At 37.5% G+C, this 71,240-nt stretch overlaps 4 protein-coding genes across 6 annotated transcripts; 2 read left to right on the top strand and 2 right to left on the bottom strand.

Moving 5' to 3' along the window:
• Positions 1–1,365: 1,365 nt before the first annotated feature.
• On the top strand, positions 1,366–22,355 carry LOC143848691 (protein TPR1-like). 3 transcript variants are annotated; one of them, XM_077357722.1, is made up of 25 exons: positions 1,366–2,079; positions 2,179–2,358; positions 3,329–3,442; positions 4,986–5,144; positions 5,416–5,590; positions 6,208–6,331; positions 8,984–9,102; positions 9,266–9,401; positions 9,516–9,625; positions 11,497–11,566; positions 11,643–11,716; positions 11,801–11,896; positions 12,239–12,331; positions 16,157–16,284; positions 16,653–16,887; positions 16,987–17,154; positions 17,255–17,344; positions 17,756–17,908; positions 18,002–18,112; positions 18,197–18,376; positions 18,464–18,592; positions 18,685–18,780; positions 20,404–20,586; positions 20,660–20,835; positions 21,895–22,355. In XM_077357722.1, the coding sequence occupies exons 1-25, from the start codon at positions 2,000–2,002 to the stop codon at positions 22,109–22,111; spliced, it is 3,396 nt and encodes a 1,131-aa protein (XP_077213837.1). In that variant the 5' UTR covers positions 1,366–1,999; the 3' UTR covers positions 22,112–22,355. The 3 variants fall into 3 exon arrangements, with proteins under 3 accessions (XP_077213837.1, XP_077213994.1, XP_077213919.1); XM_077357879.1 differs by having other exon boundaries at positions 16,987–17,133; XM_077357804.1 differs by having other exon boundaries at positions 1,367–2,079; positions 21,898–22,355.
• A 2,793-nt stretch (positions 22,356–25,148) lies between these two features.
• Positions 25,149–31,351, bottom strand: LOC143848954 (zinc finger (MYND type) family protein / programmed cell death 2 C-terminal domain-containing protein). Its single transcript, XM_077358026.1, has 10 exons — positions 30,974–31,351; positions 30,087–30,170; positions 29,537–29,670; positions 29,350–29,447; positions 28,994–29,082; positions 28,799–28,913; positions 28,566–28,720; positions 28,409–28,479; positions 26,134–26,248; positions 25,149–25,557 (listed from the first exon to the last, which is right to left on the bottom strand). Exons 1-10 carry the CDS (start codon positions 31,193–31,195, stop codon positions 25,396–25,398), a joined length of 1,245 nt encoding a protein of 414 aa, XP_077214141.1. The 5' UTR covers positions 31,196–31,351; the 3' UTR covers positions 25,149–25,395.
• Positions 31,352–32,614: 1,263 nt separating this feature from the next.
• Positions 32,615–59,436, top strand: LOC143848873 (transducin family protein / WD-40 repeat family protein). Its single transcript, XM_077357953.1, has 13 exons — positions 32,615–32,739; positions 33,513–33,606; positions 34,017–34,160; positions 34,236–34,351; positions 40,528–40,682; positions 45,081–45,169; positions 45,457–46,003; positions 46,628–46,777; positions 55,551–55,744; positions 55,895–55,974; positions 57,071–57,182; positions 58,712–58,786; positions 58,871–59,436. The coding sequence occupies exons 2-13, from the start codon at positions 33,517–33,519 to the stop codon at positions 59,027–59,029; spliced, it is 1,911 nt and encodes a 636-aa protein (XP_077214068.1). The 5' UTR covers positions 32,615–32,739; positions 33,513–33,516; the 3' UTR covers positions 59,030–59,436.
• Positions 59,437–61,954: 2,518 nt separating this feature from the next.
• LOC143883294 (uncharacterized) lies at positions 61,955–63,836 on the bottom strand. The gene is made up of 3 exons (XM_077386641.1): positions 63,521–63,836; positions 63,287–63,371; positions 61,955–63,021 (listed from the first exon to the last, which is right to left on the bottom strand). The coding sequence occupies exons 1-3, from the start codon at positions 63,536–63,538 to the stop codon at positions 62,357–62,359; spliced, it is 768 nt and encodes a 255-aa protein (XP_077242756.1). The 5' UTR covers positions 63,539–63,836; the 3' UTR covers positions 61,955–62,356.
• Between the last annotated feature and the right edge of the window lie 7,404 nt (positions 63,837–71,240).

A 71,240-nucleotide genomic window follows, 5' to 3' on the forward strand; every position in this document is an offset into this window, starting at 1 on the left:
CATGGGAAAATAGGTGAAACGGGCCGGGTCAAAATCACCCGGAAATGGACGGTTTGGATCATCCTATGGTGTAGGCCGTAAAATATTTAGTTCAATTTTTTCTTTTTTGATAAGTAAGTTGGGGTTTTGCGGGGACCCCCTTATTAAAAATACTTCACTACATGGGCTTACACCATATATATTCTAACAAGAATTTTGTGACAAAGCCTGCAAACCAAAAACATATTTCTTACACTCCCTATTCAAAAAACACAGTACTGTATAACTTACACCATAGGATGATCCAAACCGTCCAATTGATGGGCCACATCGTACATAGGGCGTTCCCAAAAAACACATTTCCATGCGATGATCCTTATCCTGCAATCTATAGAGGAACGGCATATTTAGGAAACATTTCTTGGTTGGAGGGTTGTAATTATCCTATGGAAATGAATTTTGGCACACAACCTACTTACATTGTGGCCCATGAAATGGACGGCTTGGATCATCCTACGATGTAAGCCATACAGTACTTTTTCCAAAAAAATACTCACTATCAGGACTTACACTATATAAAAACTCTCATAATCACATCATTTCCCTCTAAATCATGGGGAAACGGATCAAACGGCCGGGTCAAAATCACCCGTTTTGTATAGAGATTTGCTAGCCACATTCGCTGAGGCTACTTGTCTGCTTGTCGCCCATCCTTTGCTGCAAAGATTAGGAGAAGTACGATTTGTGCAAAGGTGGCTAGCAATACGTAATAGCAATAAATAAGTAGCAAAATTACTAACAGAATACCGAAAGAGTGCAATAAAATATGACAATTACGGGAAAAAGTACAAAGGAAATTAAAAAATTATGACAATTACGGGCAGAAGAGGCATAAAAAGGAGACAGCTAGCGTCTTTTTTTAACTCATGTGCAAGGGCATATGAGAAGCGGAAATGACGAAAAAGAAGTAGTGAAAAAGGACATACTTGGGACTTTGACGGAAATTAAGACGGGACGCACAAGGCAATAGCAGGAAAGAACGTGCCGAAAAATATAGGATTCTCGCTTTTAGTATAGTAAGTCAGGATTGCTGCGAAACCGAATCAAGTTAAAGGTGGGGTGAATTATCCTAAAATTGGGGCGAAAAATCATTGCCCTTTTAAGAATATGCAGTATTACGTGTGCTCTCCAAGAAGAAAGCGACACGTCATCCTCAGTTGCGAGACCGATGTGGTGGACGTTAAGGAGAATATTCACTGGATTTGAGTTCGGGCTTCGAATCCGCGAATCACGACACTCTTATAAAACCAACTACTTATCTGATAAACAACCGTACTTATAACGGATAAGTTGTTGTGACTAACATTAAAGACCCCTGCAAAACGCATCGAACAAAGAAGACGAAGTCCTTTTATCTTCTCTCTCTCTTTTATCCCTTTTTTCCTCGCAAATTCCATCGTTGAAAATGGTAACAGAAACCCTAAAAACCCTAAAAACCCTAGAAATCTCTCTGAGTAAGAGAAATTTGCCCCCTTAAAAAGAAGAAATTACACTTCTAACCCCTCCTTCTCTTCCTCTGTTGAGTTTTTTTCTTCCAATTCCCCTTCAATTTCAATCCTTTGTCTCGACCCTCCCCCCCCTTTTTCCCATTTCGCCCCCATTTCGTACATTTTCGCTTTCATTTTATCAATATTTGAATCCTAAACCCTAGCCCTAGCATCCAACTTTCATTTATCTTGTTTAGGAAGAGAAAAAAATGTAAAATCCTAGAAACCCTAGAAGTCTCTCTGAGTAATATAAATTTGCCCCCTTGAAACGAAGAAATTACGCGTCTAACCCTCCCTTCTGTTTCTCTGGTCAGATTTTTTTTCTTCCAGTTTCACTTCAATTTCAATCCTTTATTTAGACCCTCCTTTTCCCCCCATTTCACCCCCCTTTTGTATATTTTTTTCTTTAATTTATCTATTTTTGAATCCTAAACCCTAGCCCTAGTTTCCAGCTTCTTTAGGAAGAAAAAAAAATGTCATCATTGAGCAGAGAATTGGTGTTTCTAATCCTGCAATTCCTCGACGAGGAGAAGTTTAAAGAATCTGTGCACAAGTAAATTTCTTCGCCTTTTTTTAGCCTCTCTTGCTCTTTTGAATTTTTTCTGCTTCTTATTTTTAATGGGTTTAATGGGTTTGGATGCCGTGGTGGCAGGCTTGAGCAGGAATCAGGGTTTTTCTTCAACATGAAGTATTTCGAGGAGCGAGCGCAGGCAGGAGAATGGGACGAAGTTGAGAAATACCTTTCTGGGTTTACTAAAGTTGATGATAACAGATACTCCATGAAGATTTTTTTCGAGATCAGGAAGCAGAAGTATCTCGAAGCGCTTGATAGGTATTGAAGTATAAATGATTAAATAAGACAAGCTCTAATAGCTTAAGTTTTAGGAGTAATTGGTTGTTTCACTTGGGCTCTGTTTGGATGCAGGTAGTTTACCTTGTAGATTAGTGGTATAAGTAGTCAATAGGGAGGAGACAAATATTTGATTTACCTTGAATTTACCTCGTACAATAGTAATAAGTGGTGTTTGGTTGCCAACCTCATAGAGTAGTGGGACGCTGTGTCTTACTAAAATAGGTACGAGAAGAGAGAGGGGGAAGAGAGAGAAAGAGAGAAAAAGAAAAAGCATCATTCTCTAAGTCAAATTCCATCCTTTTTGAGAATTTTGGCTTGGAAGGTATGAGGGAGGGGACATGGATGCCACATCACAAGATATGCAATAACTACCTATGAAACTGTCTGGTAGTCTCCAGGGATTTCGATGCTACATTGCAACCAAACAAGAGATTTTGCTGATGTGGCACCCAAATGCAAAGCAAAATCCCTAAACTATCTTGGCGTTTTGTGCAACCAAATACACCCCTCGTGTCAGAGGAATGCCTCACGGTGGTCCTAGGTTCAAAACCCAACAACTCCTTGACATTAAAATTTCACATGTACATCCAACCCAAAAAAGAGAGGCCATACGTGAGGGGAAGTATTGAAGTACAAATGATTAAATAACACCAACTATAACAAGCTTAAGCTTTTGGAGTAATTAGTTGTTTCACAATAGGTAGATGAGATTTTGAAATTTCTCCTGTTTTCTATGTGCTAAATATTATTATATTGAAATGGGTTTTGCTAACATAATTTTACACATGTTTCCAATGAAATATCTTAAAACATTTGTAAAAATCTTAAAACATTCTCAAAACGTGTGTAAAATTATGTTTCCAATGCACCTGAACGAGTACCCCAAAACCCTATTTAAAATCTTAATATTTTTTCAATATTTATTGTGCTTAATTTTCCTCTTATTCAGGCGTGATAGGGCAAAGGCGGTTGAGATATTAGTGAAGGATTTGCGAGTGTTTTCAACATTCAATGAGGAACTGTACAAGGAAATCACACAGCTTCTGACACTCGAGAATTTCAGGTATTTTGAGACTAAGTCGATGCTTGGAAGTGGAATTATTTTGTGTGATGTAAATGCTAACCATGTATTATATGTTCTTGTGGTAAAAAGATATGAATTAATTATAGAAACAATGTAAATAAGGATTTTTTTTGTTCTTGTACCAATTAAGCACAGTATTAAAAGATTAAAACATTTCTAATATTCGTGGAAGGAAAATTAATTTTAATTGTGTATATCTATTATACTCTGTGTCAGAATTATTAAACGTGGTGTGACTTATATTCTAATAAAACATAACATCAATTGTTAGTTAGGGGGTTTACGCTTCTTCTTATTGGCAATAAAATATTTAATTTAAAAAAAATATTGTTAGTTAAGGGGAGGGCAGTCCTATGAGTGATATTCCATCCAAGCAGTTAGTCAGATTGCCTTAAAATTGAAAATCTGTTCGGATACTTTCAGCATTCATCGTGGGATCTTATATCCTCTTTCAAGCTTTATTGAAGTTGCAAAATTAACTCCAGTGTTTAAAAACGCGGAACGCGGCCAAGAAAAATCATCGTCGACTTGGTGCGGACGCGGGCAAGAACGCGGTTGACACGGTCCTGACTCGGGAGAGTCAAAGGAGTTTTTATCAAGTCTATGGGGCAATACGTGGAAGTCGGATCTGGTGCAACGCGGAACGCGGCCAAGAAAAATCCTTGTCGACTCGTGTTTGAATTGTAAACAGCAATCTTCTATTGAGGGGAGGTCCTAGTGAACTTACCATACTCAGAAGAGCGTGAGAGGGTGCCCCCATCATGGTGGGGTGGGGTGGGGGGGTGGGGGCAACTACGAATCTATAGTAAGAAGGGCGTGAGAGAGGTACTATACTAAGAAGGGCTAAAATGTAGTTAGTATCAGATAGTAAATAAATAGTATAGATTGAAGGGGATGCTCTTAATGTTAACCGCTGGATGCAAAACAACAGAAGTACCTAGTGGCTTAGTAATGCATTTGGAGTTTCATTTTACATCTTGAAACTCCAGTGGAGTTTCTCGTTACCGATGTGCGCAAGGACTTGAACATGATTTCTGTCCATCAATCTTAAATCAGATCTAGTGATTCTTTGGAGATGTCTTCAATTTCATTTAGTAGTGTTTATTTTGTATTTTTGGAGGTTCCCTTCGGGTCTTTTTGATTTTTTTATTTTTTATAGGGATTTACGTCTCAATTTCCATATGAAAAAGTAGTTATATTTCTGTTGATGTTGAAGCTAGTATGATACCTCACTGCTATTGGTTGCTCTCCTGTCCAATTTCTATGACTCGCACCAGTTTATTTTTAGGGTGATGATAAATTCGCACCCCTTATAACGTGAATTGTGGCAGACTTTAACGCTATCTACAGGGGGTGCGAATTTATCATTACCCAATTTATACTATTTTTGCCTTTATTCTTTTTCCCATGTTCTCAATATTTTGATTTAAATTTGATTCTCTGTTTTCAATGCAGGATAGATGGACAGTTATCTATGTATGGCAACCTTACATTGTTTATTTTTTTTCACGCATGGATGTAGGGAGAATGAACAATTATCCAAGTACGGCGATACTAAATCAGCTCGAAGCATTATGCTGATAGAGCTTAAGAAACTGATTGAAGCGAATCCTCTGTTTCGAGAAAAGCTGGTGTTTCCCACTTTAAAAGCATCAAGGTTACGAACACTAATTAACCAAAGGTAAAGTTTGTACAAGAATAGGTTGCTTGGTTCTCTTTCTAAGATCTTCACAAGTGGGGCTTTACATTTGTTTCTTATAATTAAGTTTGTGAAACTCAGCCATTATACTTTTATTCTCTGCCATTTCTTTTAATAATATCAGTTATCTTCTTCGAAAAATTTTATTTTCCGTTGGGTGTTGCTAACTGTCATTTTTTATTTCATAGTAAAATTTGTGTTGAGTTTTATCTTTGTTTGTTTCACTTCTGATATGGATTGATGGTCTTGGCAGTTTGAATTGGCAGCATCAGCTCTGTAAGAATCCGAGGCCAAACCCAGACATCAAGACCTTATTCACGGACCATTCATGTGCACCTTCAAATGGAGCTCGTGCCCCTGGAGCTGTCACTGTTCCACTTGCAGCAGTTTCCAAAACTGCCACATACCCTCCGCTTGGAGCACATGGAGTATGGTTTAATGCATCCCAGATGTTTTGATTTGATTGGATTAAGGATCCTCACTTTAGGATGTTTACCGCCTAACCATGGTTTTAAATTTTGGCCTAAATACCAAAATTTCAGCCAAATTCCAAAATTTTGGCCGGAATTTCGGCAATTTCGGCCCAAATTACGGCAAATTTTGCCGGAATTTTCTGAAATTTACTTTTCCCAAAATTTCGGTAATTTCAGCCAAAATTTCATCCCAAGTTTGAATTTTTATTTTTTTGTTTTACCGAATTTCGGTTTCAGCTATGTCCAAAAGCGAAATTTTAAACCTTGCGCCCATGGTTTAAAATTTCGACCGAAATCCGAAATTTCGGATACCGGTGGGGACCGAAACCGAAAATTTCCGAAATTCAATTTTTCGCCATTTACCAAATTTCGGACCGAAATTTCGGTTTAATGACATTATTTATTTATTTTAAAAAGTGTTACAAAATTTTGGTCCGGAATTCTGAACAAAATTACCAAATTTCGGCGAAATTCGAAATTTTGGTTTTTTGTGGGGGTCCGAAATGGTTACCGAAACCGAAATTTTAAACCTTGCTTGCGCCTAACTTTTTGCATGGTTTTATCTGAGGCAGCCTTTTCCACCCACTGCCGCAAATGCTAATGCTTTAGCGGGCTGGATGGTAAATGCCACTGCTTCCTCATCTCTTCAGTCTGCTGTTGTTGCTGCATCGTCAATACCTGTTCCACCAAATCAAGGTTAGGATTTGAGTGTTGTTGCCGTTGGCTTTATCACATTTATTGTTTGCGTGGTAATGGAGTTGTAGCTACGCAATGACATAGTATCGCTTTAAAAAGAATTTCTGTTAAAGCTTTTTTTGTTCTGCAAATGTTTATTGCACGATTTTCTAATGTCGAAAAACTCTGTCATCCTTCGAAGCTTCCTGGTTGATTTATTTGTTTCTTTGCAGAGCATTGAGATAAAAAACCAACCGCCCTTCTATATTTTCTAACTGTGGCTGTTTGTTTATCCTCTTTTCATGAACCTAAACCATTTGAACCTTTATTTTACCTCTTAAAATGCTTACATCTTTCCAGTTAGCAATTTAAAATGTGAAATGCCTGCCTATTTTGTTTGGTGCACATTCCAGCCTCCTTTTTTTTTGGTTGTAGTACTAACTATTAAGCATCTTATTCATGTTGCACGTTGCATTGTCTAGCTCTAAAAATAGAGTTCTAGAGCATATTCTACATTAACTGAACTGAGCTTAAAATGGCTCAATCTTTTTACCTATGTCACAAATATTGTTCTCGGGAATTTCTCGGCAAGGGAAAATCTCGGGATATATTAAAAAAATTTATTACTTTTTCAGTTTTATATCAGGAAAAATGATTAAAATAAAATTATTTAAAAATATATAAATTTATGAAATTTAAGAAAAATATAAAATAAAAATATCATAAAAATATCGGGATAATATCATGATATTATCACAATATTTTATGGTAAAAATGGAAATATTGCTAATTTTTTTAAATCTCAGGATTATTTCAGGATTTTTCCTTTTTATCAAAGTGTCGCGATAAAAATGCGATGTTTTGAATAATATCAGAGATATTTGTGGCATAGATCTTTACAAAGACCATATCTGTCTAGTGACAAATATTTCTGCGAGTAAAGATTCATGAATGATAACTAAGTTCCATCCATCGAAATAATGTGATTGCAATTAGATTTAAGAGTCAGATGTTCTCAGTTCAAAGTCATAATCACATTTTTCAAAACTCAGCTTTTGCACTTGTTATAGTATCATTATGGTTTTTTTTGCTTGTTCATGAGATAATGGAGGGTCCAAGAAACATTGTGATACCCAGAGTCTTGTACTGGTAAGGGTCAATACAACCAGTCCAATCAACATCCACATAAGTTGAGTGAGGTCCATAGTGCAACTTGTCAAAAGAACCCAATTAGAAACAACTGTACATAGTGAATGATGATCAGAACAACTAATAGATGAGGTCACTGAGAGGGAGTCGTGAATTCACTGACAGGTTGAGGGATTGTGAAATTTAAGAGGTTCCTAATAAGCTCCCTTGGAATTTTCATTTTCTACTTAACTGGATTTAAATTATAGTTTAAGTCTACTGTTTTTGTTTGAAGTTCTATTTTCTTAACTGATTTGCTAAGTATGTGGATTTCTTGTTCTCTACCTTTTTTTAGGTTTTTCTTCTTTGTTTTCGTGCACTCGACCACGAGCATTGTTAGTTTCTTGGTGATATGGATTAAGCATGTTGAATCTACACAACTAACAAACATATCCCATTAATATGCTTTTAGAAATTCTATATTGTCTCTTTAAATTTTTCAGAAAACAAAATGCCTAGATACACAAAAAGAAGTATCTCTGTCTTTACGTGTGCCTAAAACACTGTCTCTTTTCATGTCTTGTTCTCTGGGTGATCTCCTTGGCAATTAGGAAACTGAGATAGGCAATCGCCAAGTCTTCTTGGCTGCTGTGATCCTTAGAGGGTTTCATTAATTAAGATGAGATGTGGAGATTAGATTAAATGTTCCTTTTGCAATTTATGTGAAGTGAGACAAAAGTTTTAATCGAATGGTGTAAAATGATACAAATGTATTAACTTTTGCTAAATTTGCTATAAACTGAATAATGACATCCTGATTGCAGCAAAAAGTATGCTGAACATTCTGAAAATTTTGGGGTTAGATATGGGTGTAATTTGTTGCATTTGAACGCTTATCTAGGGCTCTTCCTATTGTTAGTGCTTGGTGATGGTGGTTCTACCCAGTTTTACTTTTGGCAGCTCAGGATATTTAATTTAGCTTTGGTGAAGTTATGTGCTTGTGCCCAAGTCTATGTTAAGGTGTTTGACCTCGAGTCTTTTTCATGTTTGACTGGAAAGACAATATAAATGCCACCTACCATATTGAATGGGACAGGACCTTCTAGAATAGTGTGTTTAATCTTGTTTCCGATATTGTGATAATTGTTAACCATGAATTGGGAGAATTAAATGTTACATTTAATTGTGTGAGCATAGAAAAGGAAAAATATTTGAATCTTTGACTAAAGTAAGCTTTTCTGATTATATTTGAGCACTAACTTCTCATGAGAAGCTCATCTTAAAATTATTTTATTTTCCCTTCTTGGAGAATCTACTCTTTCTTGTAGAAGTTCTTAAATTCTAGTTCGTATATTGCTTTGTCTGCTGAGTTCAAATGTGATCCATTGACCAGTATTTTGAAAAACTCCTATACATAATTGGCGACACTGTGTTGATTAATTGAAACAAAATGTGGAGGCATTTTCTGCCTGGCCCAATCTATCTCCACAGGTTCAAATACTTTGAGAGCATATGAGCACTCTTTATCTGTTCTCTTTTCTACAGTTTCCATTTTGAAGCGACCGAGAACTCCTCCAAATGCTTTAGGTATGGTTGGTTATCAAAGTACCGACTCCGAACAACTAATGAAACATTTACGTTCTGCTGTGCCATCTGTTGATGAGGTAATCCTGATAGCTTCAAATTGTCCATTGAACATTTTAAAATCTATCTTCTTTTTTTATTTTTATACTTTATACTATCTATATGTTTGTGTGTTTTCTCTGATGTTTAGAGCTTGATACTGCATTCAATTTATTGTTTATTTTTCTTTCCTTTCATATTCAGGTAACGTATCCAATACCTCTTCCAAAGGCTTCAAGGTCATTGGATGACCTACCAAGAACAGTGGTTTGTACTATTAATCATGGATCTAATGTCACAAGCATGGATTTCCATCCTTCTCACCAGAATTTACTTCTTGGTATGAAATGCCTCAACTTCGGTCGTATCAAAAGAATAGAGCGGCCTCTACATTCATTATGATTAAATTAGGATGCAAGCTGTGCTTTTGTAACTTGGATTTATATTTGAATAGTTGGTTCTGGAAATGGCGAAATTACACTTTGGGAAATTGGGCTGCGGGAGAGGTTGGCATCAAAGCCATTCAAGATATGGGATATGGCAGCTTGTTCATTGCCATTTCAGGTTCTGATCACAACTTTATATTGACAAATTTATAACGACATAATGCCAACCGATTTATTTCGATATTGAAAAATTTATGTGTAGAATGCAATTGGCTTGTTTTAGGTTTTTTTTATGTGCGTAAATATCTGTGTCTCTAGATAGAATGCCTGATGTTTTTTTCGTGCGTAAATGTCTCTCTCTTGATAGAATGCCTAATTTAATAATATAGGCCCAGGCAGTCTTACTGAATAAGGTCCATTTTAGAGGAAGAACTTTACTAAGAATTCAAGCTACAATCTTGGCTTTATGCTTCATGCAAGCCCATGTTTTTCGCTATGATCTTGAACACATCATTATATAATTGTATAGTCCCGATAAAGACATTCACAGTTTGGCAGCATGTGAAGCATGTATCATCTTCCTATGTACAATGAAGTGAGCCATCTTAGAATATCAATCGATAACCACAAGGATCATATCCGTGCCAGAGTAAAATTCATACGGAGTCCTCCCAATGGATGATCAAAAGTGATGAAAAAGGTCCTTTTGAGATGTCTCCAAGCATAAAAAAGTCCTTTGAAGGGGATTCCTTGAATGTGATTAGATGGCTTCAAGGTGCGTGTTCTCATCCATGGAGATTTGATCGTCTCTTTGATAAAATGCTTGATTGGGCAGGCTTTTCTTCATTGGTATTTAATCATGTCCGACGCTCTTCTTTTTTTTATCTCGTATTATCTTGTTTGTGCTTTTGCTGTATTATCTTGTATTTTGACCATCTCGGTCCTTTGCAGTAATGAAATTGGCTATCATTCAGAAAAGAAAAAAAAAGATGCCTCTAAGCAATTAATTCTTTGCACTTAATCTTGCAATGCAATTACCATTCTACAAAGGACTTGGACCCTTTTAGTTGTGTAGGACCGGGAAGGAAAATAGAAGAAAGGGGAGAGAAGTGATGAAGAAAAAGAATGTTCTTGGAATATGTTATGAATAACGATGCCAAGTTTTTAATATGTGAAATTGAACTCCAATTTTACGGTATGTGATTGCCCTAATTGGATACTGAAGTTGTGGAACACTAGAAAAATTTTGGTTTGTGGATATTCAGGAAATCTTTGTGCGAAGTTATTTTTGCAGTTCTAGTTGAATACACTGAGAATTTATGCATGTAATTATATTTCTAACTTTTGGAAATCTTTTTCTACCTAGAAGCTTCTGTATATCCTGTTTGTAGTGGGAATGTATCTGTTATCTATGCTATTATTTGGAGCAATGAGTTGATGGTGGGACCAGATGGCATTGGTGTGACTTTGGTAATTCTTTGGGTCAAAACGTTAAGGTATTCTCTGGTCCAATTAGTGATAAAGAGTTGAAAAAGAGGAAATAAGAGCTCTTCTTGCTGGTCTTCGCGCTTCCAAAGCAGATTTGATGGGATCTTTGCATGTGCGTGGAGGGACGGTTCCTCTGACGTAACTACTTTAGCAACCAAAACTAGCGCAAGGCCATGGCAGTTTGTGATTGTCATTAGTGAAGTCTTGGTTTATGTGGAGAAATATAACCCGCTCTCAAATATGCTCCTAGAAGCATGAATGACATGGTGGATTCTCTATCTAGGAGGGTGCTGATATGACAATGCTTAGTATGGCGGTGCATTCTCTTTTTTGAAGTCATTTCCTTTGTTTTAGGTTACTCTCTTTGTGCTTATTATTTTTTATGGGCTGTCCCGATCCCTCAATGTATCTTCTATATTAATAGATTTCTTCTTGTTAATGTTCAAAGAAAATGGCATAATTTTGGGGGAACTATTAGAAACAAAACAATATTTTTTCTAGACGTAAGTATATATGCCTCTTTTTGTTGGGCATCTAAGTTTTTCTTGTTGAAATTAACAGGCTGCAATTGTCAAGGATTCGTTAATATCTATTAACCGGGTAACCTGGAGTCTAGATGGAGGTTTGATAGGTACGTGTCTCTAACAGGATTGACAGTATGGATCTGGTGACTGTTAATATTTCTTACATTGATTTTTGTTTTTCAGGGATTGCGTTTACGAAACACTTATTTCACTTGTATTCTTATCAAGGATCTAATGATCTATGCCCACATTTAGAGGTTTGGTCTAAATGTTACAAGTTTTTGCTGGTGCCTAACAAGGAACCAAACTTTCAACTACAAACTGACTCGTTTCTTCGGCAGGTTGATGCTCATGTTGGTGGTGTCAATGACTTAGCGTTCTCTCATCCCAACAAGCAAATATGCATAGTAACCTGTGGAGATGATAAGCTGATAAAGGTGCGAGTAGGAACATAGCTCCTTTCAGTTTTATGCCTTTGCTTAACTTCTTCATGCCATTCTCACAAAGGTTTTAAATTTCGGTTGCGGATACCGAAATTTCGTCCGAAATACCTAAGTTTAGGCCGAAATTTCGATAATTTTGGCTGAAATCTAATTTCGATAATTTCGCTCAAATCTTATAAATAATTTTTAAAATTGCATTTTTCCAAAATTTCGGCTTTGGTTGATTTCAGTTTCGGTCTTGACTGAAATCTGAAATAATTTCGGATTTCGGTCGAATTTTAAAACCTTGATTCTCACCTTCCCTGAGTTAAAAGTTATATCCATTATTGTTTCTAGGTGTGGGATTTCAACGGACAGAGGCTTTATAATTTTGAAGGGCATGAGGCACCTGTTTATTCTGTGTGCCCTCATCACAAGGAGAGCATTCAGGTACCAAAATCTATCCTGCGGAATTCATGACTTGTATCCGTGAAGTTCATGACTTGTATCCCGTAGAGTTCATGACTTGTATCTATAATATAGTTACCTCCAGCATTCGTTAATCAATAGAAACCATCAAGTTTTAGTATAGAATACCATGTTGTTTTCTTGGTTTCTGTTGGCTTTAGATCAATAGCTCAAAATCTACTGTACCTTTGAAACTTCTCAATGAATAACAAATAGAATCTCCTGCACTGTGCTTTCAAGTATCGCCCCAGAATTTAAACATGTCATGATAAAAAGACTATGTTCTGTATTTTTTGAACAATAAATATGCTCGACCTCTGTTAATTCGATGAAATTTAAATGTAGTAAAACAAATGTTAGTTTGTTGGTTTCTAATTTGATGCTTTGGGTGTCACCTTTCTGATGATGTAAATTCCCCATGTGCAAAATGGCCATGGAGAGGTAAGATTTTGAAGTAAGGCCGGAGGCACATGAATCGAGTTCGCATGAATCTTACACTTGTGGCATTTTTCACATACTGATGGAAATCGTTCTCCATTGTGATCCAGTAAAAGCCTAGCCTCATGATCTGTTGGCCAACATTCTTCCATTCATGTGGGGATTACAGACCCCATTGTGGACATCTTCAATAATCCTTTCTGCCTTTTCCTCTTTCACACATAAAAGTGGAGTCCCACCGTAGGAGCGTTTATAGAGATCACCCTCACACCCAACGAATTGCATTGCCAACCTCCTGATTGTCTTATCATTTTCCGTTGCATGTTCGGGATACGTCTGGTGTTCAATATATTCCCTAATGTCCATAAACCATGGTTTATCGTCCCCCTGAGGGTCGAGTCCCTGGTTGATATCACCCGTCGACTCTTACATGTAGAAAAGACCGGGTTTCCGCTCCGACTGATCAATGCCTGTACGGGTCGACTTACCCCCTGATCGATAGTAGGGCAGCCTCTCAGTCCTCAGGTCATGGACCTTAAGAGTTTATGACCACTGCCCAGATTCCTGCGGGGGCAGCAGTTGGACATGACACTTAGCCGATCTTTCTGGGTGATCAGCCACATCGAGATTGAGTTAATGAAGGTTATCCGGAAATGAGAATTCGTTTTTTTTTTGGTGCTGCCACGAACATAACAAGCCAAAATACCTGTTAAGAACAGATATCAAATTATGTTTGCATTGTAGAAATAAGGACTTCTCCCTAATATATACACGTATACCAAGTCAGCAGATATTAGTAGACTCCATGTATGAAGTGCCTTCAGTAGCTGGTATGGGTTGCTAACTAGTCACAGGGCAACTACTTCTTGTCTTGACCGCCCAAACCTGGTTTGCTTTCTAATTGGGCCTGAAAACTATTCCCGACTTGGCTCGTAACTGGACAGGTCGAGCCTAAATCCTTGGAACTCAGCTCTATACTCTAAACGAGCTGATTTCTAAATAAGCCTAAAACCTAAGTCCAAACCTATCCTCAATTGAGCAATGCCTGTCTTTCTGACATGACAACCATTTGCAGTCCTAATCCAGAAATATATTTCTTCCCTTTCTTATGTTGATGTAGATTGTGCTGCCAAATTTTCTTACCGTGCTCCAGTAAATACTTTTTTGTGCTTCTTGTTAGGATACTCCCTTTTCTCCCAGAAAAGGAAAGCATGAGATGGCTGCTCATTCCAATGCAGAAGCCAAGTAGCATGGATCATAATAGCTTTTAGATCTTTTGTCTCTGTTGCCCATTATTTGATTTTGGTATCCATTTGTAGACTCTGGTACCATTATTTTGTGACAATAAGAGCACTATCCAGAATTCCAGATTGAGTTGAACGTTGCCTTCCATGTCCTGGCAAAGCACATTGAAATTGATTGCCTGTGCGTTTTTGTTGGGAATTTCTTGATGGCTCTGTGCTCTTTCATCATATTTCCTCTTCCATTTAAGTTGGTTATTTGTTCATCAATATTGTTTCTCCATTGCTTTCATCAATTCCCTGTTAGCAAATTCTTGATGCCAAAGCAGATAAAGATTGCTTTTTCTTTGTGGCAATCTAAGTATAATTAATACTCGTACCAAATTCTGAGGGAGTTGTGATGACAACATTTTCTGAGGACATTGATGTTTCTTTCTTTTTTCTTTTTTTGAAATGAAAGGACATTGCTGTCTTTCTGTTGTATAACATTATTTTCCATATTTTATGCCCAGAGACGTATGCCATTTATGTGATGTTGAGCAAATTAGTCATTTTTTATATTGTAAGTGTCATTTAGTAAAGTTAACCATCAAACAAATATTGTTTTGTTTTTCCTCTTGCGACTGAGCTGATCAATTTGTTCCTTCACTCTCTTCAATAGTCTCAAAATAGCACTGAAATCTCAAGAAGCATCAACAATTCTAATTAAATTACTTGTTCAAAGAGCAAATTAAAATTAGTCATTTCATATATTGTTAAGTGTCATTTAGTGAAAGTTAACCATCGAAACAAATTATTGTTTTGTTTTTTCTCATCCGAGTGAGCTGATCAATTTGTTCCTTAACTCTCTTCAATAGTCTCAAAATAGCACTGAAATCTCAAGAAGCATCAACAATTCTAATTAAATTACCAGTTCAAATCTTTAGTCTGATCTAACATGAAAGAAAGTAGCAGAGATAAATTCTTTGGCTTAGATAAGAACACTCAAAATTACCATTCAAATAAAATAAAATAAAATAACATAAGAACACTCAAAATAAATATGTTCAAAATTATTTTAAAAAAAACCCTGAAAGAAAGATCCTCCTCCTTGTGTCACCTTTTCCTTGAAGGTGATCGGCACAAACTCCCGATTTTGTAATGCCATGATCAATTTTTTTTAATAGGCTTTCCACCGCATAGCATCCTGCCCCGAGCTCCAGCACTTTTTCATGTTCGTAATTAGAATAACTAGGGGTGTCAATGGATCCACTTCGGATCGGATCCATCCATGTCTTGTTCAGGATCCGTTTGGATCTCTTTTCGCTTGGATCCTTTTTACAGTACTTTTCGGATCATACTTTTTGAGTCTGGGTCACGATCCATTTCAAATCGGACTGTCCATCAGAATGTCTTAGATCGTTCTTACGTTATATACAGTTTGGGCTTAGGGTTAGGGGAGGGAAGATAGAAAAAATTGAGAGAGCAGAATCGTCATTGAAACAAATAACGGGAAGATGAAACGTTGTGTGTTGTTTTGAGTAGGCTTTTTAAATGTTACGAAAATATACCTCTTGATTAGACATAAATGATGGAAATATGAAGGTTATTTTTCATACATTGGTGCCTTCCATTCATATCTGATGCTTTATCGGATTTTGTCGCTACATCTGGATCATGATCCAAAATAATTTCGGACCTTAGGATATGAATCTAATGGCATGGTTCAAATCCAGCTATTGGGCCCAAATCCTGTTCACTAGCGTTCGGACCTGTTGGATCCATCGGACCATCTTGGTCCATTGACACCCCTGAAAATAACCAACATGTGCTCAACCTTTCAGGCTCAACTTTATCCTTGTTGGGTTGCTATTTCCTTGTGAAGAGGCTAAAGCATTGAAATCACAATTAAGATACTAAAGCATTGAAATCACAATACGTACCCGAGCCACACCAACACTCATCTTTGAATATATGCTAGTTAGATCCGAGTCAGAAATATTATCGAATGAGATTATTTTAAGCTGAATCCTGAAACGCAGAGGAAAAACTTTTTTTTTTCCACTTATAAGATTAGTTACATTTGAAGCCTCTTGTTCCTTGGTGGCACGCTCAAATAACAATTTGATATTACATCAAATCTTTGTAGTTTATTTTTTCGACTGCTCTGGATGGAAAAATTAAGGCGTGGCTGTATGACAATGTGGGATCTCGAGTTGACTATGATGCTCCTGGACACTCGTGTACTAGAATGCTTTATAGTGCTGATGGAAGTAGGTAAGATCATGTTCATTAATTAGACAATAAATTTAGGGCGTGTTCGGCAACTATTCTTTTACGGGATTTTCCCCTTTTTTAGGGGTGGAGAATGACGAAAGCTAAAAAAATCTCAAAAATCTTGTTCGGCTGCGTGACCCGCTAAGGCCGTTTACAAAATTTCTGCTACTTTTTCAACTAAAAAATAGGATTCCTTGAAGCGATAAATAACCGTTTCTAAAGTTTCTCATCACTCCGTTTCCGCCCGATTCTTTAGGCGAAAATGAGAAGTGTTGCCGAACATGCCCTTAGATATTTAGATTAGTTATTTTTGGTATTTTCTCTTTTCGGAGATATATACTTATAATTATTCTTTCTTTTAATCCCAGATTGTTTTCTTGTGGGACAAATAAAGATGGGGACTCTTACCTGGTTGAATGGAATGAAAGTGAAGGGGCAATAAAGAGGACTTATTCCGGGTTTAGAAAGAAATCAACTGGTGTTGTGCAATTTGACACTACACAGAATCATTTTTTGGCTGTTGGTGAAGATCACCAGATAAAATTTTGGGATATGGACAATGTTAACCTTCTCACTAGCACCGATGCCGAGGGTGGACTCCCGGTCAGCCCTAATTTGTAGCTTTAAGGCTTTAGTTTCTATAATTGGTACCATTACATGATGTTGATCAGTTCTTTGTAATCATTAATTCAATTGCTTCAGAATCTTCCATGCGTGAGGTTCAACAAACAAGGAAATCTGCTGGCTGTTACTACGACAGATAATTGTTTCAAGATCCTTGCTAATGCCGATGGCCACAGATCTCTGCATGCAATTAAAAGCCGGTCCTTTGAAGCGTTGAGAGCACCAGTTAAGCCTTCTCCTATTAAGGTTTTTTTTTTTTTTTTGAGTGGTTAAGGTTGTGGTTTTTTTATTACAATATGAGGCTTGTAAGGCTTCTTTACTGATTCCTGTCGTGTTCATTGATTAGGTATCTGCTGCTGCTGTAGTTCCAACAATCAATGCTATAATTAGTAGAGTGGATCGCGTAGACAGCCCTGCAAGGCCTTCTTCTATTCTCGTATGTGATATAGGGAGACTTAAAATCTTAGTGCTATTCTTTTTGAAGATTCTGAATTTATTGCAGTAATAACCTATGTCACAAATATCTCCGATAAGTTTTATTCTCAGTTACAGCCTTACAGGTAGCTCAGAACCACTTGGGATAGTCTCTCTCTCTCTCTCTCTCTCTCTCTCTCTCTCTCTCTCTCTCTCTCTCTCTGTTTTGAATGGTAATTTTTTTTAGGGTTTTGTAAAGCGGAACAAAGCAGGATAGTCTAAACCCTTATGTCTGACTATTTCGTAAAACATAGGAAAGGGCTCTTTCTTTCTCAGTCAATTTAGTTGCTGTTCGCCTCTTCCTTTCCAGTCTAGCCCAAGCTATTATAAATTATTTATTTCCCTTGCCCAAACATTTCAATATATGTTGTAGAATGGGATTGATCATGCTACTAGAAGCTCAGAAAAGCTGAGAGTTTCAGAGGAAGTAGCTGATAAAACCAAACCCTGGGAGTTGGCTGAAGTTGTGGACCCCATTCAGTGTCGAGTTGTTACCATGCCAGGCAGCACGGATCCTCCCACCAAGGTGTGCCTCTGTTTAATAATTTTTCATTTTTTTTTTGTGGAAATATTTTTATCAAACCATTCAAAAAAAAATTATTAACCCCATTTATGTCAGGTTGCTCGTCTTCTTTACACAAACTCTGGCATTGGCTTATTGGCACTTGGATCAAATGCGATTCAGAAGCTATGGAAATGGAGCCGCAGTGAGCAAAATCCTAGTGGAAAGGTAAATTTAAAAGTCACGCATGTTGGGTATTTATGTGAAATGTTATTTTTAAGAAGAGATTTCTTAACCGAGCGAGGTTTAAAGGCCACTGCCAGTGTTGTTCCACAACATTGGCAACCAAATAGTGGCCTTCTTATGACTAATGATGTCTCAGATACCGAACCTGAAAAAGCTGTCCCCTGCATAGCACTCTCAAAGAATGACTCATATGTAATGTCTGCATGTGGTGGGAAAGTGTCCTTGTTCAACATGATGACTTTCAAGGTATAAGTGGTAGTATTTCTCTATTGACTACAAGTTATGTCAATTTTCTTTTTTAATAACTAGGTATGTCTTTACATTATTCTGAAGGTAATGACGACATTCATGCCACCTCCGCCAGCTTCGACATTCTTAGCATTTCATCCACAAGATAATAACATTATAGCAATTGGAATGGAGGATTCAACCATTCACATCTACAATGTTAGGGTGGATGAGGTATACTCTTGCTTGTGAACTGCTCTCCTTATCAGGTCTTTGAATTACTTTTTAAACAGGTAAGTGATTTTCTTTCTTGGTTTTTTTCCAAGGTAAAAACAAAATTGAGAGGTCATCAGAAGCGGATAACAGGTTTAGCTTTTTCCAGCAATCTTAACATCCTTGTTTCTTCAGGTGCTGATGCTCAGGTAAGTCCCACAATGGTTCTTTTGGTAATTCCGTCCTTCTGTAAGTCTTAACATTATTCTATCATATTATACCATTAAAAAAAAACATTATTCTATCATATTAGCCATGATTGAATAGCCTTGAAAACTGTTTCTCCATTGCCTAAACTCGCTCTCCCCTTTAAACTTAGGGGTGCAACTCGGGTCAGGTTGGGTTGGGTTGGGTTGAAGCAAACCTGAACCCGACCCGAAACTCTAAACCGTCAACCCGAAACCGACCGGATCCAACTCTCAACCCGATGAAGGCAAACCGGACCCAACCTGAAAATTTAATATATCAACCGGAACCCGACCTGATTTCCCAATTCGGCTCAGGTTGAGTCAGCTCGGGTCGGGTTGACCCGGTTATGTTGATATCTTTCCCCTTTAGGTTTTATGTTCTAAAAAACAAAACTGAAAAATGGTAAAAAATATATTTTTTAAAAATGTCGGGTTTTGACGTGGGTCGGGTCAAGCCGACACCTCAACCCGAACCCGACCAGACTCGCATTCAACTTCCTCAACCCGAACCCGACTTGAGTCCTGACTCAAACACAACCTGACCCGTAAATTTTTTGGGTTGAACCCGAGCCAAGTTGCACACTTGCACCCCTTTTAAAACCTGGGAAGGATCTTTTTTTTCTTCCTTTCTTTCTATTACATTTTGTTCTCAACATCTCTTTGTTGTTCTTTTCATGGCCATGTGCAAAGATGTGCTTATGTGCATGTGCATGTGCATGAAGGGAAGACCTCTAAATGCTTGACTATGCCCACTGTCTCATAAGAGCTGCTTGAAATTTCATACCTTGCATCTGATCTGGGAATTATTCTTGACTGCATGCAAAAGATAAGCAGCATTGCATTTTCATTTATTAGTGTGAAATTTATTTTGTTTTCTTAAAGAAATTCGCAGAATGCGTATGAATTAGGAAAAGCAATCTAGAATTGTATATACTACCTTTTTGAAGGATGCTCAGCATGATTTTATGATAAATACATAATGTTTTATGTCTATTTGATTTCCATTGTATTAGTTTGTTGCTGAATTGTTGTTTCCACTGTATTCTGTTTGATATAATTGTTAATCTAATATAATATTTTATTTATGCTGTCACTTATAGAGTGCATTGTTTCTAATATTTCTTCCAGATTTCAATTTAATTGTTAAATTGTGTAAGCTCCATTTACATTTTAGTCACTCACATACACTAGCCCCTCTATCCTGCCTTTATGATGCACTTATTAAATATCCGTTTGGTAGGTTAAAACAATCAAAATAGTTGTTCCAACCCTTGATATTGGGAATTTGGGACCCAAACTTCGAACTGATTTGCTAGCTCTGAGTAGAAACCATGATTTTGCATTTCAATCCCTAAGCGTTTCGTTCCCGTATAAACATTTAGCACTAAAAGCTTCTATTTTTCTCATTAGTTCCCATTCGTAAAAGCTTCAATTTTTCTCATCTGCAATTTTGTATTCATGTTCATTAATTCCGTTTCTTTCATAATTTTATGTGAGGTAGAGTACACTAAGTGGTTTGACAAAGGTCCACATTGACAACATCGGCCCGAGTTTTTAGTAATATATAACTGTTATTTTCTGCAGCTTTGCATATGGAACACTGATACATGGGAAAAAAGAAGATCAATTGCAATTCAAATCCCTTCAGGGAAGGCCCTTGTTGGTGATACTCGAGTCCAGTTCCATTTGGATCAAGTTCGGTTGTTGGTATTCCATGAAACCCAGCTAGCAATTTATGATGCCTCCAAGATGGAACGCGTTAGACAGGTAGGAAGTTATTACTCCAGCATATGCCATTGAGAACATTGGAAAAAAATTATAATTAATTTTTTCTTTGCAGTGGGTCCCACAAGATATCCTATGTGCGCCCATATCTTACGCCGCATACTCCTGCAATAGCCAGCTAGTTTATACTTCCTTTTGCGATGGTAATATTAGTGTGTTCGATGCTGATAGCTTGAGACTAAGATGTCGCATTGCCCCATCAGCATACCTGTCCCCGGAAGTGATAAACAGGTGATTTCAAGTAAATTAGATGGGAATTGCTGATGATTTTCTTCAAAGATCCTAATATTTGAAATTAGCTTGCATTTCTTTTAAATTTTTCAGCAACCGATCAATCATGATTATTCTTCAATTTTCTCATATCAGAATATAGGGAAATTATATCCCCATTCCCATATTTTGATAATGGGACTCACTTTGTTAAGCACTTTCTGATAGGATCTTGATACTTTGTTGGGAATTGTGGCATCTTTTAACATCTAAATAGAAAAGTGTAAATTGAAGAAGAGCAAAATTATCCAATATGGGAGTGTGAGTATCATTTTCCAAGAATATATAAAATTTGTGGTTGTTTAGGCTTATCACGTTCTCTTATGTCGGGTTTCACTTTTACTCCCATCATTAAATTTTTTTGTCTTCGAAACCTTTCTTGTCGCTGTTTTTCTTTCTTTCATGACATCTTTATTTTCATCTCATCTCGTTTATTAGATCCAGTTTCTATTGCTGACTGGTTGCTTTCTGTTCCCCATGGGACTACTTTTTTTTTTATGAAATAGGGTATCCCCACCCAATTTTTAGGGCGGGAATATTCCCTACAGATGTGCGCAATCACCCTTAAGCCACACGCACCAGGTAAGCCCGAGGGGATTTGAACTCGCGTCAATGGGGAGCATACCCATGACTTTAAACCAAAAAGCCACACCCGTACGGGTTTGGGACTGCTTTTATTATCAGTGCTATATTATCATCAGTTTAATACCAACTATTTCTTTCTCCTTTTCCAGTTGACAAAATTACGGCTATCTCACGGATTCCCTTCCGATATGACCAAAGCAGATTGTTAAGATTGTTATTTGCTTTGATCCACCTAAACTTTTTATGATTAATTTTTTTTTTGAATGGAAAACTGTTATGATTAATCTTAGTCAAGGATGCTATTTTTGAGTTTACATGATTGTATCTCTCTCATATTTAAATCTATTTTCTTCCCTTGCTGATGAATATACCGAGCATTTATTTTGCCGAATTTCATCTTCCAGTATCAAACATGTAATTTTTCTATTCTCCCAGCAGCCAATCGGTGTACCCTGTTGTCATTGCGGCACACCCACATGAGCCAAATCAGTTTGCGACTGGGATGAATGATGGCACAGTCAAAGTTTTAGAGCCTTCGGAATCCGAGGGAAGGTGGGGATTGGCAGTTCCTTTGGACAATGGGTTACCAAATGGAAGGACAACAGCGTCATCTACCAATAGCAACCCAGCTTCAGAACAGCTCCAAAGATGATGGATTCATGGTACAATTATTTTTCTTCAATTTGTAATTTATGCTATGTACAATAGTAGTTTTTTATCACCTTCAAAAGCTAAGCATAGAAATAAATAATTAAAGATGTGTGTGTATCCTGTGTGTAAGATATTTAGATCTGTGTTTCAAATTTGTTTGGAAAATTCATATTGAGGTGCTTTATTATCTTTAATTTTTCCACCCACTTGATATTTATGCCAGAAATCAATTCGAAATTCATCTACTGTCAAATTGTATTGGTTACTTTTCAGGTTCTGCTATTTTCCATGAAGGATTATGAGATTCCTTCTCTTTTTAATAGTTTTGATTACTCTTCTCATTACAATCTTCAGCTATTTTAGGGGACTGATAATGGCACTACTATTTCTTGATGATGATTATTCGCTTTGTTTACACTTTCTGATTGGTTGTTGATATCATCTTGAGTGTTGTGATAGCAATGAAAAGCTAATTAAAAGTGAAACATGTGAGTAGTGCCATTATCAAAATATGGTAGTGTGAATATCAGGACTTTTAGGGCATGTTTGGGGTACCATGAATTTTGTTTCCTGTAATATTAGCTTACCCAATGGGTGAGAGAGGCCGGGAGAGGGATGGAACTAGGGGTGAACTTGGGTTGGACTCGACCCGAACCCGACGGGTTCAACCCGATTTTGGCTCGGGTTGGGTTGGGTTAGGGTTGGGAAAAGCCAACCCGACTTAATTTCGGGTTGGGCTAGGGTTGAGGCCTTGGCAACCCGACCCGAACCTGACCTCCGTCCTCTAGTTTTAGTTTTCTAGGATGATGCTTTTTTCCTTCTATTTGGCCCGAGATAAACCCGACTCAACCCGAATCCAACCCAATTTGGAGGTGGGTTGGGTTAGGGTTGACCATCCTCAACCCAAGGCTTGGGTTGGGTTAGGGTTGGCCTCAACCCGACCCTCGTTGCACCCCTAGAGAGAAGGGAGTGAGGAGACGGCAATAAAAGCCTGGAAGACAAGGAAACAAATTACTCAAGCCAAAATATTATTGGTTTTTTCCTTGTTTTTATAACCACTTTTCGCAGTCTACTCATTCCTGCCCTCTCAAGTCTCTCCTCCCACCAGCCCAAACTCTCTCTCACCACTTGAGAACATGTCTAGCAACCATGATTTTTTTGTTTTTCATGGTAAATTTAATTTCTTAAAGTGGTGAGAGAGGGGTAGAGTGGGTAAGAGATGGAGAGATTTGAGAGGATGAATGAGTAGAAGATGCAAAAAGCTTGTAAAACAGGGAAACATAAAACTCCACCAACCCTCTAGTCATCCCTGCTCGGAAACAAATCACCCCACTAAAAATAAAATATGGTTACCTAACATGGCCTTACAAGCAAGAGTAAAGTGAAGTAAAAATTGTGTTTACTTTTCCTTCTTGGTCTGAGAAGAAACCTAGAAGGCTATTATTTAGAAAACTCATGACTGACAGAAGGAAAATAGAAATGGCAACCAAACATTCTTGGAAAAAGAAAAATGGCTTCATTTTACTTTCTTTTGGTAAAACACTGTTTTAGTGGCAACCAAACAGACCTTAAAGAGCACATTTTTTACCCTTTTAATTTTGGAAGAGAGTGTATCATAATAACAAAAGTAGTGAAAGAATGTTTCTAAAATGAACAAGGAGTGTGGCAAACCTCAAAAAAGAATCGTTGATTTGCCAAAATACATACAGGCCGTTTGGATATAAGGATTTATAATTATGGATTATAAAATCCTGGATTTTACGAGCTAAAACCGGGATTTTATAAAGCTAAAACATGGCTTATACATTTTCATGATATCAATCTCCAGGTTTTAGCTATAAAAAATTCCAAGTTTTAGCTCATAAAATCCAGGATTTTACTGTCTTTGATTGTAAAATTCTCAAAATTTATTTCATTTTATGTAATAGTATGATAATAAGTGGTTGAGGTTCTAGCACAATCGGTAAATATCATGTTCTTCGACCCTGAGGTCAGAGGTTCAATCCTAACTTATAAATAAAAATGAAAATAACAAGCGATTTGCTAACGTCCATTGCAAAAGGAATTTCGCAGATGGGCTGTTTGCATGTAAGAGAAGCCACACATCCTCACTTTTCAGCAGATTTTGTCGAGGTGGCTGCTCTTACATGCAATAGCCCATCCGTGAAATGCCTTCTGCAATGGACGCTAGCAAATCCCAATAATAAAAGGGATTTCGCGGCTGGTTTGTCGCACGTCAGACCAGCCACCTCGTTAATGAAGACAACATATCTTTTGTCTCCACTCACGAGGTGGCTGGTCCGACATGCAACAGACCAGCCGCAAAAAGCCTTTTGCGATGGACCTTAGCAAATCCCAAATTTTTTAATAAAGTTAAATAAATGTTAGGTTTTATTTTCATTTAAAAATCTTAGTATTAGGATGGACAAAGAAACTTAGCTCGACTGATGCAAACTTAGATAGTTTCGGATTGATATTTTGCTCGAAGGCGAACTAGAATCAACCCAAACCCAAAACCCAACCCAATTTTATGTTTATTTTTTGAATGATGATATGAAAAAAAAAATACTATCAAATATGTACTCGAACTCCGATCTCCACAGGGCAAAAAAAAAAGGCCACCAATAGGAAATAAAGGGAAATTCGAGAATTCTAATGTTGCTTCAAGGGAACGAGTCAATCAGGAACTGAAAATCCTGTCAACCAGATTAAGAAGCTTCCAACCCAATTTTATTGTAAAAGCACAACCCGAATTCCAAGAAATCAACCTGAATTGCCCCCCCTGGATGGATACAAATCAAAACATACTATAATTATAAAATTGTGCTAGTAATTGGCGGTCAGTGCACAAGGCTCCTCTGCTTTGCAGAGAGGCTGTTTCCATGACTCGAAACCGTGACCAACAGGTCACAATGGAGCAACCTTACCATTGTGCCAAGGCTCGCCCTCTTAAAATTGTGCTAGTAATATTAAGAATAACAAGATAAAAGAGACCTATAAGTTTCGCAGTGGACCCTGATGTATTGAAATGCAATGCGTGCCCCCACACAGGTACTTTGCTCATTCAAAAGAATCCATGTAAGATGACATCGAATCGAATCCATATGGTTCGAAATTGAGAGGGAACATTTAACAATAAATCTTCAATAATTGACTTATAATTATGGTGACTTGGAATGACACATTTTACAGCAACAGCAGTAGATTTTTCCATTAATAAGCACTGCCTAATCTAAACAAAACCAGTTAAACACTGCTTAGATATAGAACAAAATTACCAAGCCATCATATAGCCGATGAAGAAGAAAGTTGAACCCAAGCGAATTCCTCTTTGTAACTCACGCTCGCTTCGCAGGAAGCTGCGCATGTGTAGATGGCAACGGTTGACCAATCAAGAGAGTCCGCATCGTTTCTCACGCCAAAGTAATAAAGCAGCTGAGGCAACACCTGATTCAATGCAAAGAAATGTTAAGGGGTGCTCAAATGTTTCGAAGAAATAGAAAAGTGAGATTCACAGAAATGCCAAGGTTTCAAAGTATTGCATTTGAAGAGGGCTACATAAATGAAGCCAATCCAGTGATGTTGTGGAAAAAGGAAAAAAAAGATAAATAGGGTTCTGTTTCTTTTGAAGTAAAAATGGACGTAAAATTTGTTTTATGTTCATTTTTACAACATAGAACAAATTTTACATCCATTTTTACGTCGAAAGAAACGGAGCCTAGGTGAAAGTACATTGGCGAGCAAGAAATTATTCATGCCGGTGGGCATAGATAGGATAGTGCTGCATATAAAAAAATTGAGAGAGAGAGAGAGAAGGAGAGGGGGGGCAACTAGGGTCGATTTTTTGGGAATTCGGGTTGAGCTTTTACAATAAAATCGAGTTGGGCTCGGTTTGATTTCAATTCATTTTTATCAAAAGCTTAACCTGACCCGACCCAAGTTGCACTCCTCGCTGCATGCATGGTTAGTAGATGGATGAATCGATAGAAGTAAAGATAAACTACACTGAAAAGATCATCACACCTGGAATTCAAAACATAGAGGGCCATCACAGTAATTGCATTTAGGAACATCTTCTTTAGATGGCCTGCCACTTGACATGGGCCACAGTGGTTTTGCCTTCTCATCTCGACAGTACCTGTTAATCAAACATGGAAGCCAACGATCCATGAGTATCTTTAAAAAGCTCGTATAGATTCAATCACATAAAGCTGCTAAATTAATACCACAACCACAGGAGCTTGCAAAGTAGACTAATTAACAGCATCAAGGAACAGAAAAAGAATTTGACAAGTAAGCATTTGGCAGGTGAACCTCAAAAATATTCAGTAGTAGATGCATTGATTTGAAACATTTTTTTTTAATAGAGTATCTAATTATGGGTGCAAATGTGTATCCTTGTGTGCGTACTGAGCATCTTAACAATGGCATCAACCTAGACCTGGCAAACGGGCGGGCTGGGCCGGGTTTTACCCGGCCTGTATGGGTCCGGGTCAAACAGGTCGGGTAAAAAATGACCCGGAAATTTTTACGGGTCACTAAGCTTGGACCCGCTCCCGGCCCGTACGGGCCGGCTCGACCCGCGGGTCACCCGGATTTTTGACATTTTTTAAGATTTTTTTTGTTTGTATAGGGATTTGCTAGCCACCTTCACCAACCATTTATGTTCACTGTTTGAGAGATTTGTCTTATTGTCGACTTGGTGCAAACTGCAAAGATTGGCAGAAGTACGATTTGTGAAAAGTTGGCTAGCAATAAATAATAGCTATAAATAATAATCATGGGGTATTAAGTTTTAAATGAGAAATTACGGAAAAATGGTAGCAAAGTAGAAAAATTAAGAAAAAAAAACAGATAGAATGTAGTAAAATATGACAATTACTGAAAAACTACACAGAAAAAGCAAAAATTATGACAATTACAGAAAAAAAGTCAAAAGTGCCAAAATAAAACCTTTTGAACTTCTCTATGGGCACCAGCGGGTCCACCCGGCCTGGCCCAGTTTTGATGGGCCGGATGGACCCACGGGTCAGTTTGAAACGGGTCAATGATTGGTGACCCGGACCCGTAATTTACGGGTGGGCCGGGTGGACCTGCGGGTCCGGGTCACTTTTTGCCAGGTCTACATCAACCAGATGGTCTAAGGGAAATCAGAAAAGGGATTAATTATGCCAGTGGGGCTCAATAGAAGTGCTTTATTTTTAAGGGTATAATTGTCTTTTAATTTTGTAAGGGCCTATTGGTCGTTTTGGGGATTTTTTATTTTTAATTGGGAGGGGGTAGTAGTTTATAAGGGTTTGAACTATTCATGCAGATATTAGAGTTTTAAGTTGTCTAAGTCTCTAGAAGTTGTGGGAGAAAAGTCTATATATTGTAGGCCATATGGCCATTGAAAACATGTTGTGAATGAATGGAAAGGCTCTTTCGATCTCATGTAAAAACGTGGATGTGATGTCTGCATGGTGTTTTTGTGATGCCTCGACTTCCTTCAGAATGATGCGTTAGGAAACCCATTGATATGAATCCAACAAATCTATCTCATCACCTATTTCTTCAAAGGAAGTTATATCCCATCCTCGTGCTATTTCTTGCTTCTAATTATTTTCTTTTATGTTTCTAGTCTGTAGTTTGTGATCTCTTCCATAGACATGTTTCTAGTCTTTAGTTTCTAGTCTTGAGTTTGTGACTGACTTCGGGATGATGAGTTAGGAAACCCATTGATGTAAATACAACAAATCTATCTCATCACCTATTTCTTCAAAAGAAGTTATATCCCATCCTTGTGCTATTTCTTGCTTCTAATTATTTTCTTTCATGTTTCTAGTTTTTAGTTTGGGATCTCTTCCATAGACATGTTTCTAGTCTTTCGTTTGTGATCTCTTCCATAGGGCACAACTGGACTCCTCAGCCTCAAATGAGAAGTTGGCCAGGGTAAAAAGGAGTAGACTCGAGCGAGGCAATGATTGACTCATGGTGTTTTTAAACTACGGATGAGGGAAACCTTTGCCCCTTTGCAATTGTTAATGATACTTCGTAAATTTAATTCTGAGTAATCTTTATTAGAAAAATACTTGGCTCAATGGAACCATCCCAATCAAGTCAAAGGCACAACATAAAGATGATAATGAGCAATTGATACCTAAAAGTTAAAAATATGAGCCTACCAATTGTTCATTGAATTTGGGTAATGCAAGAGTATCGGTTTCCAAACCATAAACATTGACTGGAACCTGATATTCATATAATTTTTTAAATAAAAGAACATATTGAATTAGCGGTAGAGAGTGCAGGTCCTCACCTCAACACTTGCTCAGGGGCTCTAACAATGCGCTCTTGAAAGGATGCCCAACTTCTTTTATCATCATCTCCCTGCATGACAATACCCGAATCCAAAAGAGAACATGTAAAGATCCTATTAAATAAGCACCATTCCAATATCAACAATGGAGACATACCTCGAACTTGTCCAACAATGAATTAAGCGATTCATCCATTTGGTCTTTAGAAACTAGTGAATTTGCAGAGCCAGTAACTTCGGACACTTCTTCATTGAAAGCACACTCATCCTCACTTATAATTTCATATTCAGGCCACAGGGTGTTGCTAGACACTGATAAAAGGAAATTTCGTAAATACAATTTATATTTTGAACAAAACTTCTCTGTCCAATAGACTGCATACTGCTAACCTTTATCGACCTCTGATAGAGTTTTTCTGCTATTATTCTGGCTACATTCAGAAGGTTGAGAAGAGAGGCTTATCCGTTGACAATCAATCTTATGCCCTGATCGCCAATGCATGACCTGCAAGAAAATAGTAATATAAATTTGTCATTGTAACCATAGAAAACTGAACTGTCCAGAGTCCAACTACTCTTGGATACCTGGTGTTTCTCAGAGCAATAATGGGCTCTCCTGCAACTGCCACAAACCTTCTCTCCTTTCCATGTGCCACACCAAGAGCAGAGTGTAGCTAAAACAAGTCATGATCAAGATAATAATCAATAATCGGGAAAACAAATCATTTATTACACATAAACCCTAAAACACCATTGAACTGTCTAATGAAACAAAAGTCCAAACAAAGGCTTCCTAAATAGATAAATAAAAACTTAAGTTTTACTTCTTCATTGATTTCTCTCTATTGTTTCTTAAAGTTCAAACTTTAAGTAACCAAATTGAGTCTTTGGATAAACATAAAACCAACAAAGTACGCAACAGAAACAAAATCACAAGTTACCTCCAGCTCCAGATGGTTTGTGAGTCTCAACATGACTTGGAGGTTCGCTTGAGTAGAATGGATTGGAGCGAGGCAGCTGGCTACGAAAAACCTTCACGCTTTAGAAACCATTTAATTGTCAGAGGATTGAGGAGTTTACAAAGAATTTATAATTCAACTATAAAATGGCATGGTTTCTGAACAATACCTTCGAGATGGCTTCTCTGGTCTCCGTTTCCATTGCTCGTGCTGATCTTGGAGAAGACATGCCATTGACGTGCACATAAATAGAAATAACGTCCGATGAAATGTGGATTCCTTCTCGGAAATTGGTGCATAAACCTGTAAACCCAATAAGAATATAGAACTCTTAGAACAGCACAACCCATAATAAAAATAAATAAAAATAAAAATCTTTTTTCCTTTCTCTAGATATGTTAGATGCGAATGCTAAAATGAGACATAAATTCTTTCACGTGTAAGCTGGTTCAGATTTGCAAAAAAATGACTAATTCAGAAAGATTGAAACAAAACCATGCACCACTTTGATTCTCAAAAACTAATACAATTGAATTCAGGATATAAACTTCTTTAAAAAAGAAATTCTGAACCTACCCGACAGCAATTCGATGAAATAAAATCACATGTTGTTCCTAAAATATGAAATTAAGTGAAATCAACAATAATTCTCATTCAATAGATGGTGACTATTTTTTTTCCTGGCAGATGAAGACTCCATAGGAGAAAATTATGAGTACCTGAAGCAAAAACTGCAGAGGCTCTCTGCAGATGTCGCAGATACGGCATTTTTCCGACGGTAAATCAACTGGATCCAACCACGCCTGCATATGTAAAGAAAAAGGGAAATTTCAAAACAGTAAATCGCTGTTTGAATACAAGGATTTTACATTCTTGGATTATAAAACCCAGGATTTAATCTTTTAGTAGTGTTTGAATTTAGCTTTTTAGTAGTGCTTCTATCCAGGATTTAGCTTTCTTCTCTACGTACAATCCGTTTGGATAAATGGTTTTATAAAACAAGATTGTAAAATCCTGGAATTTTGCAAGCTAAAGCATAGATTCGATAAGCTAAAACTTGGATTTAAGAAGCTAAAACCTGGATTTTACAATCCTGAAAAAGTACAATCCAGGTTTTAGCTGATAAAATCCAGGTTCTAGGTTGTAAAATACATGTTTTACAATTCTATATTATAAAATTCATGTAACCAAACGGCTAAGTAGTGTTTGGATTTTGTCTTTTTAGTAGTGTTTCGACCCAGGATTAAGCTAAATCCAAATCAGCTGTTTAGATACATCAATTTTATAATCCAGGACTGTAAAATCTTGGATTTCACAAGCTAAAACATGGATTTTATAAGCAAAAACCTAGATTTTACAATCCTGAAAATGTACAATCCAAATTTTAGGCTATTAAATTAACATTTCAGCTTATAAAATTCAGGTTTTAGATTGTAAAATCCTTGTATCCAAACGACCACACACACTACTAGAAAGCAAAATCATGGATTTTATAATCCAACAATGTAAAATCCTTGAATCCAAACAGCTGCTAAAGTTACATACAAAATAAAAAAAACAAGAATCGAAAAAAAGGAAAAAAAAACAACTAGGGTTGATGATTTACCGGCACACCTCCAGCTTTGCTAGGGAAAAATTGACGTTGAAGAAAGCATGGATTTTTAGGCTTTTCAACGAAACCTAGGGCTACGAGAACTTCTTCTTCATCTTCTTCTTCTTCTTCTTCCTCATCGTCCTCTAATTGTTCTTCTTCTACTTCTTCATCTAAAGAAGAGATCTTGAGAGATCTAAAATGTTGTAGATTGTTGCCTTTGTCTTCAATTTCCATTTCTAGGGTTCTGTTTTGTTATCTTTTTCAATCTAAATTAAGTAGAAAGAAATCTGCTCCATGCTAATTGAATCCCGCTCTCACCTCTGCTATTCTTCTTCTTCTTCTAAAACTAGTCTTTTCAACCCTGCCAAAACCCTAGTGTTCAATCCCAAGATATGTTAGATTTTATACTGTGTAAGCCCTTATTTTTCCAAAAGTACGGTATGGACCACACTATAGGGTGATCCAAACCGTTCATATGATGGGCCATAGCCCAAAAAATCATTTCCAAAGGATGATCCTAGCCCTCCGATCAACAGAGGTTTCCATAATATGCAGTTCATTTATAGATTAGAGGGTTGAGATCATCCTGTGGAAATGATATTTTGGGGCACTACCTATTTACATTATGGCCCATCATATGGACGGTTTGGATCATCCTATAGTGTGGTCCGTACGGTACTTTTTAAAAAAATAAGGGACTATAAGGCCTTACACAATATAAAATCTCATATATGATATATTAGCCCCTATTTATTCCCACGGACACCCTAGGGTTTGACGATTTTTAAAACGGGCTATGGCAGGTAGCAGGACTAATTTTTTTTTTTCAAATGACGAATTAGCCGGACTGGAATGAACCCGAGGAACCATTTACTCAACTTGAACCCGACCCAATCTGAGTTCCAACTCAATAACATTCAACCTGACCCAACCTAAAGGACCATTTTTCCAACCCGAACCCGATCCAACCTGAGTTTTTAAACTTACTAGAAAAAGAAAAAAAAAGAAAAAAGTCTGATTTCACTCGAATCGGGTTGCCCACGCATTCAACCCGAACCGGTCCGAAGGATACCCAACCCGACCTGACTTCGACTTTTTTTCGCCTTGAACCCGACCTGAGTTGCACCCCTAGAATAAATCATCCGTAACCACACCATAGGATGATCCAAACCATCCATTTGGTGGGCCACAACGTAAATAGCTTGTACCTCAAAAACTCATTTCCATAGAATGATTCTAATCCTCCGATATAAAGAGGTTTTCATAAATGCGTTGTTCCTCTATTGATCATAGGGCTAGGATCATCCTAAGGAAATGATTTTTTTGGGCAGAACCTATTTCCTCTATAAATCAGAGGGCACAATCTATATACAGTATGGCCCACCAAATGGACGGTTTTGATCATCCTATGTCGTGGGCCGTACAATACTTTTGAAAAAGTTATGGACTCTACCGGTTTACACCTTGTAAAATCTGCGGAAAGGAAAAATAACACTAATAAGTGAGAGAGAACGTGAGGAATCGTCGGCTAGAGGATATTTTCGTCATTTTATAAACCTTCATTCCCGCAACCTGCCTTAGCCAGTATCAAAAATCGTCAACCGGTAAACATATAGCATTTTATTAGAAGGGCATTTCTGGAATACGAAAACAGAATGACCTTCATGTAATTGAATTAAATAGTGGCAGAGCTTGTTTTAGGGTTTTAGGTTGGAGAGAGATTGGCATTTCAGAAGGCAGAAGGATTGTGATTCTCAGCAGCTTGTAGATAAGTTGAGGTACATCAGAAAAAAAAAAAAAAAACCCATTTCAAATCTACATTTCTTTGTTTATTTCGTCTCAGTTTTCTTGTGTTTGGGTTGATGGAGAGGCTTAGGGTATGTTATCATCACTTTTCATGTCATGATTTTTTTTTTAATATTGGGGCAATGGAATTGTTGTTGTTTACAGAACAAAATTAACTAGAATGACACATTTTTTAAGTTTTGGTATACATCACAGTCAAGGAAGTTAACAATTTAATGAATCCATGGAGCAGTTCTATTCTTAAGGAGCATTTGAAAATATGAATAATTTAAATTAAGGGTTTTAATTTAAACTTTGGGCATCTTTCATTTCATTAATTACAGCTGAGGAAAGATTGTTTTGATATGATTAAGACTCTGATTTTTTTTTTCTTTCACAACTTTTCTAATGTATAGGTATCTGTTAACTATGTTGTAGTTGTGTTCTTGCAGTCTTAGACTGGGTCTAATTATTTTATTTTCTTTCATTTTGCTTAGTTCTAGAAGTAGTACAGTATAACCTGGAATCGATGGAAGAAAGCATTAGGTTCTGATTTGCTTTTTGCCAAATGATTATTGAGTATCTTTTAATTTGAATTTGATCCTTATGAAGTTTGATAGTGTTGAATGATTGTGATAGTAACTGATGCCATCGATTGTAGGGAGTGAATCTTTTATGGAATGCTGATCAGATGTATAGATAAAGCAGTTCTACCTACCATTGAAAAAATAAATAAAAAATAAAGCAGTTCCACCTTTTTTTTCAGGATTATGGCCTCATCCAATATCAAAGACCTCTTGACATCGTTTAGTCCTTCTTTGGACTTTTTTGCTATTACTTCAGGAGATGGTCGAATTAAGGTAAGTTGCTGATTCTTGTTTTCTTGCTGGAAACCTATGTAATGGACTTGAACTTTTATGAGTTTTTAAAATGCTTGTCATTCAAAATAAGCAAATCACTTAAATTTAGTAGATGGTTTAGCTTTATTTTTTTGGCTCAATTATACATGCCCATGCTTTGATCTGATCTGAGTGTCTTTCCATACATTGCACCATTAGCCCATTAGGATATCTTTTCTTTTTTGGGGATCAAAATCGAGATTAAAGTCATACAAATGACTGATTTTCTACTCTATTAGTTTATTTAGATGAAACTTCCTTTTTATGGAAAATATTGAGTTTATTTTATTTTTAGTTGACCTCATCTCTGATTTGGATACATTAGGCATGCAAATGAATTTTTCTCCTTATTTTTTTGGTTCTGTTCTCAGATTTGGGACACTTTGAAGGGCCAGGTACAGACTGAGTTTGCAGATATCCCTTCAAGTGATGGAACATATTTGCATGCTAAGTCTGAAAATGGACATCTTTCACTTGATTATACATGCATGAAGTGGATCTCGCTAGACTATAAGGTTCGTGTTGTACATAATGTTCATTGTTTAATGGGGCTGGCTTTTTGGGACCTGAATTTTGTTTACGTTTTGCAGAAGAAGAGAAAGCATGGATATTCATTATTAGTACTAGGGACAGGTAGTGGTGATGTATTAGCTCTTGATGTCTCTGCCGGACAGTTGAAGTGGAGATACAGTGACTGCCATCCTGGGTGGGTTTTTTGTCGAAACTCTGCATTCCTTTGGTATCAAAAAGTGGAAATTAAGGTTGTGTTCTTCAACTCTTTTGGGCGTAGCTTTTGGGCTTTTTTCATTGCGGAGAACTAAAAAAATGGAGAATGGCATTTGGCAAATCCGAACCGTACTGTCCTCTTCTGACTCTCGAGCAGCATTTGGCTTGGATTTGCAATGAAGTCTCGGAGTGAGGCTAAGTTGTTCCAAGCGATTTTGTTCTGCCTGTTTTGCCCTCACTGAAGTTCCGAGAATGAGAAGCATTGAAGAATGCAGCCTAAATTTCCTCTCTATGTTTTAATATGAAATGTCAATGCTACCTGAGTGCAATATTCTGTTTGTGTCATTTATGTGGAAATCATTCAACCTAATATTGACATTTTACTGTCTTTTTAATTTTGTATCTGAAATTAGATAACTGATGAACTGCCAATTCTGAATAAATATATATATATATATATATATATATATATATATATATATATATATATATATATATATATATGAGAAAACGGTTCCTACACATACGTGTAGAGAATTCTCTACACACTAGCTTAAAATACAGTTGGGGGCCCACATTGTTTGGGTGATTCAAGCCATCCATTTTAAAGGCCCTCACATAGATAGGGTGTCTACAAAAAATCAGATCCATAGGATCATCCCAACCCTACGATTTGTGGAGGTAAAATGGATGTCTTTAAACCTTTACAAATTAGTCCATTTTTTGCCTCCACAGTTCGAATGGTTAGGATGATCCTATGGATCTGATTTTTTGTGGACACCCTATCTATGTGAGGGCCTTAAAAATGAATGGTTTGGATCACCCAAATAATGTGGCCCCTACTGTATTTTAAGCTAGTGTGTAGATAACTTATCTACACATATGTGTAGGAACCGTTTTCTCTCTCTCTCTCTCTCTATATATATATATATATATATACATATATATATATATATATATAGAGAGAGAGAGAGAGAGAGAGAGAGAGAAAACGGTTCCTACACATATGTGTAGAGAGTTCTCTACACACTAGCTTAAAATACAGTGGGGGCCCACATTGTTTGGGTGATCCAAGCCATCCATTTTAAAGGCCCTCACATAGATAGGGTGTCTACAAAAAATCAGATCCATAGGATCATCCCAACCCTACGATTTGTGGAGCTAAAATGGATGTCTTTAAACTTTCACAAATTAGTCCAATTTTTGCCTCCACAGTTCGAATGGTTAGGATGATCCTCTGGATCTAATTTTTTGTGGACACCCTATCTATGTGAGGGCCTTAAAAATGAATGGTTTGGATCACCCAAATAATGTGGCCCCCACTGTATTTTAAGCTAGTGTGTAGATAACTTATCTACACATGTGTGTAGGAACCGTTTTCTCATATATATCTATATATATATATATATATATATATATATATATATATATAGAGAGAGAGAGAGAGAGAGAGAGAGAGGAAAATGATTGTACACTCGAGCGTACCAAGCTTATGGTACGCTCGAGTGCCCAATCACATGTGGGCCCACTTTGTTAGGATGATCCAAAGCATTCATTTGAAAGGCCCTTACATAGATGGGGTGTGTACCAAAAATCAGCTCCATAGGATCATCCTAACCCATCCATTTGTGGAGGTCAAAATGGACAGACACTGTGTGTCCACAAATCTGCCCATTTTTGCCCTCCACTTTTGGAGGGATTAGGATGATTCAATGGAGCTGATTTTTGGTACACACCCTATCTATGATAGGGCCTTGCAAATGAATGCTTTGGATCACCACAAAAAATGTGGGACCCATGTGATTGGGCACTCGAGCGTACCATAAGCTTGGTACACTCGAGCGTACAATCCTTTTCCTTATATATATATATATATATATATATATATATATATGAGGAAAGTGAAGCTACACCGCCGGTGTAGCTAACTTAGCTACACCGCCGGCTTAAAATACAATGGGCCCACATTGTTTTGGTGATCCAAAGAATTCATTTGATTGGCCCTCACATAGATAGGGTGTCCACCAAAAATCAGCTCCATAGGATCATCCCAACCCTACGATTTGTGGAGGCAAAAATGAACGTGTAAAAACCTTCACAAATTTGTCCATTTTTGCCTCCACAGTTTGAAGGGTTGGGATGATCCTGTGGAGCTGATTTTTGGTGGACACCCTATCTATGTGAGGGCCAATCAAATGAATTCTTTGGATCACTAAAACAATGTGGGCCCATTGTATTTTAAGCCGGTGGTGTAGCTAAGTTAGCTACACCGGCGGTGCAGCTTCACTTTCCTCATATATATATATATATATATATATATATATATATTTGTGCAAATTCTTAAGTTCAACAATCAAAAGCTCTGCATTGAGTGCCAACTGGGCTCATCACTAGTGTCTGGCACAGATTGCACGAGCTGATGTAATTTTGATGCAACTCAAAATCTTGATATTGACTTCTAAGTTTAGGGGAGGGATGTTCTAAATCAACTTGGAGGAAAGATAAAGTATATTTTTGACAAAATATAAGGGGAGGATTGAAACGAAATTACATAGCATCTGAATGGCATTTTTGACTTCTCCAAGCCAAGGAGGGGCTCATCTTCTCTCATCTTTTTCTTCAAATTGTGGTCTCCACGTAGAATAGGATAGAATGACCTTGGATAGGATAGAATGACAGAAAATGAGATCCACGTAGAAGAACCCAACTAGAGCCGGGTAGATTCCTTTCACCTTCTTCATGAATTTTTTTCTAAAGGATTCATTTAGCCGACCCCAACTAGTTTGGGATAAAGGCTTTGTTTAGTTGAGTTGAGTTGTGGTCTCCCATCGGTAACCTTGGGTTTAGTCAGATTGTTTTTTTTTATTATGGCTCAAAATTGATGCATGTTCAGAACTTAGCATCAGGAGTTATTTTCCTTTTATCTTTCAATGTATCAGGAGTTATTTTCTTTTTACATTTTCAATGTAAATCTCTCCACTCTAAATGAGACCAAGGGGGCATCGAATTTTGCCTTGTAGATTATATGTGAATTGAGAACACTTGAAGCTTCTGAAGCTTCATTGAAGTCAAGAGTCAAGACTTGGTGCATTCCTCTTCTTCACTAGATATTTTTGTAATATTTATCTGATTTTCAGTTAGTATTGTTACCCTTGATCCCCTTCTCATTTTATTTTCGTTTTGGCATTGTTATACCCAAACTTTTGGGGTCCAACTCTTGTATCGCCTTTCTTTGCATAAATTTTTTCCCTTTTTATCCTTTTCTTGAAAAAACACTAGAAAAAAAGAACATTGAAATGCGAAAGAAACACAAAAGGAATATTTTAGCTTTAGGAGGCGTTTGAGGATCAGTTGGGAGATGTTGGAGGTTGTCACTTTTTACTCGAATTACGTTACACAATGGGAAACATGGGGTAGGACAATGTTTGTAATTAGATAATGAATTTGAGTTCCTGCTATTTGGGAGATTGTGATAACCAATTTTTGGGTTGCTTTAGAGATTAGATGGTGCCCCTAGTCTAATAGTTGCTGGAGTATCATGTCTGCATTGTGTTTTTAGCTTTCCAGACCGCTTCTTGTTATATGGGTTTCATCTTCTACTTGGTATTTGGGATTTGTTTTCAATTGGTATCATATGGCGGAGAGAATATTGAACCTATTGGCTTCGTTGCTAGGGTTCATTATGGTGATCGAAGCTATAAAGCAGTGGTGTTGATGGACACTAGATACTACATCTTTCTTATCAGAAATATCCAATAAGTCGCACATGTTATATAGTATTCTTTGGTTGTGACAGTCTTATAATTACTTCAACTTTATGTCAATATATAAATTAGTGATTAGAGCTGTAAACTTATTAAGAGAACACTATACAAAGGCAATGAATTTCTTTTGTTCTCTCCTCTTTTCTCCACTTTCTATTTCACTCTCTCAAATTATGAAAGTCTTTGCATGGTCTCAGAGCAAAGGTGATCAAAGATTCAAGTTGAGATTTCCTATTCTTCAAAGAGGTATTTCTCAAATTTTGAAACCCCGACTCTCGATTTTCTTCTTCCGTATATTCAAAACCCTAATTCTCCTCTTCTTGTCTTGTGGCGCTCCCTTCTTCTATCAGATATGAGGTCTTAGTCGTGCACTCTTTATTTTCTGTTCTTTTCTTCTATCTTAATGAAACCCTAATTCTCAGACTCATTTTTCTTGTACTGCCTTTCGCTATTAGGCCCGAGTCCTTAGACTAATAGTCTTCTCCACTGTTTGAGTTATCACATCTTGAATCTTGTCGTCTTATATTTTAAGAGTTTAAACTTAGATTCTTGCAAAAACCCTAACCCACTCTTCCTTTTCTTTTCAAAAGCCCTAATCCAACCTTTTTTTATCTGTAAACCTAGTTATCTCTTTGATCATCCAACTCGCCTGCCATGGACTGTGTTACCTGCACTTCCAGTGGACACATAACATCAACTGGCCTCTTTCTATTCACATGCTCCAACACCGACTCCATCCCCTCATCCACTGTAGTTCACTACAGGATGTCATACTTGTCAACAACAAAATCATATTCTCATGGACTGCTATCACTGCTTCAATGCTTAGTATCAACGGAACTCTCTGAAGCCACTCAATCATCGAATGAGGGATTTTTCTATTTCGACTCCCTCTGAAATTTCTTGGGTGCTAGATACAGGTGACACCTATCATGTTTCAAATGATTAGTGTATTTTATCATCAGTAGTTCTTTATTCCAGCTCTTCTCGAATTGGCATGTGGATGGGTCTTGTTTACTCATCACATATGGTTCATCCTTCACTTCATGTTTTTGATGCTTATGTTGTTCCAAGCACTCATCAGAAACTTATGTCTGTTTCCAAATTTTCTACACAGTTTCTTTGTTACTTTGTTTTTATTCCATTTGTCTTTGTGAAGGATTAGAGTTTGGGGAATCTACTTGCTCAAGAGTTTCGCCAGGCAATCTTTATCTCTTGTCTGTACCATTTGTTTCAGGATGACATGATCTTGTTCACAATCCAACATTGAAGTTCTAATATCTTCCACATCACATCACATCTCTCTCTCTCTCTCTCTCTCTCTCTCTCTCTCTCTCTCTGTCTCTGTCTCTCTCTCTCTCTCTCTCTCTCTCTCTCTCCAGCTGTTTAGCATCATCATCTTGCACACACCAATGTTCGATTTCTTTAGTATCATAGTCTTTTAGTTCTCCATGTAATAAGTCCCCAATAAGACAGCTGGTACAATTCTCAGCTTGAAAAGTTTCATCAACTGTCCTTTTCTTCATTTAATCAAATAAATAGTACCTTTTCATTTGAACTTGTTAACTTACCAACTTCTCCAAAAGCTTAAGCTATTGGAGAGAGGCGTTATTTATCTTTTATACTTTAACACTCCCCCGCACGTCTGGCCACTTGGCAAACACGTGGCACATGTGGATTTTTGCTATCCGGGAGGTTTGAACTCGAGACCTTTGACTTTGATACCATGTTAACTAACCAACTTCTCCAAAAGCTTAAGCTATTGGAGAAGGGCGTTATTTATCTTTTATACTTTAACAGAACTAATCTATTCCGATGTTTGGGGACCAACTCTTGTTGCTTCTATTTTTGGCTCTTGATTTTATGTTATCATTATTGATGATTTCACTTGTTTTACATTGATTTTCCTTCTCTTTCTAGTTGCAAATGGTATAACCAGCATTTTCATCTTGACTATGAGGAAAGGTTCAGTCCTGTAGTCAAGTCCACTACAATGAGAATAGTCTTGGCATTAGCTAACATCTTCGGAAGGAAGCTTAGTTAAATAGATGTGAAAAATGCTTTCTTACATTTCGGAAATAGAAGCTTTATCTCACTGAGGACATAATTCACTATGATGAATAAAACTTCTTCCTTATGCAAACTTTAGTCATGTATGCATGGAAAAGGCGCTGTCCTATTTTTATTGCTATTTTTTGTTTTACAATAACTTTTTTTTTCTTTTACGTACCAGATTTATCCTATATGTTAATTCCCTGTATATAATTGGTATACTGCATGTTAACTATTATATCTTCTATTTCATCTGTTATTATCAGTCCATTGGTATGTACAATTGGTAGCATATATTGTGTTTGCATCATCTAACAACAATGTTTTCTGTAATGGGCAGCGGTGTCAATGCCATTGCCTTTTCTGGACGTGGTTCATCCATATATACTGCGGGTGTGGATGGCATGGTTTGCCAGATTGACTCGATGACAGGGAGCCCTTTAGGGAAGTTTAGAGCATCTACAAAAGCAATATCCTCCATGTCAATCTCTCCTGGTACAATGTCTTCAAATTAAGTACCTAGTTGTTCACTGTTCATATTTTAAAAGCTGTGCACTTATTTATTCTGCCATTGCTTTACCTTGGACTATTGTTGGTTATTTTATTTCCAAGGTATATTATATATTATAATTTATCTTATGTACAATAGTGTCCGCAGAACCATCCTTTCTGATTGGTAGTAGACATGTCTGTGTCATCTAGAGGATAGCTAGAAACACACTCTGATCTCAAGAATATCACTGATCATGATATGCTGACATGTTTTCCTTGTTGCTGAAAAGACCACTCTTTGGGGGGTTTGCTCTTTCTGCTGTCTCAAGCAACGTGGTATAGCTTTATTTGAAAAGAACCTTCTTTTGTGGTCTACATAGGAAGGTTACCTCCTCGATTCACTCCTAGAAAAATACTTGGTTTTTTATTTGATAGGAAGTTGATGCATAAAACAAATATCAGTATTGTTTCTACAGATATGGTGTAGCTGTTAAATAACCTCAGTCGATGTGAATTCTAATTGACACTTCATGTTCATTATGAACTCATGCAATCTCCATTTCGTTGACATAAAACGATTGAGGTCTCCAGAGCTTTTTTCTTTCGGTCCAGAGCTGAATATGGTTTGGACTCCTCCTGGGCTTTCAGCTTGTAAAAGTCCATGTGCATTTGTCCGAAGCATGGCGTGAGGCTATCATGCAATAATCACATGTATTATGTATACATACCTATAATTGAATTCAAATTTCCATATGAGCAAATGATATATGAATAACTCAGCCCTTAGAAGCAGGAATCTTCCTCATGAGTGCCGCTGCTGATCTAGAACTGTGATTTAGCGCTCCTTAGGAGGGAAACTACTCTCATGTGTGACGGGGAAACAGTTGAGGGCAACCCAATCTTCGAGAGCACTCCGTGTCACAGGGACTCAGTTGGCATTTTGGGCCATCAATGTCTAGTGAATTCTTTAGCGGTAGTCTTTAATAGAACTTTTGGTGGGCACTCCTGGTTGAGAGGGTTGGTTGGCCAAACTCCTTAGGAGGAGTTGGCCTCGTGACATACTGACTTCTTCCCCGATAGGCCTAGCAGGTGTACGCCAGAACCTTGGTGGTTTGCTTGTGGGCTGTAAGAGGACTTGCTTGTGCATGTGAGGCACACAGCAGGAAATCATACTGCAGCTCATGTGTGTGTCCTAAGGGAGCTTTGGGTGCAGACTGAGAGTTTATCCACAAGGATGCTCCAGTTTCTTTTGTCAAGGACGAGGGCCAAAGACAATGCATGCTGGGTTGGGTTCCGACATGCATTACGCATACGGACTGGTGCAGGGGGCTAGCTATACTACTTGCCTTTTGCACCGTGGTACGACTTGTGGGTAGGCCAATCTCTAGGTCTTCCATGAGTTTGTGCCGGGGGGACCTCGGTTGCCTTCGCAAGGTGTACACCTTGCGGATCAGTCCATGGGGCATCCTGCTTATTGGATGACCAAGCCTTTGTGTTGGCAGATTTGTGTGTGGCATTGTCTTGCCTCGTACTGGATGGACTTTGCGTTGGGCTCTAAGGCCTGATGTTCGATGTACCCATGATGCTGGCTGATCACGAAATTGGGTTCAGAGTTGGTCTCGGCAAGTCTAAGGTCAGTAGCTTGATGAACGGTTTGGTGGTTGTTGGCAAAGTATCTAGAAGTGCATGTCAAGATCTTTGCCAAGTAGCATGTTGAACAGCTTGGAGATTGTGTGCACATATGAAGCATTAAGAGGTGTTGGCTGTAGGGCCTTCAGAGCCTTGCACGGTTGAAGGCTTGCCTCAGCATACACATATGTTGATTGTTGAGGCGCCGCACAAGTTATTTCGCTGCTAAAACAGAAGGCCCGTGACACATGGCACTCTTGAATAGACGGAAACGCTTCTATGGTGCTCCCAACCTGCTCCTATTACTCCATCAGCCCCCACCATCATCAACTTTCTTGCATCAACCTCCAACTTTTCAGAGTACTTCATTGGAACAAGCACAAAAGCGTCTTCGGAAATGTGAGGGGTGAGGGTAAAGAAGTCCCCTTGTAAAAGAGAACACTAGAAGCCTCAGAATTGCATTAAAGGCCGGATAAATTGTTGGTGCTGCTAAGCGAGGCCGTGGAGAGAAGCGAGGTCATCGAGAGGTTGGGAGGCTGTCTGGAGGCCGTCATTAGGCCCTTTTAGACCGGATCTGGAAGGTCGTGGGAGGCCGTGGAGACTAGATTTGGAGGCTGTGGGAGGTCCATGCATTGTCGGATCTGGAGACCGTGGAGGCCATCGGGAGGCCATTGAGGCTGGACTTAATGGGGGTCTGCCAGGGTTTGGTGATGGTGCGAGATGAAGTCCGCCGGAGATCGAGTGGTGAAGATGGGTTTTGATCTAAAATGGCGGAATGAGATGAAGAAAATGGGATGTGGTGGAGGTGGGTTTAGATCTTGAAGAAGATGGTGTTGGTGGTTGGGTTTAAGAGGTGGAGATGTAGGAAGGACTGGAGGTGGTGGCCAACGGGGAGAGCTGCTGGAGAAGACTACTGGCTCTCTCTCTCTCTCTCTAAAAATGCAGCCGAAGAAGATGACCTGGCGTACGATAGAATAAATTGCTATCGTGCTCGGTTAGGGGGCGCACAATAGCTCTAGGTCTTCGAGCGGGATTTTTGACTTGGTGGGGCCCACAAATATGGCACTTATGTTGGATCCGATATAAGTTAGGCTATGGGGTAATGTAATGGGGATGGGTAGCATATAACGGATATGTAAGCTAATCCTACTTTATGTAGGGGGCGGTACTGTTGTAGCCTTTTTGGGGACAACTTGTCCCTTATTAGGCACTTTTTGGAATAATAAATGTCAATTTTCAAAAAAAAAAAAAAGCATCTTCAAAAGGCATTAGTAAAGAGGGCATGAAAATGAAGATGGCTTCGAAATTATTCCTTTTTGATGTACTTAAATTTTGAAAGATATGTATGAAGATGGTTAGAAATTACTATTTTTGATGTACTTGAATTTTGAAAAACACAAAGAAAATATTACATAAACGCTCCCATAGTGTTCCTAACCTTAGACTCTTCTAGACTCCCCTTCCCCGCACCCGCTTCGTGCTTCCAAGACTCTGCCTAATTACCTGATAATACTCATCTTCCATGCAATGCAACGGTCATGACAATCCTTGCGCAGAAGGCTTTGAAGGAATATGTCATGATGACAAAGGCAATGCTGCCTCTTCTTTTACTATATGTCTAGACCATCTGGTTTCATAAATTTCACGATGACAAAATTTTGGTGTAATGGAAGGTGGTTAAGCATTAAGTTGAAATATCAATTTGTTTTGTGGCTGATCAGAGAGACTTTGATAATGTATCTGATGGCTCAATATGGTGACTATTCGCCACACTGATGAGATTTATGACATTCGTCCAATGCTGTCATATTGGATTTTCATTTCATAGAGAAGCAAACAAGATAGTTGATAAACTTGTTAATCCAACTGTAACTGTAGGAAATTTTTATGAGCTGGAGAACCTATTTTCATATTGAGGGTTATTACCTCTGAGCTCTGAGGTGTCAGATCCTGGAAACTGGGCTGTGATGGCCAAAGAAGTTTATCCAAGCTTGCCCGGAACCAACAGGTACATGGATATGCTGGTTGCAGTTTGCTAACTGTCGAAAGAACCCAATATGCTGCTGTAGAATTTAGGGATACACCTGGGACTAAAATTCTTACACAAATTGAACTTATAAATTTACATAGTAACCTGATGAAACCAGTACATTCCGTTCACTTGTAGTAAGAAATGGATTCATGATTGGCTCAGTTTAGGAGATCTTGTAACGATTGTTTTACATTTCGGCCGAAATCCAAAATTTCAGTTGGAACCGAAATCTGAAAGTTTCAGATGTCGGTTTGGATTTCGGCCGAAATTTGGTCATTTTGACTGAAATTGAAAAAATTTCAGCCAAAATGACCGAAATTTGAAAAAAAAAAAAACGGTTTCGGTAGGGACCGAAACCGAAATTTATATCCATGCCTGTAACTATGGCTTAGCTCAATTGGCACGGCTGTCATGTTTCTTTGATTTGCATGTTTTTTTCTTTGCAATGAATGCATACAGCCTGAATGTGTCTCATTGCATATGCATAAGTGAAATGGATTAACACTACAAGTTTTTACTCCCCACCCCCTCTTTATTCTCTCATCTGGAAATGTCATATCTAATGCTGGTTGGACTGCAAGCTCCAGTGATTGAAAATGTGCCACCTGATTAATATTTGGGAACACCCTGATTTTGTGAATGTCTCTGAAAATTAGATTACGCTTTCTTTGTTATTTTAGACTTTTTTTATTGGTTTGTTTGAGATTTATATTACTAAGGTAATTAATCCTCCTTGGCAGATGGGATGACATTAGCCACAGCAGCTGGTCAGTTGAAACTTTTCAATTGTTCAGATAATAAAAGGATGAGGAAGTTTTCGGGCCATCCTGTGAGTATAAACCATTTCAATATTATTTTTGTAGTACATATCCTTTTTTATTTTCTTCATTTTGTTTATGAATATTACCTTAGTTGGATCTTTGGTTATGTTACTGTAGTCATCGGCTTCCAGTCAAGGTTTAAAATTTCGGAAATTTCTACTGAAATTCGGTAAAAAAACAAAATTCGTAAAAATCTGCACTGATTCTATTTTGCCGAAATTTCGGATTTCGGCTGAAATTTTAAACCATGCTTCCAGTTTCTATCAATTAATTTATGCGCTTGGCTGTTGTATAGGTTGCCGTTCGGTGTATGGTCTTCACTGAAGATGGAAAATACATTCTATCTTCTGCTATTGGTGAAAAATATATTGCAGTCTGGAAACTTGATGGTAGCAAAAAGCAATCTTCCAGTTGTGTGCTCTCAATGGATCATCCTGCTGTCTTTCTCGACAGTAAGGTCACTGACAATGGGCCCACAGATGATCTAGGGTTTTATGTTCTAGCTATTTCAGAGTTAGGTCTTTGTTATTTTTGGTATGGAAGGAACATTGAAGAATTGCGCAATACAAAACCTACAAAGATCTCGTTGTCTTTTGAGGCTCCCGTCCCAAAGAATCACAAGGTTTCAATACCTACAATATTTGCCGCAAAATTACAAGGCATTGTGAGACCTGCCTCTGGAGTAGTGTTCGCTGCATATGGTTCAGTAATAAAGCCATCATTTGATAAACTCACAGTACAACATGGTATAGATATAAACTTAAAAAGCTCAAGGGATGGTGTTCTTTTGCCAATGGATAATTCTCTGGATTCCCAGAAACGACGAGTATTACAAACTGAAGGTAGTCTGCATATGATTGTCTGATACTCTGATGCTTTGTTGAACAAATTATTCTTTGATGTATTGTATGGAAATAAAGTGATAAACCTTGATTTAAAGCTAAACTATGTCACAAATATCGTTGTTGGGAATTTCTCGGCAAGGGAAAATGTTGGGATATATTAAATTTTCTTATTTTTTTTGGGTTTATATTGGGAAAAATAGTAAAAATAAATATCATGATGATATTATCGTGATATTTTATGATAAAATGAAAATATCGCTATATTTCTAGAATCTCGAGATTATTTCGGGATTTTGTGATTGTATCAAAATTTCGCGATAAAAATGAAATATTTTTTTGGGAAACGCGATATTTTAAAATATCGTAGATATTTGTGATATAGAAGCTAAAGGCCAGTGCGATCAATTTTCTATTTGTGGTGCTCTTTTGAACTCACATTTTGTGTTATCAAATATATCCATATATGGGACTCTTTTGAAAATCATTATGCTTTCAAAGAAGTCCACAGATTTTTTATGTGAGAATTTCCAACATTTTAACATGCATTACTAATTGAAGCTGGTTATCATTTGTATTCAACATCTTTTCGGGACACTAATTATTTGTGTACTGATTGTACAGTCACTGCTTTAGACCGTGCAAATGCAGAAGATGCCATCCTTCCAATTCCAAAGCTCTATGATGTTCATGACAAAAAAAGAAAGCATAATAAACGGCATTCTGATGTTCTGGTCAACAGCGAGAGTGAATTTAGGCTCATGAGTAACAAAGGTAGGCACAACATTGTTTTCAGGAAGGAGTCAATTCCTTTTTTTTTTTTTTTTTTTGAATATTAGGAGGAGGAGAGAGCAATGTATGAGTTTTACTATTGTTTGTTTGAAGAGTGATATAATCATCTTGTCTCTTATTATGCATGAATATCTTTGATTCTGTTCTCTACTTATGCATTACAAATCACCTTATAATGTGGATAAGGGTTGACCATCTCATCAAATAAACAACCAAGTATTCTCTTTTTATCTAGTATAAATATAGACTAGTATAGTAAGATATAGTGTTAGATGGAACAAAAACCCCATAGTTTTGATTTGGAATTAAAGAACTTGATTTCATTTGTGAATTTACTATCTGAAACATGCTGTGTAATGATTAACTGACTAGGCAATGTCATATACATGTATTATCGAGAAAGATTATCGAACACATTGACAGTTGAGTCGAGATTTTGATATATTTCACGTAATGTCACCTATAGGGACCATCACTTATTGGTGGCAGTCTTGTAATTATTTTATATATATTAAGCCTAAGGGACCATGGTTTTAAATTTCAGTTTCGGGCATCAGCGAAACGGGAACATTTCAGTTTCGGTACAAAATTTTGTCCTAAATCTTGTGTAAAATCATCGAAACATTTCGATACGAAATTTTTATCATTTTTGCCAGGGTTTCTGTCAAAATGTCTACATATTGACAGAAACTTTGCTTTTTATCTAAAAAGTTGCATGTTTCGCATGTTTTGAACGAAACATTAATGGAATCCTGAAATCGGGCGAAATCTTGTCTTTTTTCGAATCCACGTGAATTTCGTTTCGGTACCAGCCGAAATCGAAATATTTCAGTCGAAACAAACTGTTTCAGTCAAGATTTAGAGCCATGTAAGGGACTCGTGGGGTTTTAACTTTGCAACCCGCAAAATCCTTCCTCTCCTCTCTAGTTCTATGTTCTTCTTCTATCTTCTTCCTTCCTTTCTTGATGTGTTTCAAGAGTTCAATCACTAGTCAGTGCATCAAGATCTAGAGAATTATTGCTCCTTTTCTTCTAGTTATGAACCTCTGTGTAACATCATGGGCCATACGACTGGCGTCGGCAGTTGTACGACCACACCTTTTCTCCAACAACCCGTAGGCTCTAGATCACATATCTTATATGATTTATGAGTATTTTTTTTATCTTTTATGAAGCTGTTTTGCCAAGTTTCTGTCGAGTCATTTTTTTTTTGGGGGTGTTTTCAGCAAAGAATTTTCTCCAACACTGATCTTTTTTATTATATGTAAATTTGAGCAAGGAAGCAGGAATCGCACCCTGCATCGAGGAATCGCGATTCCGAATCGGGAATCTTGACGCTTCCACAAAATGGGAATCACGCTTCCCCAAAATGGGAACGTGCTTCTTCGTCGCTTCCCATCGTTTTAATTTTATGGGAATCACAAAAATGGGAAACACGCTTCCCCGGCACTTAGTCTTCTGTCTCTCTTTCTCTCTCACTCTGTGTGTGTCTCTCTCTCTCTCTATATATATATGTGTATATATATATATATATATATATATATATATATATATATATATATATATATATATATAGAGAGAGAGAGAGAGAGAGAGAACAGTTTCTACACACAAGTGTAGATAAGTTATCTACACAGTAGCTTAAAATACAGGAGGGCATATTGTTTGGGTGATCCAAACCATAGTTGCCGAAAACTCCTTGGGTGGGTGGGAAACCCGTTTCCCATAAAATGCGATTCGCGCGGTTGGGAAACTCGTTTCCCCTAAAATGAGGGAAACACGTTTCGGAAAAGTTTCTAAAATATGATACAAAATTGGAGAAATGTTTCTGAAACACATGGGAAACATATGGAAAACTTATGTAAATAATGTGTAAATGCGTGATAAACGTATACAACACTAGTAGAAAGTGCATATGAAACCTGTAGGAAACATGTGTGGAACTTACGAAAATCATTTTTGAAAAAACACATCATCATAAGACGTTTCTAGTATGATTTTCTATTGTTTCTCGTTTCCCCTGTAATTTTTTTTCATGTGTTTCCCGTATCCGTTTCACGTTTCGTTTCCCGAATTCGTTTCCCACCCTGGTAACTATGATCCAAACCATTCATTTGATTGACCCTCACATAGATAGGGTGTCCACAAAAGATCAGCTTCATAGCGTCATCCCAACCCTACGATTTGTGGAGGTAAAATGGAGGTGTATAAACCTTCACAAATCTGTCCATATTTGCCTCCACGGTTTGAAGGGCTAGGATGATCCTATGAAGCTGATTTTTTGGGCACACCCTATCTATGCGAGGGCCCATCAAATGAATGCTTTGGATCACCCAAACAATGTGGGCCCCCATTATATTTTAAGCTAGGGTGTAGACAACTTATCTACACTAGTGTGTACTCTCTCTCTCTCTCTCTCTCTCTCTCTATATATATATATATATATATATATATATATATATATATATATATATAGGAAAAGGATTGTACGCTCGAGCGTACCAAGCTTATGGTACGCTCGAGTGCCCAATCACATGGGTCCCATATTTTTTGTGGTGATCCAAAGCATTCATTTGCAAGGCCCTATCATAGATAGGGTGTGTACCAAAAATCAGCTCCATTGAATCATCCTAACCCCTACAAAAGTGGAGGGCAAAAAAAGGGCAGATTTGTGGACAAACAGTGTCTGTCCATTTTGACCTCCACAAATGGATGGGTTAGGATGATCCTATGGAGCTGATTTTTGGTACACATCCCATCTATGTAAGGGCCTTTCAAATGAATGCTTTGGATCATCCTAACAAAGTGGGCCCACATGTGATTGGGCACTCGAGCGTACCATAAGCTTGGTACACTCGAGCGTACAATCCTTTTCCTCATATATATATATATATATATATATATATATATATATATATATATATATATATATATATATATATATATATATATATATATGAGGAAAGTGTTCTTGAGCTATAGCTTAGATAAGCTTAGTGGCCCCACATTTTTGGGGGGATCCAAAGCATTCATTTGGAAGGCCCTTCCACGAATAGAGGAAAGTGTTCCTCTGTGTGGGGCCACATGTGTTCTTGAGCTATACCTCAGATAAGCTTATCTACTCGACCGAGTAGCATCACTTTTCTCTCTCTCTCTCTCTCTCTCTCTATATATATATATATATATATATATATATATATATATGAGGAAACTGTTGGTGAGCTTAAGCGCACCATAAGTGCGCTTAAGCTCCCCAATCACATGGGTCCCACATTTTCTGTGGTGATCCAAACCATTCATTTGCAAGGCCTTATCATAGATAGGGGGTGTACCAAAAATCAGCTCCATAGGATCATCCTAACCCCTCCATTTGTGGAGGACAAAAATGGGCAGTTTTGTGGACAAACACTGTCTGTCCATTTTGTCCTCCACAAATGGAGGGGTTAGGATGATCATATGGAGCTGATTTTTGGTACGCACCCTATCTATGATAAGGCCTTTCAAATGAATGCTTTGAATCATCCTAACAAAGTGGGCCCCCATGTGATTGGGCGCTTAAGCGCACGATAAGTTTGGTGAGCTTAAGCGCACCAACAGTTTCCTCTCTCTCTATATATATATATATATATAGCATAAGAGAAAATGGGAGAATTTTTTGATTATTTTGAAATTCTGTCCATTTAACACGTCAGTGTAGTTCCCTTCCGTCTATCTATTAGATTAGATTCTACCCCTCATCCCTATTTGTACGTGTGTCTCTCTCTCTCTCTCTCACTCTTTACCATTCACCCCTGAGCTGCTGTATATATTTGTTCGTATATGCAAGGGTAAAATCGAGACTCTAGAATTTTTTCATGATACGTGTCCTCTATAGTCAGAGATATTTTATGTACAACTTTCTATGTATTACGCTCCTCCGTTCTTCTCTCTCCAACGTCATATTTTATCAAACAAAAGAAGAGCCTCTGAATATATATATATATATATATATATATATATATATATATATATAGAGAGAGAGAGAGAGAGAGAGAGAGAGAGAGAGAGAGAGAGAACGGTTTCTACACACAAGTGTAGATAAGTTATCTACACACTAGCTTAAAATACAGTGATTTTTTGGGATGATCCTATGGAGCTGATTTTTTGTAGACACCCTATCTAAGTGAGGGCCAATCAAATGAATGGTTTGGATCACCCAAACAATATGCCCTCCACTGTATTTTAAGCTAGTGTGTAGATAACTTATCTACACTTGTGTGTAGAAACCGTTTTCTCTCTCTCTCTCTCTCTCTCTCTCTCTCTGTGTGTATATATATATATGGTTTGTGAGCTAGAGTTCACAAACCATATATCCCATTGTTAGTTGAGTCATCCAACCTATTAGTTTTATAGGTTATACACACACACACACTCATATGAGAAAACGGTTTCTACACACAAGTGTAGATAAGTTATCTACACACTAGCTCAAAATACAGTGGAGGGCATATTGTTTGGGTGATCCAAACCATTCATTTGATTGGCCCTCACATAGATAGGGTGTCCACAAACAATCAGCTCCATAGGATCATCCCAACCCTATGATTTGTGGAGGTAAAATGGAAGTGTATAAACCTTCACAAATCTGTCCATTTTTTTGCCTCCACGGTTCGAAGGGTTAGGATGATCTTATGAAGCTGATTTTTTGGGCACACCCTATCTATGTGAGGGCCCATCAAATGAATGCTTTGGATCTCCCAAACAATGTGGCCCCCCACTGTATTTTAAGCTAGTGTGTAGATAACTTATCTACACTTGTGTGTAGAAACCGTTTTCTATATATATATATATATATATATATATATATATATATATATATATATATATATATGAGGAAAGTTTTACTAGTCGGTCCCCTAGATAAGCTTATCTACTCCTCCCTATTAAAAAACCGTTCGATCAAATACAGTGTAATCTGAGCCCTACAAACTTAAAACCCATATCATAAAAGAAACCCTCATTCGACGGAAACAGATTCGAGGGTTTTCAAACACCCAGCCCACGCTCTCTCTCTCTCTCTCTCTCTCTCTCACACACACACACACACAGATTCTAGGGTTTTCAAAAACCCAGCGAGAATCGAACGAGACATCTCCACCCTCTCTCTCTCTCTCTCACACACACACACAGATTCTAGGGTTTTTAAAAACCCAACGAGAGTCCCTCATTGGATGAAAAAAACCGATGAGCTCCACTCTCTCTCGCGAGGCCTCTCAAAAGAGCACTCCGACGGCACTCCCTCTCCGCTGGATTTCTCTGATTTCTAAGGTAGGGTTTTTTTCATCTCTTCTCTAAATCATTTGAAGCTCATATAAATGGCTAGAAATTTTGTTCTGGTTTTTTGCAATGGATTTTTCAGCCATTTTTAGCGGTTTCTGCAATGGAACTATTTTTTGGTTTGGAAGGCTGAATGGGGTGAGGTTTCAGCCATTTTTAGTAGTTTGCAAGGCTGAATGGGGTGATTTTAGTGGGTTACAAGGCCATTTTTCTTTCTTTTTCAGCCATTTTAGTGGTTTGGAATTCTTCATCTTTGTTTATTGTCTTTTTTTTCATGTGTGGATTATATGGAACAAATGAAGCTAGGGTTTCTAGAAATCTATAAATCATGTGTTGCAGCATTTTTTTTCTCTTAAGGTTTTTAGAAATCTAGGATTTATTCATGTGTGTCAGCTCATTGTGGATTTATTCATGCCGTCTCTAGAAATCTAGCTAGAAAGCTAGGGTTTCTAGCTTACACATGAATACAGAGACAGTCAAACTGAGACGGATTGCGAAGAAAAGAAGCACTGATTTGTTCTTTTGTTAAAAATAAAACTTTTTTGGAAGATCTTGAATCAAATGAATACAGAGACAGTCAAACTGTCATACAAATGCTAATTGTACTTGAAAGCATAGTTTTTTCTTTGGAGTTAGTGTTCCACAATGAACTGATAATTATTTAGGGGCTTTGTCTAGCTCAATTTGGCTTGCCCTTATAGTTTCCACAATGAACTGATAATTGCACAATGAACTTATAGTTTCCACAATGAAGTGATACTCTTCCTTCTCTCTTATTTTCCACAATGAACTGATAATTTTTTTGGAGTTTCTTTGTCTAGCTCTAATTTGGCTTGCCATTATAGTTTCCACAATGAATTGATAATTATTTCTTTTGATTGTGGTTTTTCTTATTAGAATGGAGACTACATGATGGATACTAACTTGGAGCAAAGTGTTGGGTTATCAATTGATGACATCGACGCTAATAGGTTACTTTTTTATGAGGAGGGGGAAGCTTTTGGGTTAATAAACAATGAATCTGTTGGCAATCAATTACTTTTGGATGAGGAAGGGGGAAATCCAAATGAGGGTGCCTTACTTTCTATTCACAACTAGGAGTTGTAGTGGTAACACTAGTACCCCTAGTGAAGATGATGGTGAGAGTCTATGTATTTAAGGAACCCTTTGTTAATCAGGAGTTTGACACTGTAGAAGCTGCGTACGAGTTTTATAATCTTTATGGGTTGGCCACAGGTTTTGGTATAAGGAAATCCAAGACCGAAAGGTCGAAGGCAAATCATGATATTATAACGAGGAGATTTGTTTGTGCTAGAGAGGGGTTCAGAAATACTAAGATAAGAGGCAAGTAGGAAAATAAGTGAAGCTGCGTAGAAGTGTAAGAGAGGGTTGTGAAGCCAAGTTGGAGATTAAAAAGAAAAATGAGATGTGGGTTGTGTCTAAATTTGAAGCCAAACATTGTCATGAACTCACCTCTCCTGCCAAAAGACAAATGTACCGTTCACATAATAAGTTTGTTAAGAATGTGGTCACCGAAAATTTGATAGACAGTCTCAGTTGACAAGGGGTTCAAGCTTGTAAAATTGCTAGGTTCATTAGTTCCACATCTAACGCTAGTACTGTCACACCAAATCAAGTTGTGTCCCACGTGAGAGTACGTAGGCGGAACAATATGGGGCAAGAAGCTTTCCTAGTTGTCCGACAGTTCCATCAGAGACAAGCAGAAGGCCCAAATTTCTATTTTGCCATGGAGATGGATAACAAGGGGAATTTGCGATCCATGTTTTGGGCAGATTCACGGGCGAGGAATGCTTACCTGGCCTTCTCTGATGTCATTGTATTTGATGTGACCTACAGGACGAATAGGTTTCAGATGCCATTCGCACCATTTACTGAAGTTAACCATCATAGGCAATCTACCTTATTCGGATGTGCGCTGTTAGCAGATGAGAGAGATGAGACATTTACATGGTTGAGCATATTGCACCCATGCGAGATTCTGATAGTGAGTTTAGTAAGGATTACAATAGGTGGTATTTCAAGAAAAACATGCACGAATGTGAGGAAGAATGGGGAACATTTGAGCAGAAATATGGCACGTCTTGTAGACAAAACTCGGCTTGGCTCGGTCGGGTTAGGGCTGGGGTTTTGGCTCCTCAGGTTGGGCTAGGATTGGCCCCAACCCAACCCAGCCCCCAGCCCAAGTTGCACCACTATTATTACCTAAAAAAAGAATAAGTCTACTGATATTCGCACTAACTATCATTCCTGAATTTTGTTAATTGCAATAACTCACCTTGTCTTTTGATTTTTTAACCCGCCAATAATAATTCATAAAATTCAGGAATGATACAACAAAAATTTGTGAAAATACTTGGGAAAAAAAATGGGGATAATTTTTGAAAGGATTCTGATATTGGTAACTCTAGTACTCGATACATGTTTAAAAAAGAAAAGACAAGTTGGGTTTTTCCAATTATAAAAACATGGTAGTGTCTGCTTCATCAGCACCTTTTAGAAAAGGAAATGAGTTCGCGCCTATTATCAAAACATGGTTGAGCCTGACACTTCCATTTGGAAAATGCATGGGTTATGGTTACAGGAGAGAGATGACAGAAAGCAGAGACCCTGTATTTCAAATCCAAGTCTGTGCTACTATTAAAACATGGCAATGCCAATAGTAGTAGGCCTTTAAATATCAACACCATTCTCATCTAAAGCAAAAGTTTGACTACATTACGCTTCAAGAAGAAAGTTTTACTTGCAACAAGCTACATTAGGCTACATTAAGCTTCTAAATAAAAAAGGCATTCTTACTACATTACGCTTCAATGAAACTTTAGGAATAGAAATAAGTAAGTAACAACAAGACACTCTTACTACACATTCTTACTGAGAGTCATTTCATTTTCAAATACACTGGAATAGGTACCAAAAAACCAAGAAAAAAAGGGAAAGAACTCCAACTACTTTATTCCACCCCTTCTCATTCTCTATGTGTGTGTGTGCGCGCTTCGTCTTGTTTCGTCCAGTATAGGTGAATCCCAACGAAATGGTCTGGTAAGGTAAGAATCTCCAATCAGGGCATTTTTGGTGGCTTCTTTTTACCATTTTCCTATGCAATACAATATGCTTTTTCCGCTTCAGACGAAATGAAAGGAATTTGACAACAAGGATAACGAGTTAAAACAAATACTCGTTTAACTTGCCAGGGCCGATTGAAAACTTGCCAGGTTAGTCATTGAATTGATTGAGTAAAACTAATGTTGCTTTGTGTGAGTTCTTGACCAAGTACCATTTTTTGAACATCTTCATCTAGATTTGTCATATGCATAATTTTTTATTCTACTAGCATTTTTATTTTATTAAGAATGAATTCTGTAAATTTCCGCAGTCATTTATTTTCTTTTTATTTTTATTTTTTGATGTTGACTTTACAGATGACCCGGAAAAGGTTCATGTTGATACCGGTGCGATATGCATGGAGGATAGGCTTAGATCATTAGGAATCCTTGATAATGAAGATCACCTTAATAGCGAAAGTTATTCTAGGTTTTTTACTGGCATTGCTCCGAATTCTACTATTTTAAGTGATGCCCACTTATTGGGTGAAGCTAATGTGCCAACGAAGAAGGTTTGTTTCTTAAAATATTTGGTAAACAATATTTTTAAATTATTGCATTTCTCAACTCTTCAACATTTTTGTTTTTTCAAAAGAATTGAAACACACACATTGACCATTTCTGTGTTCCATTACTAATCATTTCAATGTCATTTCCATCAGATAAAGGCAGCTATTTTGTCTATGAGCCCTAATGATGCCTTCGAGTTTCTGAAAGTCTTGGTGGCTATGTGGAAATCAAGGTTTTTTAATTTCTGTTCTCTTTTAATTCTATTAAGTCTGAGTTGGGGGTTGTGGCATTAGAGAGTGTGACATAATTTTTGTTTCAATTGACAATCTTCATGATTGTTCGTTCTCTGTTGAGAGTTTGGGAATAGTACATACAGCCTATGTTGGGAGCTCATCACATATTTTTTTTCTGTAAAAGATTAGGTTTTAGTTAAACGATGAGAAAGTGAAAACAAAAAGGAAAAAACAAGTAAAAATGAGCAAAAAGAAAAAGTAATAAATGGAAATAGAAGCATGCATACATAAATCTTGCTAAATAATAGAATGCAACAGTATACATCAATGAAAAACACGAAATCATCATGAAAAATTTTAAAAACATTAAATGGGTGAAACGATAACAAAATGAAACCAAACAATGGGCAAAGAGAGTCATACTGACATACGAGGATCTTGCTCTAACAACATCAAGAAATGGCATGCAATTTCTTTTCTTTTTTGAAAATCAGGAAATGGCGTACATCAAATAAAAAGTCTTACCATCAGTGAAAAGGCTAAAAGGGAAGAAAATAATCACAAAAAGTTATGTATATCGACAACCAAGATTACCATATGATTCTCTACCGATTCAAATGCCACTTGGCTTCTGAGATGAAGTTTTACGGACAACATTCTAAACTATGCTGAATTACTGAATTAGCAAACTTGTTCATGCAAGGTAAACTCTAAAGCCCTAAGTAACCGTCTTATAATGAGTGTACTTATTCATGATTACACACACCTTGGACATTATTCATTAAAATGGAAACTTGTTTCAAAGTATTTAGGTGAATTTGTTTCTTGGCAAAGTGTTTCTCTTTCAGCTCGTGATAATATTTTCATAGCTCTTCTGTATATATCATTGGAAGCCCACACAACTGTAAGATCTGTTTTTTTTTTTTTTTGAATGGTCAAGCTGTACAATCTGCTTTTTGAATGATTTTATTATTTTGAAATTATGCATTCTTTTTCCTTTGAAACATACATGTCAGTGAGCTACATCCCTTGGAATAAATTATTTTATACATTAATGTTATTTGTGCTGATTAAAATGCTTGCTCTATCCAACAGGTCTAGCAGTGGAAAGTATGTTCTTCCATGGATACACGGTATATTAATAAACCACAGTCACTATGTGATATCTCAAGAAGCCTCTACCCAGATGCTTGAAATCTTATATGAGGTATAATTTATGTCAATTTAGCAGCTATTTTATAATTTATTTATAAAATGAAGTGAAGCTATTTTATCGTGTTCCCTTCTAACCACCATAGTTGCAAAATTCTTTGAAAAATTCTTGAAAATAATCTGAATTTTTTAAGATACTTTTGAAACTTAAAAAAATCCTTATAATGCAAAAATTCTCGCTTATTTTGAATTAAATAAATTTTCAATTAGACACGAACTTGACAAATAATTCATCAATTTCTTATAAACTGTTTCTACATATTGTCACAAGTTCAAAATTAATGAAAACATATTGTAGAAAAACTAAACTAACAACCTACTTTAGAAATCAGATGCACTTACCATCACTTCACGCATTTTGTTGTCCTATTTTTAAAAATAAGAATACAAATAATAAATGTATGTGAAAAACATACATCTTTTCCACATTTTTTCCCAAACATTTCCTAATCTTTTCAAACAATTGTCTCGTCAAATTATTCTTGAATCCAAACTTTGTAACTATGGTGTCCACTCATAATCATGGGTTATTCTTCTATCTTCATGTGTAAAATCTTGCTAGAATATGATAAGTATATAGAGATAGATGCCAGAGAAAAGAGATTTCAATTGGGAGTATAAATTCAATCCTATCCAACATAACAATAATGGTAAGTCATATAAAATTCCCAAAATGCTATGGACATTGATTTTGACCACTTTTATCACCCCCCCTCATGCTAGCTCATTCTATGAGACATGGTAGCAATTTGCCACTAAGTGACTAAAGCGTGCCCACTAAGTAGTGCTAGTGTTCGGTTGCGAATCCTTTGGTGAAGACATCTGCAAATATGAATGGCTGTGAATCCTTTAGTACCAAAACCTTACAGATCCAGTCCTTCGATGCTCTAAAATACGAAGAGATGAATTCCTGACTTAAGCCCTCAGCGGAGGGAGTGAGCACGGGAGCAATAGAGCAGAGTACAAGTTAGCTTCAAATGGGTTCTGAGTTAGGGACGGACAAGGGAACCCATCTCTGTGGCAGGATCTGCCTTAACTTCCTGGCTTGGCTTCATCAATGTTATCTAATAATTAGTTCACTATTAATATGTTGTCCAAATGGGTTCTGAGTTGGGGACGGACAAGGGAACCCATCTCTGTGGCAGGATCTGACTTAACTTCCTGGCTTGGCTTCATCAATGTTATCTAATAATTAGTTCACTATTAATATGTTGTCCAAACATCCGGCCTTTTTTTTTAATTTGAGAAATTTTCAAATTAAAAGCAGTCGTCTTCACAAATTTGTCCATATTTTGCCTCCACAGTTTGAAGGGTTAGGATGATCCCATGGAGCTGATTTTTTTGGCACACCCTATCTATATGAGGGCCTATCAAATGAATGCTTTGGATCATCCAAATAATGTGGCCCCCCTATTTTTGTGAGCTCTGCTCAGATAAGCTTATCTGAGCAGCTGCTCACAAACCATTTCCTCATATATATATTTATAAATATAGTAACTCAGTAGTCTTGTATTTTTGTTGCAGATGACAAGGTTCAAATGTGCAGCTATTCAACCTCTTTTACAATTATCTGGTCGCCTGCAACTCATTATGGCACAGGTGGAGAGTCGCTTCTTTCCCGTCCTCATTTTGATATAGTATGTTCTTCTCAGACTTGGTTGATATAGAATCTTATCTTTTCAGATCGACAAGGCTGGACATAATATGCATCAAGCAATATCAAATGAAAAGGTGGATGAAAGTGAAGAGGAAGATGAAGATATTGACGAATTTGTTTATGGGGAAGAAGAGGATGAATCCCAGGGTGCTAGTAGTGATGATGACATGGAACATCAGCCTTAGACTTCTCTGTAATATTCGCTGGTGATAAATTTTGAATCCCAAGGTGGTAGTGATGATGATGTGGAGAATCAGCTTTAAAAACATAATTTTGGCTCTCACTTCTCCGTATTTTTCGCTAGTGATAAGTTTCTACAACTTGAGGATGAGAGTGAAGATGATGATACTGACGAATTTGTTTATGGGAAGAAGAGGATGAATCCCAAGCTGGTAGCGATGATGACGACATGGAGCATCAGCCTTAAAAACATAATTTTGCCTCACATTTTCCTATTATTTGCTAGTGATAAATTTCTTCAATTGGTTACATGATTGTATTGAATATATGTTCGGCAGTATGGTATTGTTAAAGATTTCCATTTGGTGAAAGTCTCTTTTTGAAATAATTCATGTCCGTTATTTTGTTGCTTCTTCTGCAGTGTTATCTTCTTGGTTATCCAATCCTTCAAATATTCAGGTTTCCTTGTTTTTTTTTTTTGATGGCATAGGGTATCCCCACCCCAATTTTTTAGGGCGGGACTATTCCCTATGGATGCGCGCAATCACCCGTAAACCAAGTGCATCGGGTAAGCCCGGGGGGATTTGAACTCACGTCAATGGGGAGCATACCCATGACTTTAAGCCAAAGAGCCACACCCGTTCTGGTTTCCTTGCCTTCGGCTTCATGCACAATCATTCTAACATCTGGCATATGGTTATATTGATCCCGACTTGCTGGCTAATGGTTCTCTTTGCTCTTCACAGTTCAAGATTGCAGTATTCAGTGAAATCCTTAATCACAATCTGCCGCAACATGCTGATCATTTCGCGAGAATCTTCCTGTGGATATCATAGCAGTATGAATTTGGCAATTTGGTAATGGCATCGTCCTCTTACGGCTCCTGAAAAATTCTCTCATGCTAATAATAGTTAACAAAACAACTCCAGGTGGTAAAAGGTAAGAGCAAATCCATGCCATCCATTTGAATCATCCATACACCTCACACTATTGAATACAGCATCATTATGTTTTCTTTGTTCCCATCTGTTACCAACTTTGTTATTCAATATACGCATCGAATTCCATTGCTGCAAGGCTGCAACCCATTTTGTCGGTTATATAGGCAAAAACACTTGCTGGTCAACATTCTTTCCTTGTGACTTTGGAAAGTAATCCATTTATCTTTATTTTTTTTATAAAACACCTTTGACTGGAGCCATGATGCAATCTAAATATCTGCCATGCATGAGTAGGTGCATTTTTTTTTGGGTGAGAAATAACAATTTATTCAATATCACAGCAGCAATACAACAATGTTTCTATTTTCTTTATTATGTGCTCCTTTGAGTAATGTTTTTTAGCAGAATTTCACGAGTGACTCCTTAAGAAGTTTCTTTCTGATCACTTTAATCAGCTTTGTTATCTCTCATGTTTTTTTTTATTGAAAGTGACTCCTTGTAAATCTTCACTTTGTCAATTAGATAGGTGTATATTCTCCCTAATCTTGCATTTGTTTAATATGGAGATTACTTGGAGTTCTTTCATCAATTAAGAGATCTGGTAAGGAAATGCTCTGACTAAAACAAATGACAAAAACTTTTAGAAACCAGAACTGCCTCATTTTTGCCAAGGATGCATCTACTTCATGATAAGTCAAATTGGAAAAGGAATGCTCAGGAAATTCTAGAAGTGAAAGAGAAATGAATTATAGATGGTATAATAATTCCTCCGCATGTTTGCCAAGGATGCATGTACTTGCAAGATTAATTTGCCCTTTCTTGAGTCAATTGCAAGTGTTGATCTTTGTCGTTGTTATCTGCACAAAAGTAGCTACTGTAGATCGGGACAAGGAGGACCAAATCTTAGGAGGGGAATGCCAATAGTACACAGAAATTAACATGTGATTTGACTAAAAGTGTCTTTTTAGATCAGGAGTCTAAGTCCTATTGGGACATTGAAAGGGAATTTAGACTCTTTCAAGTAACTTAAGAAGCCTTACCTCATGTACATCTTTGATCCCCACCCTTCTATAGTTGGCTAAAAGATAAAAGTACTGGAAAGCATGATATAATGACACCTCGCCTAGTCAAATATCCTTCCAAATCTAATACACCCCCCCAACCCCCCCCCCCCTCTCTCTCGAAACCTTATTTTGGACTCAACAAAAAATTTATAAATAGAATGTCATTCCCTCGAACCCTTACGTATGTGTGGATTCTTACTCTCTCATTCTCCCATCCTACATTATAATTTCTCCTAATAATGATGTAACTTAAGGCCTCATTTTTCTAATCCGAACCTCTACAACCATTTTCATAAGGAGGTTTTGTTTCTTAATTTTAGATGTCCAACACCGAGCTCACCATACCTTTTTTGGTTGTTAGATGTTTGAAGTCTGCAGTCTGAACTTTGAAAATTGAAAAGAGAACTAAATGAACTTTATCAAGTAAGGGTCTTAGAGTTTTGAAGTAATAGATTTTTTTTTTCATTTCCATGCTTTTTTCTATTTCTTAATCGAAATGAAATGGGTTTTCTGGATAAAAAATGATGACAAAAATTCTCCAACCTATTTATTTCATTAGTATTGATGATTATTTTGTAATTTAGGCCACAGTTAAGGGGAAAGATATCATTTAAATCCATAGCCCGCACGCAATGTATATTTAATTAACAAATTTTCCAAAAGATTAAGGTATCTCCTATTTTAATAAATTTGAGAGCCACCTCTGTTTTCCTTTTATGTTTTTATAATGATTTTTCTTAGGGAAATGATCTCAGCACAACCAAGTTAAATATCAAAACATGGTAGTGCTGATCACCCACACCCCCCCCCCCCCCCCCCCCCCCCGGGCGGTAATAAAGGAGGCAAGGCAATTGCTCATATCAGCCACAGATTAAAAAGCTTTGCTCTGTCTTAATATTTCAGCCATATCACTATATCAGCCACATATTAAAAGGCTATGCTCTGTCTTAATATTTCAGTCATTTTACCAAACCATAGGCTCATTTTCTTAGTATTGCTAATATAACATAATCATAGATATACTCTTCAAAGGGACAGTCTAAGAAAAAAAAGGGACTGGCTAAGAAATGCTGTTATGGAATACTAACTTTACAGGATTCTCCCCATGCTAGAAAATGACAGACCAGTGGTGGAATACAGGATCAATTCTCCCCATAGAGACAAGATAAGCATCTAATTCTCCCCTCTCTTTAGCCCTCTCATATCCTCTTTAGCCTTTATCACACCACTGCTGATTATTTTACTGACTACTCTCACTTTCTACGTAAGGCTCTCCTTACAGTCAAAAGAGAAAGGAAAAGGCCTTCGTACGAACCCCTATCTTTCGCTATACAATTCTGCATGCATTTGGATTCTCATCACTAAACATGGAAGTAATGTTGTTCCCATCATTATAACCATGGCTTTGATAGTCATCGGCGGAGTGTTCAGTTATCCTGTGTCGATAATTCCGTGGTGGTGATCGAACATACTCATATTCCGATATGTAAGCTGTTGGTTTGTGGGTGTTATAGCTGTGAATAACATGGGGAGGACCTTCGTGCCTCAATCCATCGTGGGTAGAGTAATTGTTCCAATGCTCATTGTAGCCATATCTGTAGCCATGTGGGTGGTGATGTATCATGTGGACCTCCCCCACGTCTTTAGGCTCTGGTGGATTGGCTGGTTGGCTATCAGTGGTATCTGTGGCCACTGGTGATGGTGTCTCCTCTAGAGGTGGATTTTCTTGTGGTGGTGGTGGTGGTGGTGGTTCTTGCGTGGGTTCCACTGGTGGGGCTGGTTCGGCAGGTGGAGACTCAGCTGGAGGTGGGTTTGTGGGTTCTGGGGCCGGTGGCTCAGTTTCTGGGGCTGGGGGGTCACTGGCTTCTGTGTGGGAGCAAATGGTGGCGATTTTCCTTGTCTTCTTGATGGCTTTCATGATCTTTTCGGGTTCAGCCCACCCTACTACTGTCAATTTCTGTTGAGCGAAATCGAAGTTTACATCATATATACCTGTGATGAGCGAACAATCAATGGAAGTAATTCAGTTAGTTTTCGATTAATTGGCTATAAATCAATTAGTAAAAATGTGCAGGAGACTGCAATGTAGGTATAAAGTTTCACCCAAATTTTTAGATTATCACACCAAGACCTTGCTTCGCAAGTTTATCACCATTTGAATTAGTCTCAGGAGTGATATAGCTTGAATTTTTTCTCCAAAGGAGATTTGCAAAGAAGAAAAAGAGAAACATGATTATTGTCATTAGCAATGTATTACCATTAATGCCATGTAAGGACTTCTTGATCTTCTGTACACAACCATTACAGTCCATTCGGACCTGTATCTCTGTGATCTGAGGCTTCTGAAACAACAAAAACGCAATAACTTTGTAAAACAACTTCTACATTATGACAAAATTCAATTAGCCAACAAAAATATAAAAGCATACATTCAATCTAAATATCCATGAGAGAACTAAACCATGTAAGCAATCAGAATTGAGCCACATACCTCCAGTTCAAGAACCATGAGTGAGAGAAAGCAGAGTGATCAAAACTCTGTTTGGAGAGGAATGGGTGTATTTTGTATGTGGGTTGGTGAGAAATGAAGAATCACAAGGTGGTATTCATTTGTACATGAGGGAATGGAATATTATAAGGCTAAAAGGTGTGGGGGTCATGCAGAGAATCATGTGAAGAGATGAAGGAGGAGATGGGACCTCGAAAAGAGCTTGCCCCTTTACTTTCCCTAGTCTATATCATATCTCTAAGGGAAGGGTATGGGCGTTAGTTTGGAATATTAAGCCAAAGGGAATTTGCTTTGGTAGACACCTATAATTGAGGTGTGATTGGAATATCCTCTGCCGACCTTGAAAATAAAGTGAGCATGATCTTGGCTCTGTGGTCAACAAAACCAAAGTAGCTTTAGGTGAAAGGATGTCCACAATACCCTAGGCATCTTCATTATGGAAAAAAATTGGGCACATCTTTTCCAAGTTAAATAAGAAGCGCTATACTTCCATGCATCATATGTTTTTCTTATTGGAGTAAAATGGGCCAACCCAATTGCTAATGGGTTGAATTCTACCCTAGGAGGGCACTTGGGAACTGGTTGGACCATCTATAATTAATTCTCTTAGAGGCATCTGGATCTAGAATAAAAATCAGGGTCTAGAAGGGTTGAAATTCTCCTAGAAAACAAGGAGAATTTTCAAATATTCAATCCAAAATGATATAACGAAATACTGAAAAACTCATTTTCTAGGGAAATTTCTTTCCTAGATAAATTTTACCCTACATCCAAATAGTCCTTAAACTGTCCTTAGCGCGATGTCGACAGTATGTATTTCAGCTTATTGGTTTCCAGTTGTTAAAAGCCACATAGAATGAATGGTGCACGTTTGGATGGTCTGCGATCGTTTCATATGAGCTAGATATTTTGAATGGTGGATGAGTTATAGAAATGGAGCATCATGGTTTGAGTGGTGTAGATTGGATTCGACATGGAGTATCAGATTGTAAAGTGGATGACAGAAAAATCTACTTTAATTAAAGATCCAAAATTTTCTCCTATATTGTCACATTTTAAGGAATAGAAAGGGTGATGCATGAAATAGTAGTACTAAAAACCATGATCATGAATTGGAGTGGTGTAGATTGGTTTGGCTGCTGAGTGGGGGTCTTATAGTGGATGACAAAAAAAAAAAAATCTACTTTAAGGAATGGAAAGGATGGGAAATCATACAAAAAAGATGCTTGAAATAGGAGTACCAGGACCCATGATCATGAGTTGGGAGTTGATTGCATTTGTTTTTTACTCCCATAGAGTAAATCAAAGGGTTTTAGACCATTCTAGATTTCACTTTAGAGATGTCTGAGAGATAAAATTAGAGATGAGTCTCTCAGAGATAAAGATATAAATTAGATAACCCTTTTAAATTAAAGAGATAAATCTAGTAGGGTTTTAGACCCTACTAGATCTCCCTCCCTCTCTCTCGCTAACATATTTCTAAGGGTGCTTTCTACTTTTCCACCTAGAGTATGAAATTTTGGCCATCTTAACTCCGGGTGAAATGTAGATTTATGCCAAAGTAAGCCAAAAATACCCACAAAAAAAATGACCCTTTTATGGTAGTATTATCTGTATCGATCTATCTGTTTATCTATCTATCTACTATCTATCTATGAAGGTGTTATGGTTTAGTTATTTAGAAAAGTGGAAATTGGGGTTGTTGAGTTGAGACCAGTATTCCAAAATGCACATGCATGTCAAAATGCGGCCAAAGCAAATCCTAGTTGGCTCTGCACGGCACGATTGACTACACGGTTGACACTGTCATAACTCGAGAGAGCCAATTGGGTTTTGATTAACTTCGTAGGGCAAAACGTAGAATTGAACAAGTGCGAGGCCAGGGAGTCAACTCGGAAGAGTCCACAATAACACAGGGGAGTTTTGAAAACTGTGGTTTAGACTTTAGACAATTGAATCTCTTTCCGTGAGGAGAAACTAATGTATGGAATATTTCAATCTACAATTCTATCTTGTAGTACCATCACTTAAACCAATGTGAACACTTGGCATCAAAATGAAACAATGGTTGGTTGGCCACAGCTCAAGGTCACTGTTGAGCAGTATGGTGTAGAAAAAGTTTTAGTGGTCATTACAAACGCTTTGCTCGTTATAAATATGAGAAGATGCCATACTTTTGTTTCATCAATCCATTTCCCCACAACCAATCCTACACTTAGTCTTCTGTGGCTAAGACCCTACCAATTAAAAGGTCTTTATCATGTTGACGTCACTAGAGTGGATCCAATTCCCACATAAGACGGCTCTCCCTTAAAAATGTCTTTCTCCTTTTACAAATGGAGTATGCGTAGTGGTGGGTGAGAGGAATATTATCTCTAGGCTGCTTTTCGGAGAGTCTTTGTCTTCCACTTAAAAACTACTACAATCAATTCCAATAAAGTAGATAGCCATGAAATGGTCTACTGGGAGTTTAGCTTTACTGCTAAAAACAGGGTAGTTAGGGACGTGAAGATAAGAGATACATGGGAGTGCTCTGATTTTGCATGGTTTCTTAAGCGGGATTTACTATGGAATTTCGTGAAAAGATGTTTCACATGTGAAACCAATTACTCCAAAAGCTTAAGCCGTTAGAGTTGGTGTTTCTGTACACGTGGATTTTTAATATCAAGGAATTGTTAGGTTTTGAACCAAGGACACACTGCGAGACAATGACTCTATACCTTACGAAACAACCAATTGAAGTAAAAATGATTAAATAACACCAACTCTAATGGCTTAAGCTTTTGGAGTAATTGGTTGTTTGAAATGGTACATGTACGGCCAACCCAAATGAGAGGCCACATGTGAGTGGGAGCATTGAATTATAAATAATTAAATAACACCAACTCTTGCGGCTTAAGCTGTTGGAGTAATTGGTTGTTTGACACCACACAGGCTCACTTTTCAATGGATTTTGTCGTACTCATTTAATTCATCTGAGGTGGTTGTTCTCTCGTGCAAAAGTTAGCAGCGAAATTCCCTAGCAAATTCCTTCTCAAGCTCACTTTTTTGCTTTCAACAGCTGTTCTCTTATCCCATAAAGAATCTCTCTGTCTTGCCGTATTTTTGTTGGTAACATTTTTCTGATTTGGCTGATGCATGTATGACATTGAAAGATCTAGTAACCTTCTCTCCGTAGCATGTTTTTGTTTGTGTGCAGTGACACTTCTCGTACCTTTTTTAGTCTGGCCGTATTTTTTAGGCCCTGTTCATTTTAGATTTTTACAACCGAGATTAAGTCCAATAATAGGTTTTGGACTCACAATCCGTTATCAAAATCTAAAACGAAAGGGTGGGGGTACAACTCGGGTCGGGTTGGATTGGGTTGCGGTCAACCCTAGCCCAACCCGAGATTTCATTCCATCAAACCTAACCCGACCCGACCTAAACCTTGGGTCGAGGATAGTCAACCCTAACCCAAACCACTTCTAAATCTCTCACCCCTAACCAAACCCATCTAACATGTTTTTTCCCAATCAGGTTGGGTTGAGTTGGGTTCGGGTTCACCTAGAGCCAAACATAACCCCAAGAAAATCACAATAAAGTTAGAGGACAGAGGTCGGATTCTGGTCAGGTCGGGTTGCCAAGGTCTTAACCCGAACCCAACCCGAAATTAGATCGGGTTGGCTGTTCCCATCCCAACATGAACATATGCGAACCAGCCAAAATCGAGTTGAACCCGTTGGGTTCGGGTTGAGCCCGACCCAAGTTGCACCCCTATGAAGAGGGCCTAAGTGTTGACGAATGCAACCGTCACTTGCACCAGTAAAAGAGCAGGCTATAAGCACCATGCTGTCAGTATTTTGGCAAGCATTTTGATTGAATTTACTTATGCATCGCTTATTTTTCTTGATGTCAGGACCAGCACGGCCACTCCCTGACCACCCATGCATAGTTAGTGCACAAATAGTATGTTGGTCCGGCTCAGTGACTGAGCCGGGGGGCAATTGCCCCCTCTGAAATTCTGGCCCCGTCCTTTTATTTTCGAAAATATAGGTTTCCCCAACACAACGACCCCCACAGGAATTTTAGGAACCTCCCTAAAATTTCTCCTATGATATTTATATACGGGATATGTTAAAATTTCTCCCCTAAAATTTCTCCATAGTATAGGGAACGGCAGCAAAAGTCTGCCATATGAAACTTAGTAGAGTAAATGACCTAAAAAAAGCTATTTTTTGGAATATCGACGCAAAAGCAGTAGAGTTCAAAATGACTAAAGTGAAGCGCTTTTACTGGTAGAGTTCAAAATGACTAAAGTGAAGCGCTTTTACTGTTCACTGTATTTTTTAGGACCTTTTGCCCTTCTCCCTTTTCGAATAAAACAAAGGACTGTGTTTTAATTTTTTTACTTGTTACTTTGAAAAAAAAAAGCGTTTCTCTCTCCTTCCCTCCGACGGATACGAGAGGCCCATCGCCGTTCATTTTGCCCTCCTTCCGACGGATACTTCGCCGGTGAACCCCCTTTGACGCCATTGAATCGTTCCTCCGTCCAGCCGTTTTGGCACTTAGGTGAGCCCTCATTTTCTTTTGAAAACTCAGTGGTTATATCCCTATTTTCTTTTGTCATCTCCCATTGGCCCTTCGTTTTTAGTTTTGCAATTTTTAAGGGTTTTGGCAAAGAAATTTGAACCATTATTTAGGGTTTTGTTAGGGTTTCTTTATAGCAATTTGAACCCCAACTCATTTTGTTAGGTTTTTTGTTAGGGTTTCTGGACAGAAATTTCAACAATTATCTAGGCTTTTGTTAGGGTTTGTGTATAGCAATTTTTTAGGGTTCTGGTAAACCAATTTGCAACACTTGTTTTAGGGTTTTGTTAGGGTTTTAAAATCCATTTTCAAGTACTATACCAGGGGTTTTTGTCTGTGGAAATTAATTTTAATTTGTGGTTTGTGGTGAGGACTTACTGGTTGAAATCTGTGAAATTAATTTTTTTTTGTGGTTTGTGGTGAGGACTTACTGGTTGAAATCTGTTGTAGAAGTTGAAATTTGATGAAATAGTAGTTGTATTTACTTATGTTGGTTGAAATGCTTGTTGATTTCTTATGTAGTGGTTGGAATATTTTGTTATGTTGGTTGAAATGGGATGAAATACTGTTTGGAATTTGTAGTTATTCTGTTTGAAATTTCGGTTGAATTGTTGTTGAAGTTAGTTGGAATCTGTTTTAGCAGTGGTTTCTATCTGTTGTAATGGTTGGAATGTGTTGAAATACAGGTTGAATTTTGTTTTACTTGTTGAAATGGGTTGAAATGGGTTGGAGTGTATTGTAGTAGTTGAAATGAGTTGAGATATTGGTTGAAATATGTTTAAGTGCTTCATATAGTGGTTGATATAGTTGTTGAAATTAGTTGGGATAGTTGTTGATAACTTTTTTGGTAGTTGAAATGGGTTCAATAAGTGGTTGAAATATGTTGTAGTGGTTGGAATTTGTTGAAATAGTGGTTGAAATGTGTTGAATTCTGAAATTTTGGTTGCATTGTTGTTGAACTTAGTTGGAATCTGTTCTAATGGTTTGAATGTGCTAAAATGCTGATTGAATTTTGTTTTAGTTGTTGAAATAGGTTGATTTAGTGGTTGAAGTGTATTGTATACTTGAAATTTGTTGAGATATTGGTTGAAATGTGTTTAACTGTTTCATATAGTGGTTGATGTAGTTGTTGATATAGTGCTAGTAATTTATTGAGATATTGGTTGAAATATGTTTAGGGGTTGAAATATGTTTTAGTTTTTGAAATTGGTATGAAATCTGTTCTACTGAGTCAAATGGGATGAAATAGTGTTTGAAATATGTAGTTATTGTTTAAAAATTGATTGAAATTTTGGTTGAATTTTTGTTGAATTGGTTGAAATCATTCCAAGTGGTTGAAATGAGTTGAGATATTGGTTGAAATCTGTTTAAGTGCTTCAAATGAGTTTAGATATTGATTGAAATTTGTTTAAGTGCTTGAAATGAGATGAGATATGAGTTCAGATATTGGTTGAAGTGTATTATAGTGGTTAAAATGAGGGGAGATATTGGTTGAAATCTGTTGAAGTGGTTCATATACATATAGTGGTTCAAAGTAGTTTTAGTTTTTGAAATTGGTGTGGAATCTATTTTACTGGTTCAAATGGGATGAAATAGTGTTTGAAATCTATAGTTATTGTTTGAAAAGTGTTTGAATTTTTGTTGAAGTTGGTTGAAATCTGTTTTAGTAGTGGTTGAAATCTCTTATAGTGGTTAAACTGGGTTGAAATAGTGTCTGTTGATAGTGTATTTTTGTTGAAATCTGTTATGGGTCAAATTTTCCATTGTTTATAGTATGATTTGAATTAGTGCTTCAAATATGTTTTATTTGCTGAAATGGGTGGAAATAGTGGTTGTACTCTGTACCTATTGTTTTATAGTGGTTTAATTTCAGTAGTGGTTTAAAAATGGTTTTATTTCTGCAGGGAAGGGCGGAGTAATTAAAGCTAGGCCGACATCATAGTTAGTGATTGTGACTTCTACCCGTATATGATTTGAATTAGTGCTTGAAATCTGTGTGTACGCTTTTACGATAATGCATTTATGTGTGCAGGCACCCTATATTTGGTCTAGATGTTGTCCTTCCAAATTCCACGATTGCATGCAGTCCTTAAGAGTTAGGGAAGAGCATAAAGATTTAATAAAGAGAAGCCCATTTGGACATCTGATGAATCTAGAAGGGGTTGAACTACACAAAAAAGTTGTGGCCATTTTGGTACGTTCTTGGCAAAAAGAACGAAGGGCCTTTCGAATAGGTGGTGTGATAGTGCCGTTTGAAGTAAGGGATGTAGCACAGATTTTGGGGTTAAGTATGATTGGGGAAAGAATCTAAATTGATTGGCACAGCAAGGATCCTGTGTAAGGTTGGAGGTTTAGTGGCCATTCAGCTACGTTGGATGAGATTTTGGACGTAATCAATGCGGATTTAGATAGGGAGGACAAAGACTCGGTGGAGGCGACTGTGAAGCATGTCTTGTTGCTACTGTTTTGCACTTTCTTGTTCCCCCAGACGACGCATAAGGCCTCTTCTTGCCCCTTCCCCCTCATAGATATGGATACCATAGGAAATGTTCCGTAGGCATATGTCATATATGACTACTTGGTAAAGTCTTTAGATGCATAAACTGACAAGGGGGGAAAGGGGAGCATAATCGGATGCTCGATTCTATTACAGGTGAATTTGACAAACTCTGCAAATTTGAAATATTTTATAACTGATTTCTTATCTTATAAATATGTCATCGTTTTAGGTATAGTTATTTGAGCATACCGATCTGTGGGAACCTGCGCATCCCGATGCGAGTCCCCGTCTATTAAAGTGGAGTGGTGACATGGATACGAGGAGGAAGGAACATATTAATTTGGTTGACATTATCAGTGGTGGACACCTAGAGAAGAAGCAGGTGAGGTGGTGAGGAAGGAACATATCTTAATTTGTTTATGTATTCGCATATTGTGGTCATTCTGCTAAATGAAAAAAACAAAATGGATTTCAGGTGGTGAGGAGGCTAAAGCCTCTTGCAACATAATTACGTTTATTAGAAGGCAGCAATCTATATCCAGAGGCAAGGAAGCATTATTTGGAGGCAAGGAAGCATTGCCTAGCTCCCTTGATGTGTTGGTTGATGTCTCGATTGCAGAGACGGAGACGATG

Source organism: Tasmannia lanceolata, unplaced genomic scaffold (assembly GCF_043159265.1).
Source record: "Tasmannia lanceolata isolate RefF3 unplaced genomic scaffold, GAP_Taslan_0.1 ptg000002l, whole genome shotgun sequence".
Classification (NCBI taxonomy): Eukaryota; Viridiplantae; Streptophyta; class Magnoliopsida; order Canellales; family Winteraceae; genus Tasmannia; species Tasmannia lanceolata.

What these genes read in the sequence shown, in the direction of transcription:
- LOC143848691 (XM_077357722.1), top strand. Translation starts at nt 2,000, where the DNA reads ATGTCATCATTGAGCAGAGAATTGGTGTTTCTAATCCTGCAATTCCTC. An exon ending in TTTAAAGAATCTGTGCACAA is followed by an intron (nt 2,080 to 2,178) that starts GTAAATTTCTTC and finishes CCGTGGTGGCAG; the next exon opens with GCTTGAGCAGGAATCAGGGT. An exon ending in AGCAAAATCCTAGTGGAAAG is followed by an intron (nt 18,113 to 18,196) that starts GTAAATTTAAAA and finishes CGAGGTTTAAAG; the next exon opens with GCCACTGCCAGTGTTGTTCC.
- LOC143848954 (XM_077358026.1), bottom strand. Translation starts at nt 31,195, where the DNA reads ATGGAAATTGAAGACAAAGGCAACAATCTACAACATTTTAGATCTCTC. An exon ending in GCCCCTGAGCAAGTGTTGAG is followed by an intron (nt 26,249 to 28,408) that starts GTGAGGACCTGC and finishes TTTGATTAACAG; the next exon opens with GTACTGTCGAGATGAGAAGG. An exon ending in CTCTATGTTTTGAATTCCAG is followed by an intron (nt 25,558 to 26,133) that starts GTGTGATGATCT and finishes GCATTGAATCAG; the next exon opens with GTGTTGCCTCAGCTGCTTTA.
- LOC143848873 (XM_077357953.1), top strand. Translation starts at nt 33,517, where the DNA reads ATGGCCTCATCCAATATCAAAGACCTCTTGACATCGTTTAGTCCTTCT. An exon ending in GGAAGTTTTCGGGCCATCCT is followed by an intron (nt 45,170 to 45,456) that starts GTGAGTATAAAC and finishes GCTGTTGTATAG; the next exon opens with GTTGCCGTTCGGTGTATGGT. An exon ending in TGCTTGAAATCTTATATGAG is followed by an intron (nt 57,183 to 58,711) that starts GTATAATTTATG and finishes TTTTTGTTGCAG; the next exon opens with ATGACAAGGTTCAAATGTGC.
- LOC143883294 (XM_077386641.1), bottom strand. An exon ending in GTCCTTACATGGCATTAATG is followed by an intron (nt 63,022 to 63,286) that starts GTAATACATTGC and finishes CGCTCATCACAG; the next exon opens with GTATATATGATGTAAACTTC.